This window comes from Hyla sarda, chromosome 8 (assembly GCF_029499605.1).
Source record: "Hyla sarda isolate aHylSar1 chromosome 8, aHylSar1.hap1, whole genome shotgun sequence".
NCBI classification, from domain to species: Eukaryota; Metazoa; Chordata; class Amphibia; order Anura; family Hylidae; genus Hyla; species Hyla sarda.
The window spans coordinates 119,369,987-119,442,075 of NC_079196.1; the positions used below are offsets into that span (position 1 = coordinate 119,369,987).

Here is a 72,089-nt window from a genome sequence, read left to right on the forward strand (position 1 = left end):
ACACTCCTCTACACCCCTCTGTCACCCATGTACACTCCTCTACACCCTCTGTCACCCATGTACACCTTTCTGTCACCCACGTACACTCCTCTACACACCTCTGTCACCCATGCACACTCCTCTACACCCCTCTGTCACCCATGCACACTCCTCCTCATCCCCCTTTCATCCATGTACACTCCTCTACACCCCTCTGTCACCCATGTACACCCCTCTGTGACCCACGTACACTCCTCTACACCCCTCTGTCACCCATGTACACTCCTCTACACCCCTCTGTCACCCATGCAAACTCATCTACACCCCTCTTTTATCCATGTACACTCCTCTACACCCCTCTGTACACCCCTTTGTCACCCATGTACACTCCTCTACACCCCTCTGTCACCCATGTACATTCCTCTACACCCCTCTGTACACTCCTCTGTCACCCATGTATACTCCTCTACACCCATCTGTCACGCATGTACACTCCTCTACACCCCTCTGTCACCCATGTAAACTCCTCTACACCCCTCTGTCACCCACGTACACTCCTCTACACCCCTCTGTCACCCATGTACACTCCTCTACACCCCTCTGTCACCCATGCACACTCATCAACACCCCTCTTTCACCCATGTACACTCCTTTACACCCCTCTGTACACCCCTATCTCACCCATGTACACTCCTCTATACCCCTCTGTCACCCATGTACACTCCTCTACACCCTCTATCACCCATGTACACCCCTCTGTCACCCATGTACACTCCTCTACACCCCGCTGTCACCCATGTACACTCCTCAACACCCCTCTTTCATCCATGTACACTCCTCTACACCCCTCTGTCACCCATGTACACTCTACTACACCCCTCTGTCACCCATGTACACTCCTCTACACCCCTCTGTCACCCATGTACACTCCTCTACACCCTCTGTCACCCATGTACACCTTTCTGTCACCCACGTACACTCCTCTACACCCCTCTGTCACCCATGCACACTCCTCTACACCCCTCTGTCACCCATGCACACTCCTCCTCATCCCCCTTTCATCCATGTACACTCCTCTACACCCCTCTGTCACCCATGTACACCCCTCTGTGACCCACGTACACTCCTCTACACCCCTCTGTCACCCATGTACACTCCTCTACACCCCTCTGTCACCCATGCAAACTCATCTACACCCCTCTTTCACCCATGTACACTCCTCTACACCCCTCTGTACACCCCTCTGTCACCCATGTACACTCCTCTACACCCCTCTGTCACCCATGTACACTCCTCAACACCCCTCTTTCATCCATGTACACTCCTCTTCACCCCTCTGTCACCCATGTACACTTCACTACACCCCTCTGTCACCCATGTTCACTCCTCTACACCCTCTATCACCCATGTACACCCCTCTGTCACCCACATACACTCCTCTACACCCCTCTGTCACCCATGTACACTCCTCTAAACCCCTCTGTCACCCATGTACACTCCTCTACACCCCTCTGTACACCCCTTTGTCACCCATGTACACTCCTCTACACCCCTCTGTCAACCATGTACACTCCTCTACACCCTCTATCACCCATGTACACCCCTCTGTCACCCATGTACACTCCTCTACACCCCTCTGTCACCCATGTACACTCCTCTACACCCCTCTGTCACCCATGTACACTCCTCAACACCCCTCTTTCATCCATGTACACTCCTCTACACCCCTCTTTCACCCATGTACACTCCTCTACACCCCTCTGTCACCCTTGTACACTCCTTTACACCCCTCTGTCACCCATGTACACTCCTCTACACCCCTCTGTCACCCATCTACACTCCTCTACACCCCTCTGTCACCCATGTACATTCCTCTACACCCCTATGTACACTCCTCTGTCACCCATGTATACTCCTCTACACCCATCTGTCACCCATGTACACTCCTCTACACCCCTCTTTCATCCATGTACACTCCTCTAAACCCATCTGTCACGCATGTACACTCCTCTACACCCCTCTGTCTCCCATGTACACTCCTCTACACCCCTCTGTCATCCATGTACACCCCTCTGTCACCATATACACTCCTCTACACCCCTCTGTCACCATTGTACACTCCTCTACACCCTCTATCACCCATATACACCCCTCTGTCACCCACGTACACTCCTCTACACCCCTTTGTCACCCATGCAAACTCCTCTACACCCCTATTTCACCCATGTACACTCCTCTACACCCCTCTGTACACCCCTCCGTCACCCATGTACACTCCTCTATACCCCTCTGTCACCCATATACACTCCTCTACACCCTCTATCACCCATGTACACCCCTCTGTCACCCATGTACACTTCTCTACAACCCTCTGTCACCCATGTACACTCCTCTACACCCCTCTGTCACCCATGTACATTCCTCTACACCCCTCTGTCACCCATGTACACTCCTCTACACCCTCTATCACCCATGTACAACCTTCTGTTACCCACGTACACTCCTCTACACCCCTCTTTCACCCATGTAAACTCCTCTACACCCCTCCGTCACCCATGCATACTACTCTACACCCCTTTTTCACATATGTACACTCCTCTACACCCCTCTGTACACCCCTCTGTCACCCATGTACACTCCTCTGCACCCCTCTGTCACCCATGTACACTCCTCTACAACCTCTATCACCCATGTATACCCCTCTGTCACTCATGTACACTCCTCTACACCCCTCTGTCACCCGGGATCGAAACGCGTTGCCAATAAAGAAGTTTATCTCCATCCCTGGGTACCAGCGCCTTCTTGAGAGGAATTTATCCACGTATTTATTCTCATTGCTATTTACCGGACTGACGGACGTCACACCGGGTTGTTCCTCGTGGCAGCGGTTTCCATTGATTTCTACGCTACTATAGGTGTTGTGCTCTAAGCGCACACTCCTCAACATCCCTTTTTCATCCATGTACACTCCTCTACACCCCTCTGTCACCCATGTACACTCCTCTACACCCTCTATCACCCATGTACACCCCTCTGTCACCCACGTACACTCCTCTACACCCCTCTGTCACCCATATACACTCCTCTACACCCCTCTGTACACCCCTCTGTCACCCATGTACACTCCTCTACACCCCTCTGTCACCCATGTACACTCCTCTACAAACTCTATCACCCATGTATACCCCTCTGTCACTCATGTACACTCCTCTATACCCCTCTGTCACCCGGGATCGAAACGCGTTGCCAATAAAGAAGTTTATCTCCATCCCTGGGTACCAGCGCCTTCTTGAGAGGAATTTATCCACGTATTTATTCTCATTGCTATTTACCGGACTGACGGACGTCACACCGGGTTGTTCCTCGTGGCAGCGGTTTCCCTTGATTTCTACGCTACTATAGGTGTTGTGCTCTAAGCGCACACTCCTCAACATCCCTTTTTCATCCATGTACACTCCTCTACAACACTCTGTCACCCATGTACACTCCTCTACACCCTCTATCACCCATGTACACCCCTCTGTCACCCACGTACACTCCTCTACACCCCTCTGTCAACCATGTACACTCCTTTACACCCCTCTGTCACCCATGCAAACTCCTCTACACCCCTCTTTCACCCATGTACACTCCTCTACACCCCTCTGTACACCCCTCTGTCACCCATGTACACTCCTCTATACCCCTCTGTCACCCATGTACACTCCTCTACACCCTCTATCACCCATGTACACCCCTCTGTCACCCATGTACACTCCACTACACCCCTCTGTCACCCATGTACACTCCTCAACACCCCTCTTTCATCCATGTACACTCCTCTTCACCCCTCTGTCACCCATGTACACTCCACTACACCCCTCTGTCACCCATGTACACTCCTCTACACCCTCTATCACCCATGTACACCCCTCTGTCACCTATGTACACTCCTCTACACCCCTCTGTCACTCATGTACACTCCTCTAAACCCCTCTGTCAACCATGTACACTCCTCTACACCCCTCTGTACTCCCCTCTGTCACCCATGTACACTCCTCTACACCCCTCTGTCACCATTGTACACTCCTCTACACCCTCTATCACCCATATACACCCCTCTGTCACCCACGTACACTCCTCTACACCCCTTTGTCACCCATGCAAACTCCTCTACACCCCTATTTCACCCATGTACACTCCTCTACACCCCTCTGTACACCCCTCCGTCACCCATGTACACTCCTCTGTACCCCTCTGTCACCCATATACACTCCTCTACACCCTCTATCACCCATGTACACCCCTCTGTCACCCATGTACACTTCTCTACAACCCTCTGACACCCATGTACACTCCTCTACACCCCTCTGTCACCCATGTACATTCCTCTACACCCCTCTGTCACCCATGTACACTCCTCTACACCCTCTATCACCCATGTACAACCTTCTGTTACCCACGTACACTCCTCTACACCCCTCTTTCACCCATGTACACTCCTCTACACCCCTCCGTCACCCATGCACACTACTCTACACCCCTTTTTCACATATGTAAACTCCTCTACACCCCTCTGTACACCCCTCTGTCACCCATGTACACTCCTCTACACCCCTCTGTCACCCATGTACACTCCTCTACAACCTCTATCACCCATGTATACCCCTCTGTCACTCATGTACACTCCTCTACACCCCTCTGTCACCCGGGATCGAAACGCGTTGCCAATAAAGAAGTTTATCTCCATCCCTGGGTACCAGCGCCTTCTTGAGAGGAATTTATCCACGTATTTATTCTCATTGCTATTTACCGGACTGACGGACGTCACACCGGGTTGTTCCTCGTGGAAGCGGTTTCCCTTGATTTCTACGCTACTATAGGTGTTGTGCTCTAAGCGCACCCTCCTCAACATCCCTTTTTCATCCATGTACACTCCTCTACAACACTCTGTCACCCATGTACACTCCTCTACACCCTCTATCACCCATGTACACCCCTCTGTCACCCACGTACACTCCTCTACACCCTTCTGTCAACCATGTACACTCCTCTACACCCCTCTGTCACCCATGCAAACTCCTCTACACCCCTCTTTCACCCATGTACACTCCTCTACACCCCTCTGTACACCCCTCTGTCACCCATGTACACTCCTCTATACCCCTCTGTCACCCATGTACACTCCTCTACACCCTCTATCACCCATGTACACTCCACTACACCCCTCTGTCACCCATGTACACTCCACTACACCCCTCTGTCACCCATGTACACTCCTCAACACCCCTCTTTCATCCATGTACACTCCTCTTCACCCCTCTGTCACCCATGTACACTCCACTACACTCCTCTGTCACCCATGTACACTCCTCTACACCCTCTATCACCCATGTACACCCCTCTCTCACCTATGTACACTCCTCTACACCCCTCTGTCACCCATGTACACTCCTCTAAACCCCTCTGTCACCCATGTACACTCCTCTACACCCCTCTGTACTCCCCTCTGTCACCCATGTACACTCCTCTACACCCCTCTGTCACCATTGTACACTCCTCTACACCCTCTATCACCCATATACACCCCTCTGTCACCCACGTACACTCCTCTACACCCCTTTGTCACCCATGCAAACTCCTCTACACCCCTATTTCACCCATGTACACTCCTCTACACCCCTCTGTACACTCCTCCGTCACCCATGTACACTCCTCTGTACCCCTCTGTCACCCATATACACTCCTCTACACCCTCTATCACCCATGTACACCCCTCTGTCACCCATGTACACTTCTCTACAACCCTCTGACACCCATGTACACTCCTCTACACCCCTCTGTCACCCATGTACATTCCTCTACACCCCTCTGTCACCCATGTACACTCCTCTACACCCTCTATCACCCATGTACAACCTTCTGTTACCCACGTACACTCCTCTACACCCCTCTTTCACCCATGTACACTCCTCTACACCCCTCCGTCACCCATGCACACTACTCTACACCCCTTTTTCACATATGTAAACTCCTCTACACCCCTCTGTACACCCCTCTGTCACCCATGTACACTCCTCTACACCCCTCTGTCACCCATGTACACTCCTCTACAACCTCTATCACCCATGTATACCCCTCTGTCACTCATGTACACTCCTCTACACCCCTCTGTCACCCGGGATCGAAACGCGTTGCCAATAAAGAAGTTTATCTCCATCCCTGGGTACCAGCGCCTTCTTGAGAGGAATTTATCCACGTATTTATTCTCATTGCTATTTACCGGACTGACGGACGTCACACCGGGTTGTTCCTCGTGGCAGCGGTTTCCCTTGATTTCTACGCTACTATAGGTGTTGTGCTCTAAGCGCACCCTCCTCAACATCCCTTTTTCATCCATGTACACTCCTCTACACCCCTCTGTCACCCATGTACACTCCTCTACACCCTCTATCACCCATGTACACCCCTCTGTCACCCACGTACACTCCTCTACACCCCTCTGTCACCCATGTACACTCCTCTACACCCCTCTGTCACCCATGCAAACTCCTCTACACCCCTCTTTCACCCATGTACACTCCTCTACACCCCTTTGTACACCCCTCTGTCACCCATGTACACTCCTCTATACCCCTCTGTCACCCATGTACACTCCTCTACACCCTCTATCACCCATGTACACCCCTCTGTCACCCATGTACACTCCTCTACACCCCTCTGTCACCCATGTACACTCCTCTACACCCCTCTGTCCCCCATGTACATTCCTCTACACCCCTCTGTCACCCATGTACACTCCTCTACACCCTCTATCACCCATGTACAACCTTCTGTTACCCATGTACACTCCTCTACACCCCTCTGTCACCCATGTACACTCCTCTACACCCCTCCGTCACCCATGCACACACCTCTACACCCCACTTTCACCTATGTACACTCCTCTACACCCCTCTGTACACCCCTCTGTCACCCATGTACACTCCTCTACACCCCTCTGTCACCCATGTACACTCCTCTACACCCCTCTGTCACCCATGTACGCTCCTCTACACCCCTCTGTCACCCATGTACATTCCTCTACACCCCTCTGTACACTCCTCTGTCACCCATGTATACTCCTCTACACCCATCTGTCACCCATGTACACTCCTCTACACCCCTCTGTCACCCATGCACACTCCTCAACACCCCTCTTTCATCCATGTACACTCCTCTACACCCCTCTGTCACCCATCTACACTCCTGTACACCCCACTGTCACCCATGCACACTCCTCAACACCCCTTTTTCATCCATGTACACTCCTCTACACCCCTCTTTCACCTATGTACACTCCTCTACACCCCTCTGTACACCCCTCTGTCAGCCATGTACACTCCTCTACACCCCTCTGTCACCCATGTACCTCCTCTACAACCTCTATCACCCATGTACACCCATCTGTCACTCATGTACACTCCTCTACACCCCTCTGTCACCCATGCACACTCCTAAACAACCCTCTTTCATCCATGTACACTCCTCTACACTCGTCTACACCCCTCTCTCACCCATGTACACTCCTCTACACCCCTCTGTCCACCCCTCTGTCAGCCATGTACACTCCTCTACACCCCTCTGTCACCCATGTACCTCCTCTACAACCTCTATCACCCATGTACACCCATCTGTCACTCATGTACACTCCTCTACACCCCTCTGTCACCCATGCACACTCCTAAACACCCCTCTTTCATCCATGTACACTCCTCTACACTCGTCTACACCCCTCTCTCACCCATGTACACTCCTCTACACCCCTCTGTCACCCATGTACGCTCTTCTACATGACGTCAATGGTCCTTAAGGGGTTAAACTTCCTAAAACAGACACCATTTTGAAAACTAGAACTGTCAAGGCACTGATAAAGTATTTTCCATAACTTAGTTTACTACAGACTTAAAAATTGCACTTCTTAGGAGTGAATGCTTAGGTGAACTTTCTTTCAAAATTGTTTTCATTCTTACCTTGTGAAAGACACTTTTTAATTTTTCTATTGACAGAGCCATATGATGGCTAATCTTCTAGAACTCTGCAGGTGGTGCTAATCACAAGGGTGTTTTTATTTTTTATCATTTTTATAATATGCAAAGTAGCATATTCGGTGCACTGGTATTTTCTAGCCCCCCCAAGATATCTATATGCATAAATATGTATGCAAGCTGTAAGATTGTATGCTTGCTGCTAAGGAAGTTTATGAATATTTATTAGTTATTTATTTATTACTGGACTTGCCAGGTGGGCGTAGCAGTGCACTCCAGTACACCAAACATGCTAATTTGTTTATTACAATTTTTATCCAAATCTCTTAAACTGCACAATGTAGGCAAAAAAGTAAAAGCACTACTGTGATCAGCATTACTCAGAACCAGCAGGTTAGTAAGGGTAACACTGCTGTCAGATTCCTTTAGAGGATCACGTGCATTTATCTGTTGTATAGGCTTGTAGTGTGGGTGACTCTGATTACAATGATACTTACCGGTCCCCGATGCCTCTGTTCTGTCCCCAAATTTTTAGCTACATGGAAATGGCCAGTTTGGTGCACGGGGGGCGTCCCTGAGCTCCCCATGCATGGTGACATCCATCCTACACTGTGCTGAGCCTCCTCTACAGCAACTTCGAGTGTCGCTCTGCAAAGGCTCATGACAGATTCCCTTTAAGTTAAACAACATGAAATATACTGAAAAAATAAAGAACAAAAAATATATTTATATATTATTTTATTACATTCATCTGAACATTCAGTCTGAAAATTCAGTAATTTGCTTGAAGGATCCAACTCTGGCATTCTGTGCACCCCAGTCACTAAATCTTTCGTACTCTCCAGGTCTTAGTAAATACTGATGTCCCAGATAATGTGGAAGCTCATAGAAAAGCCAGTAGCCATCAAATACAGTGCAAGACTGGATGTCATGGTGATTAAAACGATCACAAACTGAAGGGCAGTCATCCATTGCTTCCAGCATTTTGCCCCCAAAATTATTTCTTTCATAAAGCCTCAGTCTGTAAGATCCTTTATACTGTAACAGAAGAATGAGGTTAAATTCAACAGGTAAAATTAATCAACAAATGTGAATCATAGCAAAGAAGCTATTGACTGTAAAGTAGCAAATCACTGATCATTCATTTCAATTACAATACTAAATAATATGAATTAACAAACTTCAATTCCATTTGTGCTTTGTAGGCTGTGTTGTGCACTTGACTAGTTTTACTACAAATGTTACATATTTAATTGGGGTACTTCACTGGCAAGCGTTCAGATCGTTTAGTTCTAAACACTGTGTGCTCACTGCGGGGGTTGGCCACGCTTCCTCCCGACGTCAGACCGCTCCCTCTCAAAGCAAGTAAAAATATTCTGAACGCTTTCCAGTGGAGTACCCCTTTAAGATACTCTTGTTAGAAAAACTGAGTTTCCAGTGGAATCATCAGTACCCCTACTTCAGCATGGAGCAGGAGACGGTGAAGGTACAGGAAAAAAAAGGTTTGGAAGCCGCTCCCAACATACCATTTTCCCTGCCAGACACTCAATAAACCTCTGCAGCTTCAATTAGACTATGTTTTTTCATGCTTTTACATGCTTTTTAGTAGCAATATGATGGAACTTTTAGTTCATGACCATCGTAATGTTTGAGCTACAATATGAGGCTGAGTTCATATCACTTTTCTTTAGTGCATCAGAGGTATATGTCAGCCTCTGGTAAACAGGGATGCCATCATACATCATGGTGGGCTGGCAGTGGGTCACCTTTGAATTTAATGGACTGAACAAAGTAAACTAATGACAGGTCAGAACATATCCTGCACATTTACATTATTTCACAGAACTTGAAATCATAGTCTGCTGCACTTTTGAGTCCTGTAAAATGAAGATATATGTAACATGGTTGTGAAAGTAAGAACTAGTTGAATTTGTTTATTTTACTAAACTCATTGGGCCCACTGATAGTACACCAAGATGTATGTAAAATGGTTGTAAAAATAATAACTAGTTGACTTTGTTTATTCCACTAAACTCATTGGGCCCACTGACAGTTAGTGATGTCGCAAACATAAAATTTTCCGTTCACGAACGGCAAACGCGAATTCCCGCAAAAGTTTGCGAACCGGCGAACCAGGTGAACCGCCATAGACTTCAACAGGCAGGCGAATTTTAAAACTCACAGGGACTCTTTCTGGCCACAGTAAGGGAAAAGTTGTTTCAAGGGGACTAACACCTGGACTGTGGCATGCTGGAGGAGGATCCATGGCAAAACTCCCATGGAAAAATACATAGTTGATGCAGAGTCTGGTTTTAATCCATAAAGGGCATAAATCACCTAACATTCATAAATTGTTTGGAATAACGTGCTTTAAAACATCAGGTATGATGTTGTATCGATCAGGTAGTGTAGGTCTCCAGGGCAACCCCGCTCCTTCAGCTGCTGGGACAGTGGGGCTCTCGTGCTGAGGGAGTGTCCTGGCTGCAGGATTTGCTGGAGCCTGAGTGCTGCTGACAATTGATCCTGCTGCTGCTCTACTAACCCCCTCTGTGCTGGCCTGTGCTGAGACTTAAGCTCAACATCTCCGCAGCGGAGGAGAGTGTCTCCCCTGGTTACGTGGTCAGCCTGGATATCTATAAGGCTTTTGATTCCGTTGAGTGGCACTATATTTGGTGCCTGATGCGGATCCTCCGCTCCGGACCTGTTTTTCGGAAATGGCCCCCCTTGCCACTGTTTGCAGGGCCATCACCTGGACCGTGTTTCTCTTCATCTGGGGCAAAATGGACAGAGTTAAATGGACTGTTATGTACAAGGAGCCCAGCAAGGGTGGGAAGGGAGTCCCCGATGTCCCCACTCCGCTGCAGGCTTCTTTTGCATGTGTCAGCGTGCAGAGGACTTTGGTCGAAAAGAAAGGCTCCTCGGGCAGGTCCATGTCCCGCCTGTTTCTCATGTCCCACTGGAAGAGGATCGGCTGGGACAAGTGGGACAGCTCCATCCCTTACAACTGGCACACTCCCTGATACTATGGGGATGTTGTCTGGTTCACAGGTGAAAAGCATCTGGAGGGACTCAAGCCCGATTTGTGGAAGCCTAAGATGATTTACAAGCACATCAGAGCTAAGGGCTTGCTGGAGCCAGTTCCAAGGCTCCCTAAGGCCACAGCAGAGATTGTTTGGGACAATGTAGCCTCTGCCAGGCTAATCAATGGACACAAGGACTTGTCGTGGAAGGCATTCAGGGGAGACTATTTCTGAGGTCATTCATGCATGCCTGTGGCCTCTGCAAAACCAGGTACTGCCCCAGGTTCCCCTATGTGGAGGAAACATCTATGCACGTCTTTTGGCAGTGCCCCTTTGCGCAGGACCTATTGAACGCCCTGGAACCTGAGCTTAGAGACTCGGTACCCAGGAACTACCTATCGTACCATTCGGTGCTTTATGGACTTTTTCCTGGGGTTCACGACGTGGAGGCCATCCGGGAGACCTGGCGCCTTATGAACTGTTTTAAGGATGCTATATGGCTGGCCAGGAATCGCCTCATCTACAACAGGGAGGACATGTCCGTCCAGGACATTGCAAGGTTAACTCCTACTAGTGTGATTTTGGTGGTTCATGTTGGGAGGAATGACCTTTGTCATTCCGGGGTTCCAGACCTTATAATTCTCATGAAGGCTGATGTGGAGAGAATCTTGGTTTTCTTTTACAGAACTGGTGCATGTGTGGTCGGAGATTGTTCCGAGGGTTTCGTGGCAGGGAGCCCGCAATGCCGAAGCCTTCGAGCGATCTCAACGGATGGTGAACTCACGGATGCCAAGGTTTGGGCGCTCGAAAGTTGGTGAGGTTTTTCGCCACCGGGAGCTCGAAGGGGACAACAGGCGTTTTATGATCCCGGACGGGGTCCACCTGAACGATATTGGCCTGGACATATTTTTGTCTGGCCTTCAGGATGGCCTAGAGCAGGCACTTTTCCTCCTTCGTGGTGGTCGGAGCACCGTGTAGATGTACACGGGCTCCTCGGTGGCCTGGTAAGAGAGGAGTTGGAGCAAAAAGGTACCGAGGGCACATATGCCCGCCAGTAGTCTGGCGGTCGCCATACCGCCTTGGTAAGAGTTTCTGGTTTATGTTGAGGTAAAAGCTGATGTTAAATGTTAACTGTCGTGCCGTTTTATATGGTTATGTTGTTTACATAAAATAAATTTGAGATGTGACCACTTCCCAGCCCAGTTAAAATGGAGAATTGAGTCTGTCATTTTTGGGGGGAAAGGGGGAGAGGGCTCTTGTTATATAAGGGGAAGTGTGTTCTATGCAGTGAAATGTACACTACTGTTACACCAGATATAAGTTGCCCTGGTGTTATTTTTATTTTAAATGCAAGCTATTGTGACACCAGATAGTAGTGGTGTGTTAAGTAGTTCTATTCTTATCAGTTGAATCCCTGTTATGTCCCTAATCAGGGGAAGTGTATATGGAATCGGTTTTAGGAACTGGGAGATGGAAAAAGATGCTTGGTCGGACCTCCTATTTCAAATTTGGGGCAATGCACGTGCAATCTAATGTGCCACCGGATAGGAATAGTACTACTTAACACACCACTCCTATTAGTTTAATCCCTGTTAGGCTGGGTTCACACTACGTTTTTGCCATACTGTTTTCAATCCGTTTTTGTAAAGAAAACCGTATGGCAAAAAGACGGATGGAACAGTATGGAAAAAAGTAAACCGTATGCGTTTTTAAACAGTATACTGTTTTTAAAAGTGCATACAGTTCCGTCAGTTTTTATTTAAAAAAAAACAACATACGTTTTTGAAAATGTTGTCCATTTTTAATGGGAGGGGTCTTGGGTGGGGACTTTAGGATTCAAATGCGCATGTGCAAAGTAAAAGCGTATACGTTTTTCCTGTATGGAACCGTATACATGTGCGTTTCCCATTGATGTCCATGTTAAAAAAACGTATGCGATTGCAGTACGGTTTTTAAACCGGAGACAAAATCGTGGTCAACCACAGTTTTGACTCCGGTTTAAAAACTGTACTGCAACCGCATATGTTTTTTTTTTAACATGGACGTCAATAGGAAACGCACATGTATACGGTTCCATACGGGAAAAACTTATACGTTTTTACTTTGCACATGGGCATTTGAATCCTAAAGTCCCCACCCAAGACCCCTCCCATTATAAATGGACAAAATTTTCAAAAACGTATGGGTTTTTTTTAAATAAAAACTGACGGAACTGTATGCACTTTTAAAAACAGTATACTGTTTAAAAACGCATACGGTTTACTTTTTTCCTTACTGTTCCATCCGTTTTTTTGCCATACGGTTTTCTTTAGAAAAACGGATTGAAAACAGTATGGCAAAAACGTAGTGTGAACCCAGCCTTATGTGCCTTTTTTTATTTGGTTTTTGAAGCCACAGTGCAGCACCAGAGGGCAGAAAAATGAGGCATGTGCACATGCCTGAAAAATTAGGTATTGTAGCAGCCGTTGTAGCAGCGTCCAGAAAAATGTATGTTTGTTTCCCAGGCAGAAAGTGCCCTAAAAAATTGCAGCTCTAACCCTAGTTGGTGGCGGATAAGTCACGCAAGTCATCCGGTATTCAGAGGTAAAATGCGTGTGGACCATTTTTAGCCCAAGGCAGCTCATCTCATCAGGCCATTTTTAGTCGAATGTATCGCCCACTGTCAGTCTCTTCGGGATCCATCCCTCATTCATCTTAATAAAGGTGAGGTAATCTACACTTTTTTGACCTAGGCGACTTCTCTTCTCAGTGACAACCTGCTGCACTGAAGGTCCTTTCTGATAGGACACTTGAAGCGGGGCTGGCCAGAAGTTCTATCGCAAATTGGGATAATTCAGGCCACAGGTCAAGCCTGCACATCCAGTAGTCAAGGGGTTCATCGCTCCTTAGAATGTCGATATCTGTAGTTAAGGCGAGGTAGTCTGCTACCTGTCGGTCGAGTCGTTCTCTGAGGGTGGACCCCGAAGGGCTGTGGGGATGCGTAGGACTTAAAAAGCTCTGCATGTCCTCCATCAACAACACGTCTGTAAAGCGTCCTGTCCTTGCCGGCGTGGTCGTGGGAGGAGGAGGATTACTTTCACCTCCTCCAATGTTAGATTCCCGTTGTGCTGTGACATGACCCTTATACGCTGTGTAAAGCATACTTTTTAATTTAATTTGTACCTGCTGCATCCTTTACGTCATGCTGTAATTCGGTAACATTTCAGGTACTTTCTGCTGATACTGGGGGTCTAGTAGCGTGGACACCCAATACAGGTCGTTCTCCTTCAGCCTTTTTATACGAGGGTCCCTCAACAGGCACAACAGCATGAAAGACCCCATTTGCACAAGATTGGATGCTGAGCTACTCATGTCCCGTTCCTCGTCCTCAGTGATCTCACGGAAGGTATTATCTTCCCCCCAGCCACATACAACTCCACGGGTACCAGATAGGTGACACCAAGCACCCTGGGATGCTTGTTGTGGTTGGTCTTCCTCCTCCTCCTCAAAGCCACATTCTGACTCCTCTTCCCACAATCCTCTTCCAGCGTTGCTGCAGGTCCAGCAAGCGATGCTGATAAGGCTGTTTCTGGTGGTGATGGTGACCACAACTCTTCCTCTTCACGCTCATCTACGGCCTGATCCAGCACTCTTCGCAGGGCACGCTCCAGGAAGAAAACAAATGGAATGATGTCGCTGATTAGGTTTGTCACTAGGTTTGTCACTTCCTCAAAAGTACGCATGAGCCTACAGGCATTGCGCATGAGCTTCCAGTAACGTGGCAAAAAATTCCCAGCTCCGCAGAGGCTGTCCTAGCACCCCGGTCTTATAAATATTCGTTAACGGCTTTTTCTTGTTGGAGCAGGCGGTCGATCATTAGGAGTGTTGAATTCCAACGTGTCGGGCTGTTGCAAATCCTCTCTGTCTCCCAATCTGAACTTCCCCCTGTTCTTCTCTTCTAGCGGGCACCCACGTGACATGCAAGCTATTGTGACACCAAATATGGCATGTTGTTTTGCCGCTGGATATCTAAAAAGTGTGCCATGGCCGTGTAGGAAGGCCTGAAATTGCCACACACCTTCCTGGCCTGCTTCAGGACGTCCTGTAAGCCTGGGTACTTATGCACAAAGCATTGTACGTGTGTCAACTTGCCCAAATTGAATGCCGCCAACAAATTTGTTCCGTTGTCACAAACCACTTTGCCAATCTCCAGTTGGTGCAGAGTCAGACACTGTTCCACCTGTGCATTCAGGGCAGACAGGACTGCGGTGTGACTCTGCTTTCAGGCAAGTCAAACCAAGATGGCGTGTCACTGCCGTATCCTGGATGTGGAATAGCATCTGGGGAGCTCAGGGGGGGGGGGCAGTGATGTGGAGCAAGACACAGAAGAGGACTAAGAAGACCAGGTATCAGTGGTCAGATGGACCCTTGCCCCAACACTGTGTGCCAGACATGCCATTACTTCCTTTTGCACAATCGAGTACAGGTTGGGGATTGCCTTTTGTGCAAAGAAATTTCGGCTGGGTACCTTCCACTGCAGTGTTCCAATAGCCTCAGCCTCCACCAGCTTGTATGGTAAAAGCTGGCGGGCTAAAAGTTCAGACAAGCCAGCTGTCAGACGCCGTGCAAGGCGGTGACTTTGTGACATTGGCTTCTTACGCTCAAACATGTCCTTGAGAGACACCTGTCTGTGGGCAGATAAGCAGGAACTACTCAAGGCGAGAGACGGAGTGGCGGATGGTTGAGAGGGGGTAAGGAGGAGAGCAGTGGTTGACGTGGCTGAAGATGCTGGACCAGGAGGAGGATGGCGGCTTTGAGTTTGTGTGCTGCTTGTACTCATGTGTTGATTCCATAGGTGTTTGTGATGTGACATCATGTGCCTTCGCAAAGCAGTTGTACCTAGGTGGGTGTTGGACTTCCCAAGACTCAGTTTCTTTTGGCACAGGTTGCAAATGGCATCGCTGTTGTCAGAGGCAGATACACAAAAAAATGCCACACTTCTGAGCTCTGCAATGACAACATTCTGGTGGTGGCAACAGCATGCATTGATTGGCATGCTGTCTTGCTGACCCCGGGTGCCGATGCATGCTGTTTGACTGTGCCACTAGCTCCTTGCGTTGACCTCCCCCTGCTTCCAACTCGTCTCCTCCTCCTCTCTGTCTCCCCATCTGAACTTCCCCCTGTTCTTCTTCTCTTCTAGTGGGCACCCTCATGACATGCAAGCTATTGTGACACCAAATATGAGTTGTGGCACTGGGCAAGTGGGCACAATATATGCTGTGAGCCTGCCACACACGCTGCCAGGCAGGCAAATGCTATTAGATTACACAGGGAAACAAAAAAAAAAAAAGACTGATGTTTGAGCCCTAAAAAGTTATTTTTTGGGTGCTGTCCTTACAGCAGAGATCAGATTAGTCCTTTAGGGCTGTAGTGGACCCTGAATAAACTACCTAGCTATCGCTTTCCCTATGAAATCAGGAGCTGGTTTACTTTTCCCTCCTCTCACTACATATGCAGCTTCAGAATGAAGTTAAAATGGAGTCCGTCCGAGAGGTGGGAGGGTCTGGGAGGGAGGGTCTGCTGTTGATTACAGCTGTATAGCTTTTCATGTTCTATCTATATACTCATGTTTTATCTATATCTTTGTTCTAGCAGTGTGCTGCTGTATTTTCCTGTTGCTGTATATTTAGCCCAGCAGCATGCACCTGTAAGCCAGGTCTATATTATAGATTGGAATCAATAGTGCTGGCCAACTTATTATTTGGTTGTATTACACATACGGGGGAGTGGCTACCTCCATGTTGGCTCTTGCACCCCACCCATCTCTATTAGGTGTATATAAGGTGCCTTGGATGTTTCAGATCTTGCAATGTCTGCTGAGCTGTTTACACAGAGGCATATTCATAGTGTAGGGTCCATCCCAGAATGAGGTCACCTTAACGTGGTGGGACATTCCAAGCTATTTGGCCGCCAAATTTGCAAGCTAAGTACCTCATAATTTCATATTTTCATTTATTGCATTACAGCTGTATAGCTTTTCATGTTCTATCTATATACTCATGTTTTATCTATATATTTGTGCTAGCAGTGTGCTGCTGTATTTTCCTGTTGCTATATATATATATATATATATATATATATATATATATATATATATGTAGAAAGGAAAAAGCCAGCACTGCTGCACTCACGTGGGGAAGGAGCTTACTGGTTTACCACCACGAACGGGTCCTGTGCTGCCTCACTCCCGGTGCTCAGTCCGCTTTCAGCTCAAGCGTCATGTTCAGAGAAATGAAAAGTTTGCAAATGGCACTCACGGTACAGCAGGAAGTTTTATTCGGGAATGCTGGTACACGCAACAAGAACGCCAGGTAAGTCGACCAGTTTCGCGCTGCACAGAGCTCTTACACGTGACCTCTGACTACTACTAACCCCTCCCACCTTGTATACAAAACAAGTGGTGGCATATAAAATGAAATGTGATACAAAAGTAACATTTACTAAACAAAGGTTAAAAGCACATACTTATGTACAATGTATGTATTATTCTTACTTCGTAGTATACTTATACAGAGCTCATTATTATTCAACTCGGACACTAATTAGTAATAACACTAGGAATGAACATATACCTTATATTAACAACTTGTACCTACACTATGGAAACACATTGAGGTCCTCCCGTAGATTTAAACCTAGCGGTCCTATAGCATCTGTGAGTATAATCATTTCTGCTTCTTTCTGTAAGAGTAATTTATGTCTATCTCCTCCATATTTTAAAGGCACAACAGTTTTTAGTCTTAGAAATTTTAAGTCTTCAATTTTATTATTATGTTTATTTTTCATATGTTCTATGACTTTAGGACAGCCCTTACCCGTAGTGAGTGAACGGAAATGTTCTCTGATCCTTTTATGCACTGGTCTTATGGTCTTACCAATATAGTATAGACCACATGTACAGACCAGTGCATAAACAGTGTGTGTGGTTTTACAGTTGATGAAATCCTGTATAGTAATACTCTGCATGCCTAATTGTATATTTTTCATTTGTAACATATATGAAAATAAATTACATTGCCCCCATTTAAAGTACCCTTGTGGTTTAGATTTTTCTATCCAATTACTTGATGTATTGTCTTGCAATCTTCCCTTTACAATGTGGTCTCTAATGTTCTTAGTTCTGCGAAAAGAAATAAGTGGTTTATTTAATTCCTTTTTTCCTAGGATATCATCCTGCTGAAGAATATGCCAATTTTTGTAAACAGCTGACCTAATCCTATTTTCCATGGGACTATACATAAATGAATAGGTAAAATGTTTTGCTTGTTCATTTGTATCCAATTTTTGCCTTATTTTCTTTTTCTGTAACAATTGGTTACGTGGTATTTTCCTTACATGATTTAAAGCTTCGCTCAAGATAGATTCAGGGTATCCTCTTTCTACTAGTCTGTCCCACAGTTGTTTAGCCTGTATCTCAAATGTTTCCATAGTGGTATTTATTCATTTTAATCTGATAAATTGTCCGAAAGGGAGTGATTTTTTATCATGATGTGAATGGAAGCTGTCATATCTTAATAGGGAATTTGAAGCTGTTGATTTTCTGAATCCCTTAACCTCTAAATGATTGTTTTTGACTACAAGTTTGGTATCTAAGAATTCTATACTGTTATAGCCCACCACGCTAGTAAAGTGCATATTGTGACTATTGTCATTCATGTAGGCGACGAACTGGTGGAACTGGTCGCCCGACCAGACCACCAGCACATCGTCCACATACCTCAAGTAAAGTGCCAGGTGCTTCAGGAAGGGGTTGTTAGGTGAAAAGACCTTATCCTCCTCGAGGACCCCCCAAAAAATATTTGCGAAAGTAGGTGCCACGGGGGTCGCCATCGTGGTCCCAGACCCCTGGTTAAACCAGCGGTTATTAAATTGGAAGGCTTTGTGAGATAAAACAAATTGTAGCATTTCACAAATGTAATTTACAAAAACAGGACTGTTTTTCTGTCTGGTCTAGCCGACACCGGGCAGCCTCCACACCCGCCTCCACGTCGATACTAGCCAAAATAAAATGTTCCTGCCACCCAAAGTTATCCAAAATTTGTAATAAATGTTGTGTATCTTTTAAGTATGCAGTTATAGTAGATAGTAATGGACGCAAAACCCAGTCGAGATATTGGGACAGGGGCTCAGTAACTGAGCCCCTGCCCGCAACAATTGGCCTTCCTGGGGGTGTACGAGCGTCTTTATGAACCTTGGGTGTCCAGTACCAATATGGTTTTTGTGGGTGTAAAATAAACATTTTTTTTTGCAAATCTTTCCGAAAATATATTATTTTCCACCCCTCTCCTAAGTAGCGATCTGGCACTCTCTTGATATTGTGTAGTTGGATCTTTCCATAATTCAGTATATGTGTTTTGGTCACCTAGCTGACGACTAGCTTCTTGCAAATAGTAGTCTCGAGACAAAAGCACTATGTTTCCGCCCTTGTCCGCAGGTTTCACAATTACATCTGTTTGATCAGATAGCCATTTTAGAGCACTCCGTTCACCCACTGTAAGATTTGGGGTGGATTTAGGATAAATAAGTGCTTTAATGTCTTGAATGACGTTTTCCATAAAATTATGGATATTGGAACCTGCGGGCAAGGGCGGATTAAACACAGAGGGAACACCTCCTGTAAATGGTCTATACTCTGTCACCTTGTCAGGATCTTGTACATTCTCATCCCCTGCAATTTCCATTAGCAACGACACTACATTTCTGTCTTGTTCAGACCAGGAAGGGTTAACCCTAAAGCCCAAAGGGCTAATTAACGATGGAACTTCACCTTCTAACTGGTCTGACTCTTTATAAAATCTGTGAAGTAAAATTCAGTGTTAATACAATAATTTAATCCTTTCTTCAACAATGACTGATAATCCTCAGAAATAATATGTTTTGTGAGATTAATAATGCTGGACTGACCTGTGTACGGTCTGGAGAGGCAAATTCACCTACTGCTGCCAGGTGACTTGCTTTCTCTTCATCCCACATCTTCTTGGAAATCTTTTTGCACCTGCCCCGCCGTATCCTCCTCTTGCGGGGGGTGCACTTGTTGGTCCCCCGTAACCACTTGGTTAGGGGGATCCTTAGGTAGGGTAATGTCTCCAGTCTCACTCGAGTCGGACCCCGAGTCTGTAGTCCAGTAATCTTGAGCTGGTCTCCGTGGTCTTCTTTGATGTCTGGTCTTCTTCAGATTCCAGTCGAATACATGACCACCATTATAATCTTGTTTGTCCCTTAGATATTTATTCTTTTTACGTTCCTTAATGTCCGCTTGAATCGGCAATATCTTTTTTTCCACCTTTTTTTCAAATAGATTATACTATTCCTTATTCACACGGGTTTTTAATTCCATTTTAGCTTTAAGGAGTTGTGCAGTTATTGAGGCATACTCTTTCTCAGTTCGTTTTAACATCAGTTTAGAAAGCTTTAAACTGTGTTTTTGATGTAATGCAGCCCATTCTTTCATAAATTCATTATCATCCTGGAATTGCGACAACTCCTTAAAAACTCTCAGTCCACGTGGAACACGTGCACTTTCACAATAGGACAGTAAGGAAATGACTGTCCAAAAAATTTGACTTCTTTTTCAGAAAGCATTATAACTCTATATTCCAAGGACTTAGTACCAAGTACTTGCAGTTCGTCCTTTAAATTACATTGTGCAAAAAATTATGTTGCGTCTTCTCTACCAGCTAATAAATTCCCAGGACCTATAAGCAGTAGGTTTTCCAATGCCGCACTCGCGTCTGAGGCTGCTTGTTCCATAGACTCCATCTTAAACCAACTATATTCAGCTACAGCGTGCTCAGACCATCAGCAATCAGCACAAGCACTTCATACACAAGTAGAAAGAAGAATAAGGAACAGTATGATCTATTTGAAAAAAAGGTGCGAAAAAAAGATATTGCCGATCCAAGCGGACATTAAGGAACGTAAAAAGAATAAATATCTAAGGGACAAACAAGATTATGATGGTGGTCATGTATTCGACTGGAATCTGAAGAAGACCAGACGTCAAAGAAGACCACGGAGACCAGCTCAAGATTACTGGACTACAGACTCGGGGTCCGACTCGAGTGGGACTGGAGACATTACCCTACCTAAGGATCCCCCTAACCAAGTGGTTACGGGGACCAACAAGTGCATCCCCCCGCAAGAGGAGGATATGGTGAAAAAAGATTCCCAAGAAGAGGTGTGATGAAGAGAAAGCAAGTCACCTGGCAGCAGTAGGTGAATTTGCCTCTCCAGACCCTACAGGTCAGTTCAGCATTATTAATCTCACAAAACATATTATTTCTGAGGATTGTCAGTCATTGTTGAAGAAAGGGTTACATTATTGTATTAACACTGAATTTTACTTCACAGATTTTTATAATTGATTTACATAAGTCTATTAAAAAATGAATTTATATTGTTTTTTTCTCAGTGGTCATACACTAGACAAAGAGTCAGACCAGTTAGAAGGTGAAGTTCCATCGTTAATTAGCCCTTTGGGCTTTATGGTTAACCCTTCCTGGTCTGAACAAGACAGAAATGTAGTGTCGTTGCTAATGGAAATGGCAGGGGATGAGAATGTACAAGATCCTGACAAGGTGACAGAGTATAGACCATTTACAGGAGGTGTTCCATCTGTGTTTAATCCGCCCTTGCCCGCAGGTTCCAATATCCTTAATTTTATGGAAAACGTCATTCAAGACGTTAAAGCACTTATTTATCCTAAATACACCCCAAATCTTACAGTGGGTGAAAGGAATGCTCTAAAATGATCAAACAGATGTAATTGTGAAACCTGCGGACAAGGGCGGAAACATAGTGCTTTTGTCTCGAGACTACTATTTGCAAGAAGCTAGTCATCAGCTAGGTGACCAAAACACATATACTGAATTATCGAAAGATCCAACTACACAATATCAAGAGAGTGCCAGATCGCTACTTAGGAGAGGGGTGGAAAATAATATATTTTTGGAAAGATTTGCAAAAAAACCTGTTTATTTTACACCCACAAAAACCATATTGGTACTGGACACCCAAGGTTCATAAAGACGCTCGTACACCCCCAGGAAGGCCGATTGTTGCAACTGAGCCCCTGTCCCAATATCTCGACTGGGTTTTGCGTCCATTATTATCTACTATAACTGCGTACTTAAAAGATACACAACATTTCTTACAAATTTTGGAAAACTTTGGGTGGCAGGAACATTTTATTTTGGCTAGTATCGACGTGGAGAGCCTCTACACTCGCATCCCTCAGGGTGCGAGTGTGGAGGCTGTCCGGCATCGACTAGACCAGACAGAAAAACACAGTCCTGTTTTTGTAAATTACATTTGTAAAATGCTACAATTTGTTTTATCTCACAACGCCTACCAATTTAATAACCGCTGGTTTAACCAGGGGTCTGGGACCGCGATGGGGACCCCGTGGCACCTACTTTCCCAAATATTTTTTTGTGGATCCTCGAGGAGGACAAGGTCTTTTCACCTATCAACCCCTACCTGAAGCACCTGGCACTTTACTTGATGTATTAGGACGACGTGCTGGTGGTCTGGTCGGGTGACACCGACCAGTTCCACCAGTTCGTCGCCTACATGAATGACAATAGTCACAATATGCACTTTACTAGCGTGGTGGGCTATAACAGCATATAATTCTTAGATACCAAACTTGTAGTCAAGAACAATCATTTAGAGGTTGAGGGATTCAGAAAATCAACAGCTTCAAATTCCCTATTAAGATATGACAGCTTCCATTCACATCATGTTAAAAAATCACTCCCTTTCGGACAATTTATCAGATTAAAACGAATAAATACCACTATGCAAACATTTGAGATACAGGCTAAACAACTGTGGGAGAGACTAATAGAAAGGGGATACCCTGAATCTATCTTGAGCGAAGCTTTAAATCATGTAAGGAAAATACCACGTAACCAATTGTTACAGAAAAAGAAAATAAGGCAAAAATTTGATACAAATGAAAAAGCAAAAAATTTTACCTTTTCATTTATGTATAGTCCCATGGAAAATAGGATTAGGTCAGCTATTTACAAAAATTGGCATATTCTGCAGCAAGATGATATCCTAGGAAAAAAATAATTAAATAAACCACTTATTTCTTTTTGCAGAACTAAGAAGATTAGAGACCACATTGTAAAGGGAAGATTGCAAGACAATACATCAAGTAATTGGATAGAAAAATCTAAACCACAAGGGTGCTTTAAATGTGGGCAATGCAATTTATGTTCATATATGTTACAAATGAAAAATATACAATTAGGCATGCAGAGTATTACTATACAGGATTTCATCACATGTAAAACCACACACCCCGTTTATGCACTGGTCTGTACTTGTGGTCTATACTATATTGGTAAGACCATAAGACCAGTGCATAAAAGGATCAGTGAACATTTCCGTTCACTCACTACGGGTAAGGGCTGTCCTAAAGTCATAGAACATATGAAAAATAAACATAATAATAAAATTGAAGACTTAAAATTCCTAGGACTAAGAACAGTTGTGCCTTTAAAATATGGAGGAGATAGACATAAATTACTCTTACAGAAAGAAGCAGAAATGATTATACTCACAGATGCTATAGGACCGCTAGGTTTAAATCTACGGGAGGACCTCAATGTGTTTCCATAGTGTAGGTACAAGTTGTTAATATAAGGTATATGTTCACACCTAGCATTATTACTAATTAGTGTCCGAGTTGAATAATAATGAGCTCTGTATAAGTATACTACGAAGTAAGAATAATACATACATTGTACATAAGTATGTGCTTTTTACCCTTGTTTAGTAAATGTTACTTTTGTATCACATTGCATTTTATACGTCACCACTTGTTTTGTATATAAGGGGGGAGGGGTTAGTAGTAGTCAGAGGTCACGTGTAAGCGCTCTGTGCAGCCTGAAACCGGTCGACTTACCTGGCGTTCTTGTTGCGTGTACCAGCATTCCCGAAAAAAACTTCCTGCTGTACCGTGAGTGCCATTTGTGAACTCTTCATTTCTCTCATGGGCTTATGGACTAAAGTATTTCTCCCTGACTCTTCATGGCTTCACCCCTTCAGGTAGCCTTTGTGATGAGGATGGGTCCCTCTGTCTGTATGGCTGTGAGTCCCCTGGTCAGTGAGTTCCTGGATCTGTCCCAAACCCGCTTTTTAACTCTTGCCCTATCTAAAAGATCCTCCCCCACAAATATCAGATCATCCGATGGTGATTGGTGGGTGTGTATATGGAGATCAGGGCAAGTCACATGTCTAGGCTTATGACATCACAGCTAATCATTAATTTACTCTTTATGCTGTATGATTAACCCCTTAAGGACTTAGCACGTATGAGTACGTCCTAAGTCCGGTCCCTGTCTATAACGCGGGGTCCCAGCGGGACCCCACGTTATAGTGGGATGGTCCCGGCACCTATTCACAGCCGGAACCCGCGGCTAATAGCGCACGGCTGCAATCGTTCGGCCACATGCTATTAACCCTTCCGATGCGGCGCTCAAAGCTGAGCACTGTATCGAAAGTAAAAGTAAATGCTTCCCGGCTGCTCAGTCGGGCTGATCGGGGTCATCGCGATAAAATGGTGATGCCCCGATCAGCTACCCAGAGAGAAGAAGGTCTCTTCCTTCTTCCGTTGGCGTCCGGGCTCCGATTGATTGCTCCACGCCTGAGTTACAGGCTGGAGCAATCAACCGCCGATTACACAGCTTGTTGCCATGCAACGGCAAGGCAACAATCTGTGTATGCAATCAGCCATTGCAAGCCCATAGGTCCCTATAGGAGCTATGAGCTTGCAAAAAAAAAGTGTAAAAAAAAAAGTTAACCCTTTCAGGTATTCCCTTCTGAAATAAAAGTTGAAATGACCCGGCATTTCCTAGTAACAAAATAAAACTGTGTAAATAAAAATAAACATATGTGGTATCAACGCACGCTGAAATGTCCGAATTATAAAAATATACCACTTTTAAAACCGCACGTTCAATGGCGTACACGCAAAAAAATTCCAAAGTCCAAAATAGCGCATTTTTGATCACTTTCTATATCACAAAAAAGTGAATAAAAAGTGATCAAAAAGTTTGATCAGAACAAAAATGGTACCACTAAAAACTTCAGATCACAGCACAAAAAATGAGCCCTCACAGTGCCCTGAACATAGAAAAATAAAAAAGTTATAGGGTTCAGAAAATGACAATTTTAAACATATAAATTTTCCTGCATGTATTTAGGATTTTTTTCTGAAGTAATACAAAATCAAACCTATACAAGTAGGGTATCATTTTAACCCTATGGACCTACAGAATAAAGATAAGGTGTAATTTTTACCGAAAAATGAACTGCGTAGAAACGGAAGCCCCCAAAATTTACAAAATGGCATTTTTTCTTCAAGTTTGTCGCACAATTAATCTTTTTTCCTTTTCGCCGTGGCTTTTTTCTGTAAAATGACTAATGTCGCTGTAAAGTAGAATTGGTGGCGCAAAAAATGAGCCATAATACAAATTTTTAGATGCAAAATTGAAAGGGTTATGATTTTTTAAAGGCAAGGAGGAAAAAACGAAAATGCAAAAACGTGAAATCGCTCAGTCCTTAAGGGGTTAAATTCACCATAAGTGATATATATATATATATATATATATATATATATATATATATATATATATATTCATAGTACGCTATATTATTCCTGATATTAATAATCATGAATTAATCCATCAGGCAACACCAAAAAAAAAAAACATCACACATTATCTATACATCTGAATACAGCATTTAGCTATATAGCTGTAAATACAATCATACTGCTAATGGTTACAATGCCCCTTTCTATCAGTTATACATCAATATGCATCAATAGAGAGAGAGAGAGAGAGAGAGAGAGAGAGAGAGAGAGAGAGAGAGAGAGAGAGAGAGAGAGAGAGAGAGAGAGAGAGAGAGACATATTGTTAATCAATATCAATATTGTATAATAGGGCATTATAGCACATTCATGATCATATTTTAAGAATGCTTTATAAAAAATACATGAATTTTAGCCTTTAAGTCACCCATTGTTCTGGCTAAAACTAATCATTGTATATTGACATTTTCTCAGGGACTTGTCTGTTTACAGATAGTCTGAGGCAAAACTATACCTATTGAAACTTCTCGGGCATCTCAAATAAATGGCCAGATACAGATAAATAGAATGCAAATATGTCCTATTGATAAGCACACACACACCTTTTTTCCAGGTGTGTATAGCAAAGACCATTGTGTACAGAAAATGCTCTCTTGGACTTTTTATCTGAGACTTGTCAATAAAGCCTTAGAGATGGGCTTTGGTCTCTCAAAGACTCCATTTTAGGCCTTCTGAAAAGATACACATAATGGTGGATCATATTGCCATGTTATATTAGAAATACTGATTCATATTTGGGGCTTATTAGCACGACATGATATATAAAAAAAGTTTTTTTTCCTGGATAACCCCTTTAACTATTAACTTCATAGTCAACCATTGACCAACAAAATTAATAGTATTAACTCCTCCCCCACTTCCTTAGACCACAGGAAATGTATGTAGTATGATATATTATCCTATTTATCAAAACTTGTGCAAAGGAAAAGTTGTCCAGTTGCCTATAGAAACCAATCAGATTGCTTCTTTCATTTTCATATAGGTCTCTGGAAAATAAAAGAAGCAATCTGATTGGTTGTTATGGGCAACTGGATAACTTTTCCTCTGTACAGGTTTTGATAATTCTCCCCCTACTGTATGTCCACTAAAGCAAGGTCTAGTTTAGATGACTAAGCCTATTCTTTTTTCTTAATCTAAAGTATATAGTTAAAAAATCATAAATATTTAATTCTTACTATTGATAAGGATGACCATTATGATTTTGACTACTGATCAATATATATATATATATATATATATATATATATATATATATACTGCAAAAAAAACATTATTTTCCTTATGAGACATATCAGTTTGCTATTTGCTTGTGACTAAGATAAAGACCTTGGGACGAGCCAAAAAAAAAAAAAAAAAAAAAAGCAAGATAAAGAAGAAGTTGGAAATTAGAGACAAAACATTTGAAGAAATATAGACTGTGCAGAAGGACAGATACATCCCTAATTTTCTGGTAGAATAGGGAGATGGCAACATAAGTGACCTATGGCTAAGAAAGAGATGAATGCTTAATCTATATATATAAAACTCAACGTGTGTGTGTGTATATATGTGTGTATGTTCCAGCATCACGTCCAAACGGCTAAAGATATTAACATGAAACTTGGCACTCATGTTACTTATATGTAAACAACAAACATAGGATAGGTAATTAAACCCTTATCCACCCCCATTTGGCAGGGACTGGGTTTTTGTTTAAAGTCCCACACAAGTCTATGGGAAATATATGTTACTGCATAACTTCCAAACTGCTGGAGATATTTCGATAATACTTGGTTACATGTTACTTATATGTCCACTTAAAATATAGGATAGTTAATTTAAACCTTAACTAAGTCCCATGCAAATCTATGGGAAATATATGTTCCCACATAACTTCTGTATGGCTGGAAATATTTCAATACCTGGTACACATATTATGGGTAGGGATAGGAGGTCGGGATAGTAGGACGGATGGGAGGACGGGATAGGAGGACAGGATATGAGGATGGGATAGGAGGACGGCATAGGAGGTCAGGATAGGAGGTCGGCATAGGAGGATGAGATAGGAGGTTGGGATAAGAGGGTGAGATAGGAGGTCGGGATAATAGGTTGGGACAGAAGGTCGGGGAAGGAGGTCAGGATAGGAGGCCGGGATAGGAAGACGGGATATGATGGCAGGATATGAGGTTGAGATATGAGAATGGGATATGGGGTTGGCATATGACAATAATATATATGGACAGGATATGAAGTGAAAAGGTTCCTCCTTTGTTGATTTTCCTCCCCAACAAGGATTAGGAAGGAAAAATCTGGCAACGCCGGGTACAGGTCGAGATAGGAGGTCGAGATAGGAGGTCGAGACAGGAGGACGGGATAGGAGGTCGGGCTAGGAGGTTGAGATAGAAGGTCAAGATAGGAGGATGGGATAGGAGGTCGGGATAGGAGGTCGAGATAGAAAAACAGTATAGGAGGACGGGATGGGAGGACGGGATAGGAGGACGGGATATGAGGACAGGACAGGAGGTCGAGATGGGAGGACGGGATAGGAGGTCGAGATAGGAGGACGGGATAGGAGGTCGGGACAGGAGGTTAGGATAGGTGGACGGAATAGGAGGACGGGATAGGAGGACGGGATAGGAGGATGGGATAGGGGGACGGGATAGGAGGACGGGATAGGAGGTCGGGATAGGAGGTTTAGATAGGAAGACGGGATAGGAGGTCGAGATAGGAGGTCGAGATAGGAGGTCGAGATAGGAGGACGGGATAGGAGGACGGGATAGGTCAGAATAGGAGGACGGGATATGAGGTTGAGATATGATGACGGGATAGGAGGTCGGGGTATGAGGACAGGATATGGGGTTGGGATGTGACAACAATATATGAGGACGGGATATGAAGTGAAAAGCTTCCTCCTTTGTTCATTTTCCTCCCCAACAAGGATTAGAAAGGAAAAACCGGGCAACGCCGGGTATTAAGCTAGTATATATATATAAAACTCAATGTGTGTATGTGAATGTGTGTATGTTCCGGCATCACGTCCAAACGACTAAAGATATTAACATGAAACTTGGCATACATGTTACTTATATGTCAGCAACAAACATAGGATAGGGGATTTAACCCTTACTCACCCCTATTAGCCAGGGGCGGGGTTTATGTTTAAAGTCTCATACAAGTCAATGGGAAATATATGTTACTGCATAACTTCCAAACGGCTGAAGATATTTCGATACTTGGTCACATGTTACTTATATGTCCACTTAAAATATAGGAAAGTTAATTTAACCCTTAACTACCCCCATTTGTGAGGGTCTGTGTTTTTGTTTAAAGTCTCATGCAAATCAATGGGAAATGCATGTTTCCACATAACTTCCGTACGGCTGGCAATATTTCAATACCTGGTACACATATTACGGGTCGGGATAGGAGGTCAGGATAGGAGGTTGACATAGGAGGTCGGGATATGAGGACGGAATATGAGCATGGGATAGGAAATCGGGATAGGAGGACCGGGATAGGAGGACTGGTATAGGAGGAACGAGATAGGATAATCCACTGATGTGTACCGTTTCCGTACAATTGAAAATTTAGGTCTCCCAGAGTTTTTAGAATAGATAAAGAAGCATAGCTAACCTTTTAAAACTTTGCTTTTATTGTCACATTTTAAAATTGTTAAACACTTATGGTACTTCCAATTATGTTTCTGCCATCATGCACTACCTTTAGCCACCTTCAATATTGCACCTATAATGTTATTGCCACACTAGAAAGAGGTCCCTGAAGAATTGCAAGAAGAAACATGTTGGACCGGTACCTATCTGCACAGGAAAAAACTCCTACCCAATGAAAGGCACCAAACTACCTGAAAGCCTGGAAACAGATAAGTGCTATATGTGCAATATAAATAATGTAAAATAACTCAGTGAATGGGAACAAGTTGAGCAAATATGCAGTGTGTAATATGTGCAATAACCCAGTGACTGTAAAAATCTAAACAGAAGGGACAACCACCAACGCTGCTGGAAACATATGTGGACATTAATACTGCTAGATACGCACATAAAACGCACACAAATACTGACAAGCACTTTATGAAACTGTAGGCTGTCAAGTACGCACATAAAACGCACATAAATACTGACAAGCACCTTATGGAACTGAAGGCTGCTAAAAACGCACATGGATATAGATGATTGTAAAAAACGCATATTAAACGCACATGGACATTAATAGCACTTTATGCACTGGGCACTCAATGCACTTTGAAAGTTGGTACAATCACATATGAACAGTGCAATAAAGAACCTATTGAGTACAATGGAATATTACATAGACTATTGAAAACAAGAAATAATCCTGATGTTAGAGGATCCTATGAAAAAACGGACTCAACATACAGTGTGAATACGGCCCAGTGCAATATATGGACTATAGTGTGGCAATAACATTATAGGTGCAATATTGAAGGCGGCTAAAGGTAGTGCATGATGGCAGAAACATAATTGGAAGTACCATAAGTGTTTAACAATTTTTAAATGTGAAAATAAAAGCAAAGTTTTAAAATGTTCCCTATGCTTCTTTATCTATTCTACATATATATATATATACATTCGCTGCTGAGGGCATATGATTGCGCTGTGCGGGGGACATATATACAACTTACCGCCCGACACAATTTCCAACCCGTGAGACACAATTTTTTTTCCCATGCAACACATTAGTAAATCAGGGAGAAAAATACACGGAGTAAAGGAAGAAACACTCAGAGATAAACCCGACACTCATAGTAAATCAGGGCTAATGTGTGTTTGTGTGTGTGTATGTGTGTATGTTCCAGCATCCCGTCCAAACGGCTAAAGATATTAACATGAAACTTGGCACACACAGGGACGTGCACACATAGGGGTAAAAGGGGGCTGGAGCCCCTGCTCTTTTCCTCACATGCCCCTAAAGTGCCCTGACAAAAGGAGCTACAGACTCAGGGTGACAGGTGCAGTAAAAAGGATCCTTTGCTGGGGAGTTGTCAGGAACTGGACTGGAAGCGGGTAGTGGATCCTCTGTTTCTCTGCTCCTCTCCACACGGAGGAGACAGGAGCAGAGGAGGCAGAGAGAAGCCTCGCCCACAGCACGTCCCAGCCACAGCATGTCCCAGCCAGAAACTTTAGTCTATGCAGAGAGGTTGGTTACTGTAAGTAACTGTAAATATATGTGAGTGATTGTATGTCAGTGTGTGTGTATGTATATATGTGTGTGTGTGTGTGTGTGTATCTCTATGTATGTGCCTGTGCAGAGAGGGATGGCTGGGCCCTTAGTATTAGTGACTGTGAATATATGTGAGTGATTGTATGTCAGTGTGTCTGCATGATGTGTATATATGTGTGTGTGTGTGTGTGTGTATCTCTATGTATGTGCCTATATATGTGAGCAAGTGAATCTATGTATATGTGTGTGTGTATATATGTGAGCAAGTGAATCTATGTATGTGTGTGTGTGTATATATATATATATATATATATATATATATATATATATATATATGCTGTATATACACACACACACATAGATTCACTTGCTGACATATATACACACATATACATAGATTCACACACACACACACACACACACACACACACACATATATATATATATATATATATATATATATATAGTGAGCAAGTTAATCTGTTAATCTATGTATGTGTGTATATATGTGAGCAAGTGAATCTATATGTGCGTGTGTGTGTATATATATATATATATATATATATATATATATATATATATATCTCTGTGAGTGAATGTATGTGTGAACCTGTATGGATGATGTGCCTGTTGGCTATATCTTTTAGTATATATTCCATGTTGTATGTATGTGTCAAAGTGTCTCTATGTATGTGTGTATATTTCTTATGTACTGTATGTGTCTTTATGTTATGTGCTTCTATGTATTGTATGAAGCACATTATTAGGGAATTAATAGAGGAATGTAAGCACATTATACAGAGAATTTATGGAAGCACAGAATATATTTTATTTATATTGGAACATTATATTTTTATGTATTCTGGCACTGTGTCTAGATCCTTAACCCCTTAAGGACAATGGACGTACTCCTACGCCCCCGTTTCCGAGTCCTTAAGGACCGAGGATGTAGGACTACGTCCTGTCCATTCCCGGCCCCCCGCCGCTAGCCGGTGCCCGATGCCTGCTGAAATCGTTCAGCAGGCATCGCGGCATATCGCCCAAGGGGGTCATTATGCCCCCCCCCCCCCCATGTCGGCGATGGCCGCAGATTGCTGGACAATTCAGTTCAGCGATCTGCGGCGATTCCAGGTCAATCGGGTCTCCAGTGACCCGGTGACCCGGAATTACTGGCTGAACAGCCATAGCCAGCAGGGGTGAGGTGGCACTGGTGCCACCTCACGATCGCCCTGATTCGTTGGCCGGTTTACCGGCCGACCAATCAGGGCGCCTGCTGCGGGTGTCACTCCCGCTCCGCCCCTCTTCCGGAGGACGTGAGCGGGTGCGGGAAGAAGGCCCCGGGAGCTGGGGACCCCGATACCCAGCGTCAATGTTGGGATAGGGGCCGCAGGAGCAGCGGCGGCGGGACCAACCTGTGCCCTCTGCCTCCTGCTGTTGCAAAAAGGGCATGCTGGGAGCTGTAGTTATGCAACAGCAGGAGGCAGACCACCACAACTCCCAGCATTCCCTTATGGGCATGCTGGGACTTTTGTTTTGCAACAGCTGGAGGCACATTTTTTCTATGGAAAAGTGTACCTTCAGCTGTTGTATAACTACAACTCCCAGCTTGCACAATCAGCTAAAGTGCATGCTGGGAGTTGTAGTGGTGCATCTGCTGGTTGCATAACTACAACTCCCAGCATGCCCGTTGGCTGTCGGTGACTGCTGAGAGTTGTAGTTTTGCAACAGCTGAAGGCACACTGAGTTAAGTAGCAAACCAGTGTGTCTCCAGCTGTTGCATAACTACAATCCCCAGCATCCCCAGCCAAAGTAGTATGCCTCCAGCTGTTGCATAACTATAAGACCCAGCATGCCCTTCTGCTGTCCGTACATGCTGGGGGTTGTAGCTTTTGCAACAGCTGAAGGCACACTGGTTGCAAAACACTGAGTTTGTTACCAAACTCGGTGTTTCACAACCAGTGTGCCTCCAGCTGTTGCAAAACTACAACTCCCAGCATGCACTGATAGACCGTACACGCTGGGAGTTGTAGTTTTGCAACAGCTGGATGCCCCCCCCAATGTGAAAGTACAGGGTACACTCACATGGGCGGAGGTTTACAGTAAGTATCTGGCTGCAAGTTTGAGCTGCGGCAAATTTTCTGTTGCAGCTCAAACTGCCAGCGAGAAACTACTGTGAACCCCCGCCTGTGTGACTGTACTCTAAAAACACTACACTAACACAAAATAAAATAAAAAGTAAAAAACACTATATATACACATACCCCTACACAGCCCCCCTCCCCAATAAAAATGAAAAATGTCTGATATGCCACTGTTTCCAAAACGGAGCCTACAGCTGTTGCAAAACTACAACTCCCAGCATGCACTGATAGACCATACATGCTGGGAGTTGTAGTTTTGCAACAGCTGGATGTTTCTCCCCCCCCCCCCAATGTGAATGTACAGGGTACACTCACATGGGTGGAGGTTTACAGAAAGTATCCGGCTGCAAGTTTGAGCTGTGGCAAATTTTCTGCCGCAGCTCAAACTGCCAGCGAGAAACTACTGTGAACCCCCGCCCGTGCGACTGTACCCTAAAAACACTACACTACACTAACAAAAAATAAAATAAAACGTAAAAACACTACATATACACATACCCCTACACAGCCCCCCTCCCCAATAAAAATGAAAAACGTCTGGTACGCCACTGTTTCCAAAACGAAGCCTCCAGCTGTTGCAAAACAACTACTCCCAGTATTTCCAGATAGCCACTGACTGTCTAGGCATGCTGGGAGTTTTACAACAGCTGGAGGCACCCTGTTTGGGAATCAATGGCGTAGAATACCCCTATGTCCACCCCTATGCAAGTCCCTAATTTAGTTTGGTGCCCTGTGGTATTTCAAGGCAACAGTTTAGGACCACATATGGGGTATCGCCGTACTCGAAAGAAATTGTGTTCCAAATTTTGGGGGGTATTTTCTGCTATTACCCTTTTTAAAAATGTTAAATTTTTGGGAAAACAAGCATTTTAGGTAAAAAAAACATTTTTTTTTTACATATGCAAAAGTCGTGAAACACCTGTGGGGTATAAAGGTTCACAATACCACTTTTTACGTTCCCCGAGGGGTCTAGTTTCCAAAATGGTATGCCATGTGTTTGTTTTTTGCTGTCCTGGCACCATAGGGGCTTCCTAAAGGTGATATGCCCCCCAAAAACCATTTGTCGCTCCTTCCCTTCTGAGCCCCCTACTGCACCCGCTGAACAATTAACATAGACATATGAGGTAAGTCCTTACTCGAGAGAAATTGGGTTTCAAATACAAGTAAAAATTTTCTCCTTTTTACCCCTTGCAAAAATTAAAAAATTGGGTCTACAAGAATTTGCGAGTGTAAAAAATGAAGCTTTTGAATTTTCTCCTTCACTTTGCTGCTATTCCTGTGAAACACCTAAAGGGTTAATACACTTACTGAATGTCATTTTGAATACTTTGGGGGGTGTAGTTTTTATAATGGGGTATTTTATGGGGTATTTCTAATAGGAAGACCCTTCAAATTCACTTCAAACCTGAACTGGTCCCTGAAAAATAGTGAGTTGGAAAATGTTGTTAAAAATTTCAAAATTGCTGCTGAACTTTGAAGCCCTCTGGTATCTTCCAAAAGTAAAAACTCATACATTTTATGATGCAAACATAAAGTAGACATATTGTATATGTGAACCAAAAAATAATTTATTTTGAATATCCATTTTCCTTACAAGCAGAGAGCTTCAAATTTAGAAAAATGCTAAATGTTCATTTTTTTCATCAAATTTGGGGATTTTTCACCAAGAAAGGATGCAAGTTACCATAAAATTTTTACCACTTAGTTAAAGTAGAATATGTCACGAAAAAACAATCTCGGAATCAGAATGATGACTAAAAGCATTCCAGAGTTATTAATGTTTAAAGTGACAGATGTCAGATTTGCAAAAAACGCTCTGGTCCTTAAGGTGTAAAATGGCCTGGTCCTTAAGGGGTTAAAGGGGTATTCCAGGCAAAAACTTTTTTTTATATATCAACTGGCTCCGGAAAGTTAAACAGATTTGTAAATTACTTCTATTAAAAAATCTTAATCCTTCCAATAGTTATTCGCTTCTGAAGTTGAGTTGCTAATTTCTGTCTAACTGCTTTCTGATGACTCACGTCCCGGGAGCTGTCCAGCTCCTATGGGGATATTCTCCCATCATGCAAGGGATATTCTCCCATCATGCACAGCTCCCGTGACGTGACATCATCATTGAGCAGTTAGACATAAAACTTCAGAAGCTAATAACTATTGGAAGGATTAAGATTTTTTAATAGAAGTAATATACAAATTTGTTTAACTTTCCGGAGCCAGTTGATATATATATAAAAAGTTTTTGCCTGAAATACCCCTTTAATGGTGGCACAGTATAGTTAAATAACAGTGGCACAGTATATAGTTAATTAATGGAAGCACAGTATATAGGGAATTAATAGATGAATTAGATACAATAGATCATTAAGGGGGGTAAGGTATATAATTAAAGAGAAACTGACAGGCTGTTTACTCGCACTAAACCCAATACACTAGGTTACAGTGCAGGAGAACAGGAGAAAGATAATGTTATACTTGCTAAATGTGGAGCAGCCGTTTTCTAGGTATTGCCCCACATTGCTAGTATGCAAAGTCAGTCTTGTGCGCAATGGAGGTGGAGCTTCCCTGCCTCCATCCTGTATGCTGTGCTATGCCTGGCCATCTTTGTGTATTTATAATTCTTTTCTCCAACTCTTGTATATTGTAGACTGTAAGCATATATTAGTGTGGTGTCCATCTCTTCAGTGTAAGAACCAGAGCTGTGTGGAGATTCCTGCATAAGGTGGGTGCTGGGTGATTGGGGATGGGTGCTGGGTGATTGGGGATGGGTGCTGGGTGATTGGGGATGGGTGCTGGGTGAGGCCGGGTACAGTGCACATTCTGTCATATAGAGGTCAGACCGGGGCATATAGGGTGAGATTTATTAAAACCTTTGCAGAGGAAAAGCCCTCTGCAAAATGAAAGAAACAATCTGATTAGTTGCTATGGGCTAATGCACCGCTCTTTCTCTGCACAGGTTTTGATCAATCTCCCATACAATACAGTGTATTATAGGGCAGCTGTCACATGTTTTCTGTAAATAAGACTGGTAGCACAGCCAAAGTGTATATACACATGGCAGACCTTCATAGAAACTGTTCTTGACTTTATTTTACAAAAACACCAACTTTTATGGGGGCTAGAAATGTTGAGGAGGCCCAGCGGAAGACCACTGTATCCCTGGGCCGCAGCACATCTGCCCTTTAAGTCTGGCAGACGTTTTTTAAATTATGAGAAGTGCTCTCTTTTTTTACTTGAGCCCCTGCCCTCCAAAATGTCTGTGCACGTCCCTGGGCACACATGTTACTTATATGTCAACAAAAAACATAGGATATGTAATTTAACCCTTACTCACCCCCATTTGCCAGGGTCGGTGTTTTTGTTTAGAGTCCCAAACAAGTCTATGGGAAATATATGTTACTGCATAACTTAACTTCCAAACGGCTTGAGATATTGAGATAATACTTGGTCACATGTTACTTATATGCCCACTTAAAATATAGGATAGTTAATTTAACCCTTAACTACCCCCATTTGTGAGGGTCAGGGTTTTCATTTAAAGTCCCATGCAAATCAATGGGAAATGAATGTTCCGACAAAACTTCCGTACGGCTAGAGATATTTCAATACCTGGTACACATATTACAGGACGGGATATGAGGATGGGATATAAGGTCAGGATAGGAGGTCCGGATAGGAGGTCAATATAGGAGGTCAAGATAGGAGGACGGGATATGAGGACGGGAAATGAGGATGGGATATGAGGTCGGGATAGGATGATGGGATAGGAGGACAGGATAGGAGGACGGGATAGGAGGACGGGATAGGAGGACGGGATAGAAGGACGGGATAGAAGGACAGGATAGGAGGTTGGGATAGGAGGTCAGGATAGGAGGTCGGGATAGGATGTCAGGTTATGAGGTCGGGATATGGGGTTGGGATATGACAACAATATATGTGTTATGATTCGGCAGGCTGGAGGTGGATCCTCTGTGTAAGAGAGGGATTGGCGTGGACCGTGTCGGTGGACCGGTTCTAAGTTGCTACTGGTTTTCACCAGAGCCCGCCGCAAAGCGGAATGGTTTTGCAGCGGCGGTAGCAACCAGGTCGTATCCACCGGCAACGGCTCAACCTCTCTGACTGCTGAGATAGGCATGGTACAAGGGATAAGGCAAGAACAAGGTCGGACGTAGCAGAAGGTCAGGGCAGGCAGCAAGGATCGTAGTCAGGGGCAACGGCAGGAGGTCTGGAAAACAGGCTAGGAACACTCAAGGAAAGGCTTTCACTGGCACAAGGGCAACAAGATCCGGCCAGGAAATGCAGGGGAAGTGAGATAATATAGCCAGGGAGCAGGTGGAAGCTAATTAGGCTGATTGGGCCAGGCACCAATCATTGATGCACTGGCCCTTTAAATCTAAAGAGCTGGCGCGTGTGAGCCCAAAAGAGCGGAGCCGCACGCGCCAGGACGTGACATCCGGGGACCGGGACAGGTGAGTGACTTGGGATGCGATTCGCGAGCGGGCGCGTCCCGCTATGCGAATCGCATCCCTGCCGGCAATGTCAGTGCAGCGCTCCCGGTCAGCGGGTCTGACCGGGGCGCTGCAGAGAGAGGGACGCCGCGAGCGCTCCGGGGAGGAGCAGGGACCCGGAGCGCTCGGCGAAACAATATGAGGACAGAATATGAAGTCAAAAGCATACTCTGTTTATTTTCCTCCACAACAAGGATTAGGAAGGAAAAACCGAGCAATGCCGGGTACTCGCCGGGTACTCAGCTAGTATGCTATACAGAAATAACCAAATAATCAAAATATAACATTATGATTTTGATGTGATAACTAACCTCCCCTTTTTGGTCAAATGTAAAAACCAATGTACTTCCGTATAATAAACAGAACTCCTTGGGACAGCTCCTTAGCCCGTATGCTGAGAAGGAGATATATACCAACATTTTGTCTGGTGTTTATTTCTTGTATCGACACTCAGCAGTATACAGCGGCAGTCACGCACATTTTAAGGCCTAACCAGCAGCCAGCCTTAACACTATCATGTCATAAATTAAGACACTTACTTGTGGAATAGCTATACAAGATGTGATAGAATCATTAAATCCCAGCCATTTTTGAAAATTTGGATATTCTCCTCGATTTAGAAAATATTGATTTCCCTTGTAGTTGGTGTGCTCATATACCATCCAGCTTCCTTTTATAACTAGTACAGAATTGCACCGGCTGATATATAAATTTAAATTAGGGCAGTCATTACCACATTTATAGTAGCGACCCTTGAAATTTTTCTCTTCATACAATATTATCTGCATCTGCAAGACAAAACATAAAATATATTTACTATATATATTTATTGATATTTCTGACATATTTACTTTTCTTGAATGATGAAAAGCCTCTTAACACTTTTATGGGTGATATTCAGGTGAGTGTATTAACATGACCCCGCCTTTAACCACTTCAGGACTCTTAAGGACTTTTTTTATTTAGCACTTTCAGTTTTTCCTCCTCACCTTCTAAAAATCATGACACTTACGGTTTTTCACCCACGTTACCAATTTTAGTTTGTAATAACATCATTTCACCACAAATCTATGTCAAATTTTTGGCAGCCTCCGTTTCTAAGCAGTGCACTTTTTTTTGTAAAAATTACATCTTATCTTTATTCTGTATCGTCCGCTAATGTCCGCCATTAGACACGGGTAGCCACGGGGTCAGCTCCTGAGCCCGCATCATAGAAGGGGAACGGGCGCAGGGCATACAGGTACGCCCGGTGTCCTTAAGGATTTAAGTTATCCAGCAGTATCAAGGTGAAGGATAGAAAAAAGGAAAAACGCTGGGGCACACCCTGGTGAAGTATTTTAGGAGAGGAATAAACCTGCCACTGCACCTATAGTGCTGTACTAACCTTGCCATGTTATGCTGTTGGATAGGCACAACTCCATGGTAAGCATATAGTTTAAAGGTATATACAGTTTGCAGCTCAACAACCCCTATCCGTATACCCAGGGGTGTGGAATAAAACTGGCATAAGCAAGAGGAAAAAATGGGGCCTCGGTCAAGCGTTACTGTTTTGAGACACCCATGGACTTCTATGTTTATTCAAAAGGTTTGAAGATGGACAATGCAAATTGGCCCTCACATGCGCCTTCCTCAGGTCCAACAATAAACACTAATAAAGTAAATACAAATAGTTTTCTTGATTTCCACAATGCCCATTACAAAAAATGTCTGAACAATATACAGTTTAGGCAGTATAAAAGGATCTGCATTAAAAGGGTACTTCAGTGCAAACCTTTTTAAATTTTTTTTAAAACTCTTTTTAACTCAACTGGCTCCAGAAAGTTAAACAGAATTGTAAATTACTTCTATACTCTTAATCCTTCCAGTACTTATAAACTGCTGTATGCTTCAGAGGAAGTTGTATAGCTCTTTTCTGCCTGACCACAGTGCTCTCTACATCAATATATATATATATATATATATGTAGTGTTGGCTTTTTATACTCCCCCTTTGTTTCAATTTGATCCCCTGCATTTTGAGTGCAAATGATGTATTTTAAGATGTGTTTTTACTACTGACATCAATACATATGTGCATGTATGAAATGTTCATGTATATTATTCATACAATGCAGCCCCTTTGGTTGCCCCTTTAACTCCTTAAGGACGCAGGGTTTTTCGGTTTTTGCACTTTTGTTTTTTCCTCCTCACCTTTTAAAAATCATAACCCTTTCAATTTTGCACCTAAAAATCCATATGATGGCTTATTTTTTGTGCCACCAATTCTACTTTGCATTGACATCAGTAATTTTACCCAAAAATCTACAGCAAAACGGAAAAAAAAAATTGTGCGTCAAAATTGAAGAAAAAACGCCATTTTGTAATTTTGGGGGCTTCCGTTTCTACGCAGTACATTTTTCAGTAAAAATGACACCTGATATTTATTCTGTAGGTTGATATGATTAAAATGATACCCTACTTATATAGGTTTGATTTTGTCGTACTCCTGGAAAAAATCCTAACTACATGCACGGAAATATAAACGTTTAAAACTGTCATCTTCTGACCCCTATAACTTTTTCATTTTTCTGTGTATGGGGCGGTATGAGGGCTCTTTTTTTGCGCCGTGATCTGAAATTTTTAGCGGTACCATTTTTGTATTGATCAGACTTTTTGATCGCATTTTATTCTTTTTTTTTCATGATATAAAAAGCGACAGAAAATACGTTATTTTGGACTTTGGAATTTTTTGCCCATACGCCATTGACCGTGCAGTTTAATGAATGATATATTTTTATAGTTCGGACCTTTACACATGTGGCAATACCACATATGTTTATATTTATTTTTATTTACATGGTGTTTTTTTTGGGGGGGAAAGGGGGGTGATTTGAACTTTTGTTTAGTTTTTTACAATTTTATTTGCAGTATTATAGCTCCCATAGTGGGCTATAACATTGCATACACTGATTGCCAGCACTGTTCACTGCAAAGCCATAGCTTTGCATTGATCAGTGTTATCAGCGGTGGATTGCTCAAGCCTTCATCTCAGGCTTGGAGCAATCAATCGCCGAAGGGACACGCCGGAGGAAGGTAAGAGGACCTCCCAGCTGATTGGGAAACCGCATTTTCACTGCGGTGGCCCCAATCAGCCCCACTGAGCAGCCAGGAAGGTTTTACTTTCATTTAGACACAGCGTTCAACTTTGAATGCCGCTTCTAAAGGGTTAATAGCGCGTGGCAATGCGATCGCTGCCGTACGCTATTAGCCCCGGCTTCAGATACATGCCAGGACTGACCCGATATGACACGGGGTCACCGCTTGACCCTGCGTTATATTGCGGCAGCCGGCCAAGCACGTAAATATATGTCCTTGGTCGTTAAGGGGTTAAGTAATTTGGACATGAGAAATGTGTATGTGAGCTCCGAAACGTGTTTTCCATTTTTGAACCTATTCAATTAACATACAAATCAGATACAAATACATGGAGCAGCGTACGTGAAAAGTCTGTTAGAAATTCACACTAAATGCATGATCATATATAATACTCACACCAAATATATCTGATGTACTGTACTGTATATATGTCTGTCTCATGTATAGAATTAATCCTCAGACTGCATATAACATTACATCATATGCTCCGTTTAAACCCTGCCTGCTCTTAGGATCATTTACAGTCTGTGCACTCTTACCAGGGAAGGCTGAAACTGCGATCTAGAAGTCTGGCAATTTAAAAGATATGTTGGTTAGAGCAGATGTAATGTGTGATACTACGATAACATCTCGTAAAGCGTTTGCTTTCCATGTCTTTGATGTAGCTATCGTAATAGCATGCAAGGCACGAGATACCATAGTAAACAGTTCTTTACAAAGTGGTTTACCTGTAAGGCTGGGTTCACATATGTGTTGCGTCCGGCACAGTCTCCCTCCGACGTTCACCAGAGGTTAACTGATGATAGAACTGATCCCTTTCATTTGAATGAAATAGTTCACAATCATCCAGTGTCTCAGTTTTGACACCGGATGGTTGGACACACCAGAGGGCACCAGACAGGGGAACGCAGCCTGTTGCATTCCCCTGTCCGTTGCCCAGAAACAATGGATGCCGAATGCCATACAACTGATGACAACGTGTCTTCAGTTGTGGGATCAGTTGCGTTGAGATTTAGACTTAGTTCACCTATGCCGGATGTCAGACATATGTGAACCCAGCCTAATTCTGCCTGTGTGGTCTCCTGTATGTGCAAGAAACCATGCAATAATGTGCAATAGTTTAAATAGGGAATTAAATCGCACATAAGGGGACTTCAGTGATTAAGTATCATACAGTAATGGACATGCTTGGGGGTAAATGGCCATGTTTTGTGTCCCCCATCACTCTGCTGGCTTGTTTTTTGGAACTGGCTACTTCCTGTTTCTTTTGCCTTCCTCAGACTACAATCCCCAGGATCTTTTGCTTCAAGGTGGGAAGTGACTTATTTCCCTCCCAAACATCGGTCGCCCCACCCATTTCAGCACAGCACAACCTGACACAAACGCTGTAGATTTGTGTGATGATGAATGCATGTACATGTGTGTTACAGCGAGTGCTCCGATCCCCGCCTCCGGATCGGAGCGCCCGCTGCCTACCTCCGTTGCCCCCGGTCCCCGGCATCTCCCGGTCAGAGACACCGACCGGGAGCGCGGGTCCTATTGTCCTGGGGACGCGGCTCGAGTGGCGGCTGGCCACCGCTCACGCGCCACGTCCCCCTCCTTCTCACCTGCGCTGCGGCGCCGTCCTCGTCATTCCGGCTCGCGCGGCCCCGCTCCCCAGGGCGCGCGCACGCCGTCTATGGTAAATTTAAAGGGCCAGCGCACCATAATTGATGCGCTGGTTCCTGATTCCCCCACTGTGTCTCTGCCTATTTAAGAGCTCTTCCCCTTCCTGCCCTTGCCGGATCTTTGTGCCTAGTGCCATTTTGAAAGCGTTCCCTACAGTTGTGTTTAGCCTTGCCCATTGCCGTACCCGTTGCTATTGTCCTCTCACCTGTGAACCCTGCCGCCTGCCCTGACCTTTGCTACGTCCAACCAGGCTTCTGCCTTCTCCTTTGTACTACGCCTGTCTCAGCAGTCAGTGAGGTTGAGCCGCTACCGGAGGACACGACCTTGTTGCTACCGCCGCAGCAAGACCATCCTGCTTTGTGGCGGGCTCTGGTGAAAACCAGTAGCAACTTAGAACCAATCCTCCAGTATGGTCCACGCCAATCCCTCACTGACACAAAGTATCCACCACCAGCCTGCCGAATCCTGACAATGTGTGTGCTGGTAATATCATCAGGGGGCTACCATCACACACAACACACAAAGCAGCCAAGCCCCCTTTTAGCATCTGACTTGTTCTGTATTGTCTCAGGCCGCACAGCAATCTTGGAAAGGTCAGAAATAACACTAATTTTGTAGGCGGCAGAAAATGAACTCCTGGGGGAAAAGAAAAATAGAGAAATCCATTACTTTCCCTGGTTTTCAATGGCTCCTTTTGGCTAGAGTTATGAAATTATGTGATTTGTTCATTAACCCCTTAAAGACAGAGACATTGGTGGCCTTGGGGCCAAATTCAGCAAATTTCATTTTTGCATCTTTGTTTTTTCCTCCTCACCTACTAACTATTTTATTTTTCCAACCACAGACCCATATGAGGGCTTGTTTTTTGCGCAACCAATTGTACTTTGTAATTACATTACTCATTTTACCATAAAATGTATGGCAAAAAAATATATATATATTATTTGTGTGGGGAAACTGAAAACACTACTACTGTACACTTTATGGTAAAGATGACGTTCTGTAACACTCACGTTTCTGAAGACAGGAACTCCGGTGTATGTGGATCCGCTGGACCTGTGTGGCAGAGGACTCGGACCATGCCAGGGAACGGAGTCTAAGGTGCCGCTGGTCTTCACCAGAGCCTGCGGCAAAGCAGGATGTGCTTGCAGCTGCAGGCGACACCCAGGTCGTAACCCCCGGGAATGGCTCGACAACACAGGCGGCTGAGGAGATGCGAAGCACAGAAGGAATGAGACAACTCGTAGTCAGGATAGCTGTAGGTCAGGGCAGGCAGCACAGTAGCGTAGTCGGGACGTAGCAGAAGTTCAGTAGGCAGGCGGCAGAGAAGCAAGGTCAAGGTCACAAGAGCAGGAGATCTGGTACACGGCAAGACATTACAAAGGAACGCTTTCTCTAGGGCACAAGGCAACAAAGATCCGGCAGAGAACTGAGGAGGGTGGAGGAATTTATCAACAAGACTGAGGTGGTTACACTAATGAGCGTACTGGCCCTTTAAATCTTAACGCTCCGGCGCACGTGCACCCTAAGGGACGGGGACACATGCGCCGGAGCAGAGAGGTGGAAGCAGAGGCAGGGGAAACACAAAGAGAGTGACGGACAGGGGCTCACATGCGGGTGCGTCCCACAGTGCGAGTCCCAGCCCCGTCGGCAGCAGAAGGTAAGGGGACCATGTGCTCACGGCCAGTGAGTGAGGCCGGAGCGCATAGCGTAACAGTACCCCCCCCTTTGGTCTCCCCCTCCTTTTACGAAATAGGAAACTCCTGAGAACGTCACAGTCCAGGATATTCTCCTCAGGTTCCCAAGATCTCTCCTCAGGACCGTAACCCTCCCAGTCGACCAAAAAAAATTGTTTACCTCTGACAGTTTTTGCAGAAAGGATCTGCTTAACTTTGTAGACATCTGATGAGCTGGAGACAGGTGTTGGGGGAGGATTCTTCTGAGAAAACCGGTTTACAACAAGAGGCTTGAGGAGAGAGACATGGAAGGAATTGGGAATATGTAATGTAGGAGGTAGACGGAGTTTGTAGGAAACAGGATTGATCTTTTGTAGAATCTGGAAGGGACCAAGGTAGCAGGGACCGAGCTTGTAACAGGGGATCTTGAAGCGGATGTATTTGGATGAAAGCCACACCATGTCACCAGGAGAGAAGGGCGGAGGAGGTCTTCTACCTTTATCCGCTTGCGCCTTCATGCGTGAAGAAGCCTGGAACAATGACTGTCGGGTCTGTTGCCAGATGATGGAGAAGTCATGGACCAGCTCATCAACAGCAGGCACACCGGAGGAGACTGGGAGAGGAAGAGGAGGACAGAAATGGAGTCCATAGGCAACAAAAAATGGAGACAACCTTGTGGACTCGGAATCCTTAAGATTATATGAAAATTCAGCCCAGGGGAGAAGGTCGACCCAATCATCTTGGCGAGCTGAAACAAAATGCCAAAGATAAGTCTCAAGGATGTGATTGACCCTTTCCACTGAGGGTGGTAGGCCGAGGAGAAGTCCAGATTGATGTCCAGACGGTTCGCCAGAACTTAGAGACAAACTGCACTCCTCGATCCGAAACGATATGTTGTGGAAGACCATGTAAACAAAAGACATGCAACAAGAAGTACTTCGCCAGCTGTGGAGCAGAAGGAAGACCTGGTAGAGGAATGAAGTGAGCCATCTTGGAAAACCGATCTACCACGACCCAGATGACAGTGTTATTATGAGAAGGTGGCAAATTGGTGATGAAATCGATGGTGATATGGGACCAGAGATTCTCTGGAATGGGTAAAGGCTGTAAGAGTCCTGCAGGTCTTTGCCGAGGAGTTTTGTCACGGGCACAAGTTACACAGGACCGAACAAAATCAGAAACATTCCTTTCAAGATGGGGCCACCTGTAGTGCCGGGAAATAAGAAGTAGGGTCTTGCGTATTCCAGGATGCCCTGCTGTCAAGAAAGAATGACCCCATTTCAAGACCTTGCGTCTCAATCTGGTGGGCACAAAGGATTTTCCCGGAGGAATTTGCTGAATCTCTGCAGTAGCGGCAGGAATCAAACGGTCAGGAGAAATAATGTGCCTAGGCGTGGAGTCCAAACCAATGACGTCAGAGGACCTGGAGAGTGCATCAGCCCTGATGTTCTTGTCTGCAGGACAGAAGTGAATGAAGAAGTTGAAACGGGAAAAGAACAGTGACCATCTTGCCTGGCGGGGGTTCAAACACTGAGCAGATTGAAGGTATAGAAGATTCTTATGATCAGAGTAGATGCTGACCGGATGAGAAGAACCTTCCAGTAAATGTCCCCATTCCTCCAAAGCTAACTTAATAGCGAGGAGTTCACGATCTCCAATGGAGTAATTCCTCTCAGCAGGAGAGAAAGTCTTGGAGAAAAACCCACAAGTTACACTCTTGCCCTTGGCGTTTTTCTGTGTGAGGACGGCTCCCGCTCCAATAGACAAGGCATCAACCTCCAATGCAAAGGGCTTCTCTGGATCAGGTCTTGTAAGCACGGGAGCAGAGGCAAACGCAGACTTTAAACGGGAGAAGGCCTCTTCAGCAAATTAAGAAAATTGCTGCGCCTGTCGGGACAACTGCTGTGAGTGGCGTTTCACAACGGAGGAAAGATCCGCAACTTCAGGCAGGGGTTCCTCAGCAGGATCCATGTCCGTATCTTATTGTAACACTCACGTTTCTGAAGACAGGAACTCCGGTGTATGTGGATCCACTGGACCTGTGTACCAGATGACTCGGACCGTGCCAGGGAACGGAGTCTATGGTGCCGCTGGTCTTCACCAGAGCCAGCCACAAAGCAGGATGGGCTTGCTGCTGCAGGCAACACCCAGGTCGTAACCCCCGGCAACGGCTCGACCACACAGGCGGCTGAGGAGATGCGAAGTACAGAAGGGATGAGACAACTCGTAGACAGGATAGCTGTAGGTCAGGGCAGGCAGCACAGTAACGTAGTCGGGACGTAGCAGAAGTTCAGTAGGCAAGCGGCAGAGAAGCAAGTTCAAGGTCACAAGAGCAGGAGATCTGGTACACGGCAAGGCAATACAAAGGAACGCTTTCTCTAGGGCACAAGGCAACAAAGATCCGGCAGAGAACTGAGGAGGGTGGAGGAATTTATCGACAAACTCAGGTGGTTACACTAATGAGCGTACTGGCCCTTTAAATCTTAAAGCTCCGGCGTGCGCGCCCTAAGGGACAGGGACACATGCGCCGGAGCAGAGAGGTGGAAGCAGAGGCAGGGGAAACACTCGGAGAGTGACGGACAGGGCCTTGCATGTGGGTGCGTCCCGCAGTGCGAGTCCCAGCCCCGTCGGCAGCAGAAGGTAAGGGGACCATGCGCTCACGGCCAGCGTGTGAGGCCAGAGCACATAGCGTAACACGTTCTCTTTATTTTGTGGGTCAATATGATTAAAATCATACCCATGTTTACATGCTTTTCTATTATTGTACTGCTTTTAGTATGTTTAAATTTACCCTAGTTTGCCCACCTATAAGTTTCTCATTTTTTCATATGTGGGCTGTATCAGGGCTCAGTTTTTTGCGCCATGATATGTAGGATTTTTTGTACCACTTCTAAAGATATGTGACATTTGGAATGATTTTTGGAATATGGTGTGACAAAAGAGCAGCAGTTTTGGACTTTTTTCTGTTTTTATGTTTACATCGTTACAGGATTATTAATGTTAGATTTTGATCGTTTGGAATTTTACGCACGTGCCGATACCAAAGATGTTTATAATTTTTTTTTTAAATACAGTATATTATATTTTAATTATACATATATATACACTATTTATAGCATTAGACTGCTAATACTGTCCAGTGCTATTCATAGGCATAGCATGGAAACACTGATCAGTGTTATCTGCAATCTACTTGTCTGGTCTGCTAGAAGGCAGGTCAGAGAAGAAGTCTCCATAAGAGGGGCTAGAAGAAGGTGAGGGGACCTCTGACCGCCAGCTTAGCTCATTGGATCTAAGTGTGAGAATTGATAGAAATTTACTACAAATATGCAGGCTTCCTGAAAGTTAGTAAGCCTGTAAAACACAAAGAAAAAGTGTGTTAACCCCTTAAGGACTCAGCCCTTTTTCACCTTAAGGACTCAGACCTTTTTTTTTTATAAATCTGACCACTGTAATTTTAAGCATTAATAACTCTGGAATGTTTTTACTTTTCATTCTGATTCCGAGAATGTTTTTTTTTTTTTGTGACATATTCTACAATATGTTAGTGGTAAACTTTTGACGATATTTGCATCAATTCTTGATGAATAATTCCAAAATTATTTTTTTTTTTTTTACTTATACTCTCTGCTTATAAGGAAAATGGACATCCCAAATAAAATTGATATTGATTCACATGTACAATATGCAGTGGCGTTGTTAGGGGGGTGCGTGGGGTGCAGGCCGCACCGGGTGACACCCTGTCCCAGCGTTCATCCCTGTCACAAGCTATTTTTGTATACTCAGTCTGCAGTGCAGAGCAAGCGTGCACACAGCGAGTCTGTGGAGTTATCGGGCACTTACTCGGCTTCTCTTCCCCCTGATTGGCAGCTTTCTACTGCTCTGCTTGGGTCATGTGACACCAAAACATCACATGACCCCAGCAAGCAGGAAGTGCCTGGAGGATACAGGAGCCCAGCAGTGTTCCAAGGCAGGTAAGGTAAACTACCCCCCACCATCCATGCCCACCCTTTTCCAGCATCATCCCTCCCCCTTCCCAGCACGATCCCTGCTCACCCCCCCCCCCCCCTTCTCACCAGGGGTGTCCCCAGCTGTTGCAATACTACAACTCCTAGCATGCTGCGAGTTGTAGTTTTGCAACAGCTGGAGGGTTGGGAGACACTGACATAAATAAGTGTTTCCCAACCAAGGTATCTCCAAAGCAAAGCTACAATGCTGTCCATGCATGCTGGGAGTTGTAGTTTTGTAACAGCTGGAGGCACTCTGGTTGGGAAACACTGAGATAGGACATAGATCAGTGTTTGCTTAAAAGGGTGCCTCCAGCTGTTCAAAACTACAACTCCCAGCATGCTAAGTTTTGTAGTTTTGCAACAGCCGGAGTCACCCTGGTTAGGAAACATTGATCTATGTTCTATATCAGGGGTACTCAAATGGCGGACCACGGTCTAGATCCGGACTGCGTCCGCCAGTCATTCGGACCATCCGCTGAATCTCCCCTCATTCATTTGTAGCTGTGTCTTTAAGACGCCAATACAAATGAATAGCCACGGCCCGGAGCGAGAGAGTGCTGTGTCCCTGCCCGGCAATTCTCCTATGATACAGGCAGCACCCTTAGCTGCCTGCATCTTCTGCTCTGGCCAGGCCTGACTAGAAGAGGCCAGAGTAGCGGAGCAGTGCGGGACCTGGGACGACGAGCCTAAGCTCCCAGGTAAAAGTTTGTGTTCCCCCATCTGTGACTCACCAGTTATTGTAGAACTACAGCTACCATGATGACCTTTTGTCTGCACATGATGGGAGTTGTAGTTTACAACAGATGGAGAGTTACAGTGGCAAAGTTCATATGGGGGCACAGTGGCATTAATTCTGGGGCACAGTGGCATCATTAATTCTGTGGGTACTGTGGCATCAATAACTTTGTGGAACACAGTGGCATCCTTAATTATGTGGGCACAGTGGCATCATAAATTCTGTGGTCACAGTGGCATCTTTAATTTTGTGGGACACAGTGGCATCCTTAATTCTGTAGGCACAGTGGCATCATTACTTCTGGAGGCACAGTGGCATCAATACTTCTGTGGGCACAATGGCATCATAAATTCTGTAGGCACAGTGGCATTATTAATTCTGGGGATACAGTTGTGTCATTAATTCTGTGGGTACAGTGGCATCGTTAATTCTGTGGTCACAGTGGCATCATTAATTCTGTGGGTACAGTGGCATCATTAATTCTGTGGTCACAGTGGCATCATTAATTCTGTGGGTACAGTGGCATCATAAATTCAGTGGGTACAGTGGCATCATTAATTATGTGGTCACAGTGGCATCATTAATTCTGTGGTCACAGTGGCATCATTAATTCTGTGGTCACAGTGGCATCATTAATTCTGTGGTCACTGGCATCATTCATTCTATAGGCACAGTGGCTTCATTTTATTGTTTTAAGAGACACAGAGGTAGAATTAGTCAGCGTTAGAGCATAGCATCTGCAAGTAATGTTGCAGGGGAATAGTGTGTGGCAGTAATATAACAGGGGCCCAGTGTGTGGCAGAATTATTTTCAGGGGCACAGTAGATGGCATTATTATTTTAAGGGGCACAGTGGGTAGCAGTAATATACCAGGGGCACAGTGGGTGGCAGTTTTATATTCAGGGCAAAGTATGTGGTAGTATTATATTCAGGGGTACAGTGTGTGTGTCACGATTCGGCTGGCTGGAGGTGGATCCTCTGTGCCAGAGAGGGATTGGCGTGGACCGTGTCGGTGGACCGGTTCTAAGTTGCTACTGGTATTCACCAGAGCCCGCCGCAAAGCGGGATGGTCTTGCAGCGGCGGTAGCAACCAGGTCGTATCCACCGGCAACGGCTCAACCTCTCTGACTGCTGAGATAAGCGCGGTACAAGGGAGTAGACAAGAGCAAGGTCGGACGTAGCAGAAGGTCAGGGCAGGCAGCAAGGATTGTAGTCAGGGGCAACGGCAGGAGGTCTGGAACACAGGCTAGGAACACACAAGGAAACGCTTTCACTGGCACAATGGCAACAAGATCCGGCAAGGGAGTGCAGGGGAAGTGAGGTATAAGTAGGGAAGTGCACAGGTGAAGGTACTGATTAAAACCTCATGCGCCAATCAGTGGCGCACCGGCCCTTTAAATCGCAAAGACCCGGCGCGCGCGTGCCCTAAGGAGTGGGGCCGCGCGCGCCGGGACAGCACAGACGGGGAACGGGTCTGGTAAGCGAGTCGGGATGCGCATCGTGAGCGGGCGCGTCCCGCATCGTGAATCGCATCCCGGCGGGGAACATTATCGCAGCGCACCCGGGGCGACCGGGGTCTGCGAATAGGAGAACGCTGTGAGCGCTCCGGGGAGGAGCGGGGACCCGGAGCGCTCGGCGTAACAGTACCCCCCCCTTGGGTCTCCCCCTTTTTTTGGAACCTGAGAGTTTGAGGATAAGATTCTTGTCCAGGATGTTGTCCTCAGGTTCTCATGATCTCTCCTCTGGGCCGCAATTCTCCCAATCAACCCAAAAATTTTTTTTACCTCTGACCGTCTTGGATGCCAGAATTTCTTTCACCGAAAAAACATCAGAGGACCCGGAAACTGGTGTGGGAGAAACAATTTTGGGAGAGAAGCGGTTAAGGATGAGTGGTTTAAGGAGAGAGACATGGAAAGCATTGGGAATACGGAGAGAAGGAGGAAGAAGGAGTTTGTAAGAGACAGGGTTGATTTGGCACTTGATTTTGAAAGGAACAAGATAACGTGGTCCCAGTTTATAACTGGGGACACGAAAGCGGACATACTTGGCGGAGAGCCATACTTTGTCTCCGGGAGAAAAAATGGGGGGAATTCTTCTTTTCCTATCGCCATGTTTTTTCATCCGGGATGAAGCCTGTAAGAGTGAATTTTGAGTCTCTTTCCATAAGGTGGAGAAGTCCCGAGTCACCTCATCAACAGCGGGCAAACCAGAGGGCATGGGAGTGGGAAGGGGGGGAAGAGGGTGATGGCCGTACACCACGAAGAATGGGGATTTAGTGGAAGATTCAGAGACTCTGAAATTGTACGAGAATTCGGCCCATGGTAGAAGATCTGCCCAGTCATCCTGGCGGGAGGAAACAAAATGTCGCAAATAGTCACCCAGAACCTGATTAATTCTTTCTACTTGCCCATTGGATTGGGGATGATAAGAAGATAAGAAGTTTAATTTGATTTTGAGCTGATTACAGTGGGCCCTCCAGAATTTAGACACATATTGAGCGCCTCTATCCGAGACGATATGCGTGGGCAGCCCGTGAAGGCGAAAAATGTGTATAAAAAATTGTTTCGCCAACTGAGGCGCAGAAGGAAGACCTGGAAGAGGGATAAAATGTGCCATCTTGGAGAATCGATCAACGACCACCCAAATTACTGTGTTGCCATGGGATAAAGGTAAGTCAGTAATAAAGTCCATACCAATCTGAGACCATGGTCGTTCAGGAACAGGCAGAGGATGGAGGAGACCAGCAGGCTTCTGGCGAGGGGTCTTGTCCCGGGCACAGACTGTACAAGCCCGCACGAAATCAACAACATCAGCTTCCAGGGTAGGCCACCAATAAAATCGAGAGATGAGCTGGATGGATTTTTTGATGCCAGCATGGCCTGCGAGGTGTGAGGAGTGTCCCCACTTGAGAATCCTGAGGCGCTGGTGTGGAGAGACGAAGGTCTTCCCTGGAGGAGTTTGTCTGATGGAAGCTGGAGAAGTGGAGATCAGACAGTCCGTAGGAATAATGTGTTGCGGGGAAGCTTCCACTTCAGAGGCATCCGATGAACGAGAGAGGGCATCAGCCCTAATGTTCTTGTCAGCAGGGCGAAAATGAATTTCAAAGTTAAAACGGGCAAAGAACAACGACCACCTAGCCTGGCGAGGGTTCAGCCGTTGGGCAGACTGAAGATAAGAGAGATTCTTGTGATCAGTGTATATAATAACTGGATATTTGGATCCCTCCAGCAGGTGCCTCCATTCCTTAAGCGACAATTTTATGGCCAGTAGTTCTCGATCACCAATGGAGTAGTTTTTCTCCGCCGGAGAGAAGGTCCTAGAAAAGAAACCACAAGTAACAGCATGCCCGGAATAATTTTTTTGTAGGAGTACTGCTCCAGCTCCCACCGAGTAGGCGTCTACCTCCAGCGAGAAGGGCTTAGATGGATCAGGTCTGGAGAGTACGGGAGCAGAAGAAAAGGCAGTCTTGAGATGATTGAATGCGTCTTCCGCTTGAGGAGGCCAGGACTTAGGGTTGGCGTTTTTCTTGGTTAGGGCCACGATAGGAGCCACAATAGTGGAAAAGTGCGGAATAAATTGTCTGTAATAATTGGCAAACCCCAAAAAACTTTGGATAGCACGGAGTCCGGAGGGGCGTGGCCAATCCAATACGGCTGATAGTTTATCTGGGTCCATTTGTAGTCCCTGGCCAGAGACTAAGTATCCTAGGAAGGGAAGAGATTGACATTCAAAGAGACATTTTTCCATTTTGGCATATAATTGATTGTCCCGAAGTCTCTGAAGAACCATGCGGACATGCTGGCGGTGTTCTTCTAGGTTAGCAGAAAAAATCTGAATATCGTCTAGGTAAACCACAACACAGGTATATAGAAGATCACAAAAAATTTCATTTACACAGTCTTGGAAGACGGCAGGGGCGTTGCAAAGCCCAAAGGGCATAACCAGATATTCAAAGTGTCCATCTCTGGTGTTAAATGCAGTCTTCCACTCGTCCCTCTCCCTGATGCGGATGAGATTATATGCACCTCTTAAGTCCAGCTTGGTAAAGATGTGGGCGCCTCGTAGGCGATCAAAGAGTTCCGAGATAAGAGGTAGGGGATAGCGGTTTTTTACAGTGATTTTATTAAGTCCGCGGTAATCAATGCAAGGGCGTAAGGAGACGTCTTTTTTGGAAACGAAAAAAAATCCAGCTCCAGCAGGGGAGGAAGACTTGCGGATAAACCACTTTTTTAAATTCTCTTGGATGTACTCCAACATGGCTTGTGTTTCCGGAGCAGACAGAGGATAGATTCTGCCCCGGGGTGGAGTAGTACCAGGGAGGAGGGGAGGAGGGGAGGAGGTCAATAGGACAGTCATAAGGCCTGTGAGGAGGCAAAGTCTCTGCTTGTTTTTTTGCAAAAAACATCAGCATAATCCAGATAGGCCTTGGGGAGACCAGATATCGGAGGAACCACAGGGTCTTGACTGACAGTACAGGGAGCAGGCTTAAGACAGTCCTTGTGGCAAGAAGTACCCCAGTTCTTGATTTCCCCGGTGGTCCAATCAAGGGTTGGGGAATGGCGTTGAAGCCACGGTAATCCAAGAAGAATTTCCGAAGTGCAGTTAGAGAGGACCAGAAATTAAATTTTTTCGTGATGGGGTCCGATGCACATTAAGAGGGGTTCCGTGCGGTAACGCACAGTACAGTCCAATCTTTCATTATTAACAGAGGCGATGTTGAGGGGTCTGGCGAGACTGGTCACCGGGATGTTGAACCTGTTGATGAAAGAGGCCAAAATAAAATTTCCTGCAGATCCGGAATCCAAGAAGGCCACAGCTGAGAAGGAGAAGGTAGAAGAAGAAATCCGCACAGGCACAGTGAGACGTGGAGAAGCAGAGTTCACATCAAGAGCTGTCTCACCTTTGTGCGGAGTCAGCATGCGTCTTTCCTGACGTGGAGGTCGGATAGGACAATCCTTCAAGAGATGTTCGGTACTAGCACAGTACAGGCAAAGGTTCTCCATGCGGCTTCGTGTCCTCTCTTGAGATGTCAAGCGAGACCGGTCAACTTGCATAGCCTCCACGGCGGAAGGCACAGGAACGGATTGCAGTGGACCAGAGGAGAGAGGAGTCGGGGAGAGAAACCGCCTCGTGCGAACAAAGTCCATATCCTGGCGGAGCTCCTGACGCTTTTCGGAAAAACGCATGTCAATGCGGGTGGCAAGATGAATAAGTTCATGCAGGTTAGCAGGGATTTCTCGTGCGGCCAGCACATCTTTGATGTTACTGGATAGGCCTTTTTTAAAGGTCGCGCAGAGGGCCTCGTTATTCCAGGACAATTCGAAGGCGAGAGTACGGAATTGGATGGCGTACTCGCCAACAGAAGAATTACTCTGGACCAGGTTCAGCAGGGCAGTCTCGGCAGAAGAGGCTCGGGCAGGTTCCTGGAAGACACTTCGAATCTCCGTGAAGAAAGAGTGTACAGAGGCAGTGACAGGGTCATTGCGGTCCCAGAGCGGTGTGGCCCATGACAGGGCTTTCCCAGACAGAAGGCTGACTACGAAAGCCACCTTTGACCTTTCAGTTGGAAACTGGTCCAACATCATCTCCAAATGCAGGGAACATTGTGAAAGAAAACCACGGCAATATTTAGAGTCCCCATCAAATTTGTCCGGCAAAGACAATCGGAGGCTGGATGCGGCCACTCACTGCGGAGGAGGTGCAGGAGCTGGCGGAGGAGATGATTGTTGAAGCTGTGGTAGTAGCTGCTGTAGCATCATGGTCAGTTGAGACAGCTGGTGGCCTTGTTGCGCTATCTGTTGCGACTGCTGGGCGACCACCGTGGTGAGGTCAGCAACAACTGGCAGCGGGACCTCAGCGGGATCCATGGCCGGATCTACTGTCACGATTCGGCTGCCTGGAGGTGGATCCTCTGTGCCAGAGAGGGATTGGCGTGGACCGTGTCGGTGGACCGGTTCTAAGTTGCTACTGGTATTCACCAGAGCCCGCCGCAAAGCGGATGGTCTTGCAGCGGCCGTAGCAACCAGGTCGTATCCACCGGCAACGGCTCAACCTCTCTGACTGCTGAGATAAGCGCGGTACAAGGGAGTAGACAAGAGCAAGGTCGGACGTAGCAGAAGGTCAGGGCAGGCAGCAAGGATCGTAGTCAGGGGCAACGGCAGGAGGTCTGGAACACAGGCTAGGAACACACAAGGAAATCCTTTCTTTGGCACAATGGCAACAAGATCCGGCAAGGGAGTGCAGGGGAAGTGAGGTATAAGTAGGGAAGTGCACAGGTGAAGGTACTGATTAAAACCTCATGCGCCAGTGGCGCACCGTCCCTTTAAATTGCAAAGACCCGGCGCGCCCGCGCCCTAAGGAGCAGGGCCGCGCGCGCCGGGACAGCACAGACAGGGAAAGGGTCTTGTAAGCGAGTCGGGATGCACATCGCGAGCGGGCGCGTCCCGCATCGTGAATTGCATCCCGGCTGGGAACATTATCGCAGCGCACCCGGTCGGCAGGTCTGACCGGGGCGCTGCGAATAGGAGAACGCTGTGAGCGCTCCGGGGAGGAGCGGGGACCCAGAGCGCTCGGCGTAACAGTGTGGCAGTATTATATTCAGGGGTACCGTGTGTGGCAGTATTATATTAAGGGGTACAGTGTGTGGCAGTAATATACCAGAGGCACAGTGTGTGGCAGTATTATATTCAGGGGCCCAGTGTGTGGCAGTATTATATTCAGTGGGTACAGTGTGTGGCAGTATTATAGTCAGTGGTTACAGTGTGCAGCAGTATTCAGGTCATACATCCTCCACACTTCAGTTGTTAGTTTGCTATTGCCTTCATTGGACTGAGGCCGCTAGGTGTGCACCAAGCCTTAGCATACAGCTTGGATCTTTACCGGATGGCAGACCTGGATAAGCGGACCCTCACTAAAAATAGGTGAGTACCCCTGGTCTATATATATTCCCTATCTATCCATGTCAGTGTTTCCCAACCAGGGTGCCTCCAGCTGTTGCAAAACTACAACTCCCAGCATGTTGGGGTGACAACATTTTCTACCGCACCGGGTGACACCAACCCTAGCAACGCCACTGACATTATGTCTACTTGCATCATAAAGTTGACACTACAATGCTCAGAAGAGTAGGAGTCCCATTTGGCTTTTGGAAAGCAAATTTTGCTGAAATGTTTTTTTTTGGGGGGGGGGGCATGTCACACTTAGGAAGCCTGTATGGTGCCATAAAAAATAAAAAAAAACACATTGCCTACTATTTTGGAAACTACACAACTCAAGGAATGTAACAAGGGGTACAGTGAGCCTTAACACCCCACAGGTGAATTCACTAAAATGCATTTTTTTTCTGAAATTTTACATTTTTACAAGGGGCAATAGGAGAAAATGCCCCCCAAAATGTGTAACCCCATTTCTTCTGCATATGGAAATACCCCATGTGTGGACGTCAAGTGCTCTGCTGTCGCACTACACTGCTCAGAAGAGAAGGAGTGCCACTAAGCTTTTGGAGACAGAATTTGGTTAGATTAGAAGTTGGGGGGCCTTGTGCGTATACAAAGCCCCCTGTGGTGCCAGAACAGTGGACCCCACACATGTGACCCCATTTTGAAAACTACACCCCTAACAGAATTTAATAAAGGGTGCAGTGAGCATTTACACCCCAATGCCGTTTGACAGATCTTTGGAACAGCGGGCTGTGCAAATGAAAAATTACAGTTTTTATTTTCACGGACCATTGTTCCAAAAATCTGTCAGACACCTGTGAGGCGTAAATGCTCACTGTACCCCTTATTATATTACATGAGGGGTGTAGTTTCCAAAATGGGGTCACATGTGGGGGGGTCCATTGTTCTGGCACCTAGGGGCTTTGTATACACACGTGGCCTTCAATTCTGGACACATTTTCTCTCCAAAAGCCCAAAGGCGCTCCTTCTCTTCTGAGCATTATAGTTCGCACACAGAGCACTTTAAATCCACATATGGGGTATGTTCAATGGGTATGGGTTACACATTTTTGGGGGCTTTTTTTTCCTCTTTTCCTTTGTGAAAAGGAAAAATTTCGGGTAACACCAGCATTTTAGTTAACATTATTTTTTCCATATTCCCATCCAAATTTAATGAAAATTTGTCAAACACCTGTGGGGTGTTAAGGCTCATTTTACCCCTTATTATGTTCCTTGAGGGGTGTAGTTTCCAAAATGGGGTCACAAGGGCGTAGAATACCCCCATGTTTGTTTTTTTACGTTCATGTCAGAACCGCTGTCAAATCAGCCACCCTCTGCACATCACCAATTTAGGCCTCAAATGTACACTTGAGCCTCACTCCTGAGCCTTGATGTGCATCCGCAGAGCATTTTACGCCCACACATGGGGTATTTCCGCACTCAGGAGAAATTGCGTTACAAATTTTGGGGGTCTTTTTTTCCTTTTACCTCTTGTGAAAATAAAAAGTATGTGGCAACACTAGCATGTTAGTGTACATTTTTTATTTTTTTTACACTAACAGGCTGGTTTAGACCCCAACTTTTCCTTTCAATAAGGGGTAAAAGGATTTAAAGCCCCCAAAAATTTGTAACGCAATTGCTCCCAAGTACGGAAATACCTCATATGTGGCCCTAAACTGTTTCCTTGAAATATGACAGGGCTCCGAAATGAGAGAGCGCCATGTGCATTTGAGTACTAATTAGGGATTGCATAAGGGTGGACATAGGGGTATTCTACGCCAGGGATTCCCAAACAGGGTGCCTCCAGCTGTTGCTAAACTCTCAGCATGCCTGGACAGTCAATGGCTGTCCGGAAATGCTAAGAGTTGTTGTTTTGCAACAGCTGGAGGCTCTGTTTTGGAAACACTGCCATACTATAAGTTTTTCATTTTTATTGGGGGGGGGGGGGGGGTGACAGTGTAAGGGGTTTTATATGCAGTGTTTTTCCCTTGAATTTGTGTTAGTGTAGTATTTTTAGGGTACATTCACACGGGCGGGGGTTTGCAGTGAGTTTCCTGCCAGGAGTTTGTGCTGCCAGGAGTTCCTGAAGCAGGAAACTCACTGTAAACCCGCCCGTGTGAATGTACCCTGTACATTCACATGAAGGGGGGGGGGGCAAACCTCTAGCTATTGAAAAACAACAACTCCCAGCATGCACTGACAGACCGTGCATGCTGGGAGTTGTACATTTGCAACAGCTGGAGGCACACTGGTTGGAAAACCTTCAGTTAGGTTCTGTACCTAACTCAGCATTTTCCAACTATTGTGCCTTCCAGCTTTTGCAAAACTACAACTCCCAGCATGTACTAATCGCCGAAGGGCATGCTGGGAGATGTCGTTATACAACAGCTGGAGGTACGCAACTACAACTCCCAGCATGGCGAGATAACCGTTCGTTGTTCGTGCATGCTGGGAGTTGTGGTTTTGCAAGATTTAGAGGGCCAAGGTTTAGAAACCACTGCAGAGTGATCTCCAAACTGTGGCCCTCCAGATGTTTCAAAACTACAAATCCCAGCAAACAGAAAACTGCTGTGAGGGCATGCTGGGAGTTGTAGTATTGCAAGATCTAGAGGGCCACAGTTTAGAGACCACTGAACAGTGACCTCCAAACTTTAGCCCTCCAACTTTTGCAAAACTACAAATCCCAGCATGGCCAAACAGCAAACAGCTGTCTGGGCACGCTGGGAGTTGTAGTTTTGCAACATCTGGAGGGCTATAGTTTAGAGACCACTGAAGCAGGAAACTCACTGTAAACCCAGATGTTGCTAGGCAACAACTCACCGGCTTCCGTTGGATCGCCACCCTGCCGCTGGTAAGTGACCTCCGTCCGGCGTCGGTTACCGCCGGTTCCTCCCGTTCTGCCTGGACTACAGTGGGTGGGCAGAACGGGAGAACTAAACTTTAACCGCACCGCACCCCGATTTGCTATTGGCCGGTCACTTCTGACCGACCAATAGCAGGAATAGGAGGGGTGGCACCCCTGCCACCTCACTCCTATCCCTTCAGGGGGGATCGCGGGTGTCTTGGACAACCCCGATCCCCGTTATTTTCCAAGTCACCGGGTCCCTGGAGACCCGTATGATCCAGAATCGCTGCAGATCGCCGGTCTGAGTTGTCTCAGGACCCCCCTCGGCGATGTGCCGGGATGCCTGCTGAATGATTTCAGCAGACATCCTGGTCTGGTCCTGGCCCCTCCCGGCAAGCAGTGGGACCATAATCGGAGAAGCCCTTAAGGACTCGGTAACGGGGCGTACGGGTACTCCCTGCGTCCTTAAGTGGTTTTGAAAATTTGATTCGGCCGATTCGGTCCCAATTTATTTGCGGTGAATCTCTATTAAAAACAGATATTTCTGGCCTACAGAGAGGCTTAATAGGGGTGTAGAACACTTTGCCTTGTCCTAACACTGTGCTGGGGTAGTGAAATAATACTGTTATTAAGTATGACATGCAGATTACAGGCATCACTATTAGAATCACTGCCGCAGAGCATCTGGATGTGGCAGATGTAATTTTTATTTAATTTAACTTGAATTTATTTTAAGTTTTTGATTACCCATTCTGGTGAGCATCGAGCTGGTGGTCCAGCTGTTCCAGCCCTTGCCTCTAAACGCACTCCCATACTCTGAGTGTCCAATTGAAAAGGGAGGGACTGCAGTACCAGCAACTTGGACAGGAGCACATTCAGCTTCTGTGCAATTGGATAAGTGGGCGCATAAAGCTAGAAATGGCTGCAGTGAAAAAGTTTGTACTTGTATCTTGAAATCGAGCTGGCAATCCTCCCCCAGACAAGATACCACCTGTTACAGCCCCTGCCTCTCAGCGTCCCCCTGACTGTGAAAGTTCAAATGTTTCATTTAATCTTTTATGGTTCATTGGTATAGCTCCAAACTGTTTCATTGGATTCTTGTGATAATTCCACAGGTAATATGGCATAGACGACCATAGGGCCTCAGTCTTGAATAGATTTTTTACATTTAAATGTAAGATTTATATTAGATTCCCAAGTTTAATGTCCCGCTGTTTACTTTGAACTAGTACTGTATGACCACAAAACCCAATCTAACAAGGAGTCAAATGGCGGCACAATGACATAGCCTAGAGGTGGCAGCAGCATGAGGAGACCATAATCTGGCACAATTACACAGCCTGTAATTGGTGGCCGCAAGAGGAGACCATATAGTGGCTGAATGACACAGCCTGGAGTTGGCGGCAGCATCAGGAGACCATACGGCAGTCAATATAAAAGGATAAGAAAAAATTGCACAAATCAAGAACAATTCAAACTACAATCCCGTATACTTCACAATCGTTTCCGTCAAAAACATTATCCAGAACAGGTACTCAGTGATGCATATAACCAAACAAAAATATTGTATCAAACTGAATGTGTCATCACGAAAAAAAACACCTAACAATACCAACAAAGAAAACAATAAATTTACCTCAAATCTGATCACTACCTACAGTAAGGATTCAGCTAGAATTAAAACGATACTGGCCAAGCATTGGCACATTCTACGTGCAGACCCTTTTCTTGCCCCCACTATTCCTGAGCAACCCAGATGCACCTACTGGAAAGCAGCATCACTAAAAACCATTCTACCCCGAGTCAGGTCAGACGACAAATTATGAATCACTCCACCTCTGTGACATCCTTTGGCCCATCACTTAAAAAGGGCAGCTACAGGTGTCAAAAAACAAGATGCCTGTGCTGCACTCAGATACGCCATGGGCAAACTATATTTAAGTCTGCAATGAACGGCGATACATTCCCAATTAAACATCACCTGACTTGTACTGCAAACTATGTCATATATTTGATCGAATGTGCTCACTGCTCACTGCAATATATAGGTCGGGCTACAAGACCACTCCACTTTACGCTTACCATACATAAGCTGAACATCAGAAGGAAATTTCTACTACACAGACTGTCCAAACATAATACCTTTGCTCATCCAGGATTGGATCCAGACATCACTATCATGCCCATCGATTTCGTACCACAAACAGTTAATAATCGGTTCGAACAGCTGAAAAAACTAGAGATGTTCTGGATGTTCACAATCCGAACGTTATCTCTCCATGGTCTGAACAAAGTAAAAGAAGTAATTGGATGAAACATACTCACCCGGTATTCTTCGATTGTATCATATCAATGTCCTCTGTCCCTTTCCACACACATGCGCAATTACCCTATAGCGCTACTATGTCGCCACAGCACCTCTCCCTACCCTTCAGTGCCTGCGCAACTCAAACAGCTGTTCTCCACATCTGACCTCCAGCCGTTCCAAAGATACCTGTTCTGCGCCTGCGCGACCCACTCATGGAACTTCATTGGTACTTTTTATTGTATTTATTATTTTAATATGTCCATTTTAAATATATATCATTATGATTGTGCAGTTGTTAAATTGGATAAAGCTTTCTATTATATGTATATAAGTTTATTTTAGACACGTCACATCGTAAGCTTCGGTTCCGGTTCGGCCCTCACGATACCGAACCCGGAAGTGAAGCATTAGTCTCTTTTAAATTTACAAATGTTCCATATTGTTCTATTACTGCCTGAAGAAGAGCCTGGTATGGGCTGGAAACGCTCTCTGTGTTTTGCTTTGCACCCTACAATAAAGAACCTTTTTAAAGAGCCACAGAGGTCTGCGCTCCTTTCCATGTTCCAACTTTACGTGATCGTATCGATCCGATATTTCCTTTCATTGATGCACTGGACTCCACAGTTGGGATCCCAGAGGAACCTGGATGCTGCGACCTTCCACTACATTACAAGCGACTGTAGGTGTTATGCTCTTAGCATAATACCCTAAGGTAAGAGTCCACCCTGCTGGCCTGGGAACTTATCTTTAATACCAATCATAATACCCTGGTTAACTTGCACAAGGTGCACACCATTCACCTTTTTTCCCCCCTTATACTTAAGATTAAGGGATTCATTTTAAAATTTGAATTGAAGATTTATGATAGCTAGTGATACCATAATTTGTTTTTAGATAATGTCCCAGGCCCAGCAGCATCAGTAAACCATATGGTGGCTGAAGGACACAGCCTGGAGCTCGCAGCAGCATGAGGAGATGATAGGGCTTCACAATCCCTAAAATTAAAAGATGAATTTTCAAATTTAAATTGAAGATTAAAAAAAGCGAGTTGGGGGGGCTCACACTTTTAGTTAATCAAAGTATATGCCGAGGTTTCTGCATTACACGTAACCCCACATGTAGAAAATGAATATAATGAAAGTAGGTTGCAGACCTCAAGGTATATACCTACTAGATTAAATGTGACGTGTTTCGGGGAGACCCCTTTCTCAATAGCATCCTCCTAGTCTATTGAGAAAGGGGTCTCCCCGAAACACGTCTAGCCCAGTACCCACTCTATATGGACCACCTCTAGGACTATTACCTACTACCTGCATTTGCAACAGCTGGAACCCCCCATTGCCGGGACCCTGTTCCAAGACCCGATACACGCTGTCTCGCACACAAGCATTGCCTGCACCCACTCACCAGCCTGACTGTTTGCTGCGACTCCATACAAGATCGAGCATTCATCTGTGCCACACCGGAGGAGGTTCGGGACCCACCGCACAGACACATCCTTTGTGTCGGCTGCCCAGCCGAGCCAGCCTGCAACGAGGAGCCCAGCACACCAGGGGCTACCATCCCGACCTAAACGGAGCGGTGAGTGGTGCAGTAGCACCAATGATCTTTGCTTGCTACCTAGAGATCTATTGCACCACATCTAGTATGTATATACCTTGAGGTCTGCAACCCTTCTTACTTAAATTGAAGATTTATCGTAGCTAGTGCTAACATCATTTTTTTAGGTAATGTCCCAGGCCCAGCAGCATCAGTAAACCATATAGCGGTTGAATGGCAAAGTCAGGAGTTGGCGGCAGCATGAATAGAACATATAGTGGCTGAATGGCACAGCCTGAAGTTAGCGGAAGCTTGAGGAGACCATATAGTGGCTGAATGGAATAGCATGGAGTTAGTGGAAGCATGAGCAGAAAATATAGTGCCGAGTGGCACAGCCTGGAGTTGGCAGCAGCATAGGTAGAACATATAGTGGCAGAATGGCACAGCCTGGATTTGGCGGCACATGAGGAGACCATATAGTGGCTGAATGGCACAGCCTGGAGTTGGCAGCAGCATGAGTAGAACATATAGTGGCTGAATGGCACAGCCTGGAGTTGGCGGCAGCATGAGTAGAACATATAGTGGCTGATTGCACAGCCTGGAGTTGGCGGCAGATGAGGAGACCATATAGTGGCTAAATGGCACAGCCTGGAGTTGGCGGCAGATGAGGAGACCATAAAGTGGTTGAATGGCACAGCCTGGAGTTGGCAGCAGCATGAGTAGAACATATAGTGGCTGAATGCACATCCTGGAGTTGGCAGCAGCATGAGTAGAACATATAGTGGCTGAATGGCACAGACTGGAGTTGGCGGCAGCATGAGTAAAACATATAGTGGCTGGGGCCATATTCTGTAATGGATGTGTGGTGTCCCGGTACCGTATCCTATCTGGTACCTGCGTGTGTGGGTCACCTTAGCCAGAGTCCCTAGGACGTCGGGGTCCCCATTGGCTTGTTCACCCCTGGTCACCTCTCATCTAGATAGTTATTGTGCTAATAGTTTATTTAGGATGCATGTAAATATGATATTAATGTCTATAAATAGTTAATTACCTGTATACAGCGCAGCAGGACCTGTGGGTAACGTGATCGGGAAAACTCTATGGTTTCTTCTTTAGGACCTTTGGAGGTCCCTGTGACGTATGCTACCCTGAGTGACAGTTACTGTGAGCAATTCAAAACGGCCCTGCCCCTGCTCATATAAGGGAGCAGCAGCCATTGCTTTTTCTTTTTGCTCCTGCGCTCCTGACAAGGAAGTATCTATACCGCTATCTCCTGCAGCGAGTTAGGCCCGAGCCTTGCGGCATCGATTCTAAATTGAGAGTGTATCAATCCTTAAGCACTCTGCATGATCACCAGACCTTATCTATCCCCTAAATCCGGACGTATCTGCAAATATTACCCTTTTTGGCGTCACGAACAGGATACGGGTGTGTGCCTACTACAGTCGCCATTAGTGAAAGTGTACTCCCCCCCCCAGAAAAAGAACTTTATTTATGTACTGTGACTTATACTCCGGAGTAAGGGGTTGCGCACACGGTGCTGTGTGGAGGAAGTGCGCTTGTAAAGTAAGGGGGGAGGTGAACAGTACAGCGGAGCTACAAGGTAGCGTGGGACATCCCTGCGCACGTCATCCAGAGACCCCGCCCACCGAAGCTCTCGGTGCCGCGGCGGCCATTTTGTTGGAGTCTAGTGCCAGAAACCAACAAAGAGAGACAGTTCAACGCGGGAAAAGGCGCAGAGTGCGACAACGGGCTGAAAGCTGTGAGGAGCCGGAACAGTACAGGACTCTGAGACATCAGATTGCCGAATTGAATTCCTACATAGAGTCGCTTCACCTACCGATCAACGCACTCAAATTTCAATTAAAGGCTGTTGAGTTTCAGGTCACCGCTCTCAAATTTGAAATCTACGCTCTCAAGTTCCAGATTAGAGAACAACTGCATATTTCTTTGGGACCCAGGAATTCAAGATCCATTTAAAGGGCCAGCATACCAAATACAGAGATGTCAGAACCTGCAGCCCCACAGTCCCCATCTGAACAGCAAGAGGGCGATGCTCCAGTGGCCCCACCAACGGGGTCTCCACCCCAAGCCAGAAGGGTGTTGCCACCTTCACCAACACTTTTGACCTCACAAGGACGTGTTCTGCCTGTGATTCCAGCAAGACTTCCAGCACAGGCGGAGCAGGACCCAGCAAGTCCACCTTCAGTCTCTCCCTGTGTGTTGGGAGCCCGTGTTGCTGCACCCGTCTTCTTGGGGAATCCTGTGCTTCCCACCTACAATGGTGACCCTTTTACATTAAGAGACTTTAAAGAAAAATTCTACAGCCTCTTTGGATTTTATGCACTTCCCCCTCATCAACAGGTACAGCTGCTTCTGGGACAGCTCCAGGGACCCGCCTTGGAAGAACTTAAAACTGGAAGAGCTACAGTGGGACAGATTTTTGAAGGACTTTCTCAAGTGTTTGAATCTCATTGTCCCTCGGAGGTACGCCTCCGACTCTATGAACGGCGCCAGAAGTCAGGTGAGACTCTCCGAGCATATGCAGTGGCTTTGCAGAGCGCATTAGAGGCGGTACAGAAGTTGGACGGCATCACACCCGATCAGGGCAATCGAGTACTGATGGACCGTTTTATAGAAGGGGCACTGAACAAATGGGACAAGGCCCAACTTAGGATGCTGGCCGTGCAAAATCCCGACATGGCTTTCCCAGCCTTTAAGAGACTTGCGGTTAAAGTAATCGAGTCAGGACCTCAGACAGAAGAAACTAGTGTCCCCGCTACCGAATCTCCGGGGCCCGCACCCCAGCAGCCTGTCCCTTCTCAATCTACCCCGCCAACACCTTCTTCTAGCCCTTGGACAGCTGACTTACAAGACATTAAACAGGACATTTAACAGTTAGCCAAGGCCTTTAACCCCTTAAGGACCCGGGCTTTTTCCTTTTTTTCATTTTCAATTTTTCCTCCTTAACTTTAAAAAATCATAACCTAAAATTCTATATAATGGCTTATTTTTTGAATCACTAATTCTACTTTGTAATGACATTAGTCATTTGACCCAAAAATCTACGGTGAAACGGGAATGTGAGACAAAATTGATGAAAAAACACTATTTTGTAAGTTTTGGAGGCTTCCGTTTTTACGCAGTACATTTTTCGGCAAAAATTATACCTTGTCTTTATTCTGTAGGTCTATACGGTTAAAATGATACCCTACTTGTATAGGTTTGATTTTGTATCACTTCAGAAAAAAATCATGAATACATGCAGGAAAAGTTATACGTTTAAAATGGTCATCTTCTGACCCCTATAACTTTTTTATTTTTCTGTGTTCAGGGCGCTATGAAGGCTCATTTTTTGCGCCGTCATCTGAAGTTTTTAGCAGTACCATTTGTTCTGATCAGACTTTTTGATCACTTTTTATTCATTTTTATTCTTTTTTGTGGTATAAAAAGTGATCAAAAATGTGCTATTTTGGACTTTGGAATTTTTTTGCGCGTACACCATTGAACAAGTGGTTTAAAAAGCGGTATATTTTTATAATTCGGACATTTCCGCATGCGGCGATACCACATATGTTTATTTTTATTATTATTTACACTGTGATTTTTTTATTCTTGGAAATGCCGGGTGATTCAAACTTTTATTAGGGGAAGGGATAATTGAAATGGTTAATGATTTTTTTTACACTTTTCTTATGCAATATTATAGCTCCTATAGGGGGCTATAACATTGCATTAACTGATCTTTTACACTGATTGATCCATCTCCATAGGAATGGATCAATCAGTGTTTTCGGCGATTGAATGCTCAAGCCTGGATCTCAGGCTTGAAGCATTCATTCGGTGATCGGACAGCACAGGAGAAAGTAAGACCTCCTCCTGTGCTACAGCTGTTCGGGATGCCGCTATTATACCGCGGCGATCCCGAACAGCTCCCTGAGCTAACCGGCAACTTTCACTTTCGTTTTTAGCCGCGCTGCTCAGCTTTGAGCGCGCAGCACCGCGATCAGTGCTGCGCACTATTAGAGGCGGGTCCCGGCTTCACTATGACGCCGGGCCCGCTGCGATATGATGCGGGGTCACCGTGTGACTTCGCGTTATATCGCAGGACTGGGACCCAGGACATACCCATACGTCCTGGGTCCTTAAGAGGTTAAAGAAATGGTGGTACAGCAAAATCCTTCTAGATCTGCAACACCACCACCTAAGAAGGCTGACCCTCACCCTGTTGGTCCACGTGGTACCCCTCCTGTGAGACCACCTGGGAGTCAGAGACCCGTCTGTAGCTATTGCAACAAGAATGGACAATGATGGGCTTTAAACGGGCATACCCTGGGATCGAGGACCACACCTCAGGACTGTCTATGTATGTAGCTTCTTGTCCTTATGTACAGGTGATGATTGAAGGTATTCGGTTACAAGCTCTGATAGATACAGGGTCTCAGGTGTCCACTATTCCGCAGGGGTTTTTCTATAGGTACTGGGGCCCGGAAAGGCTGTGTGACCCTCAGGAAGCGGAGTTTAGAGTAATTGCAGGCATGGTTACTGGGAGCCCACAGTGCAGGTGGGAAAACATGTGTTAGGAAGGCAGGGTGTGATTGTCACCAATGTTAGGGATGAGGGGGCAGCTGATTTCATTTTAGGCATGAATATTATGAGGCACTGTTTTGATGACATTGTCTGTGCACTGCATGCATCTCTCCCTCACCTGTCATCCCCAGGCCGGCGAGCTGCCCAACATCACCTCAAAATCCTCCAAGCAGAACAGAAATTTGTGAATCATCAAGGAGAAATCTGTCGAGTAAGGATTCAAGATATCCGAGCCGTTAGTCTACAGCCACAGACGGAGACAGTTATTTGGTGCCGTGCCCGACCCGGGGTAAAAAATCAAGATTACCAAGCGCTCTTGGAACCCCTTCTACTGGAAGATTGTCCCTTGGTGCGAGCCGCTAGAAGCCTGGCAACCGTACGTAATGGGAAGGTTCCAGTGAGACTTATTAATCTCTCTCAAGTTGCGGTCCAATTACCCAAGTATACCCCATTGGCTGCTCTACACCATTTAGACGTCAGAGATGTGGTCTCGAAGTCACAGGTGGTTCAACGAGGACCTGACCAGAATCCTGTGGAACCTTGATGGAGTCAACTACAGATAGGAGGAGAAGATACCCCCAAGGAACAAGAAATATCAAGAAGCTTTCAGCAAGTTCCCCACAGACTTTGGCAGGACCACCATGATCAAACATAGGATTCTCACTGGAGACAATCCACCCATTAAAGAGAGACATCACCCTGTGGCTCCTGGGATGTATCAGACCATAAAGAAAATGCTTGTGGAGATGAAAGAGGCTGATGTCATCCAGGAAAGCCAGAGTCCTTGGGCTGCACCTTTTGGTCCTGGTGAAGAAAAAAGATGGAACAATACGCTTTTGCGTGGATTACCGGAAGTTGAACAACATAACTCATAAGGATGCCTATCCTCTCCCTCGCATCGAAGAATCCTTGACTGCGTTGGGGTCGGCCGCCTACTTTTCCACACTGGATCTGACGAGCGGCTACTGGCAGGTGCCAATGGATAGAGAGAAGACCGAATTTCTGATCCCTATGGGTCTCTTCGAGTTCAAAAGTATGCCCTTTGGACTGTGCAATGCACCAGCTACTTTCCAACGCCTAATGGAGCGATGCTTGGGACATCTTAACTTCCAGAGTGTTCTGTTGTATTTAGATCGTCTATTCTCGGACATATCAGGAACACCTGGATCACCTGAAAGAAGTTTTTCAAGTCCTTATCCAACATGGACTCAAGGATAAACCTTCCAAATGTCACTTGCTAAAGCCACAAGTGCCCTATCTGGGACATGTCGTCAGTGCTCAAGGAGTCCAGCGTGATCCAGACAAAGTGAGTGCTGTGAAAGAGTGGCCTACACCCAGGAAGGTGCAAGACGTCCGAAGTTTCCTGGAGTTTGCTGGATATTACCGGCGCTTCATCCCCCATTTTGCTCAAATTGCTGGACCCTTGACCGAATTACTGAGAGGGACTGCCCGGAATAATTATAATGGGAGGCTGCCCATACAGTGGGCCGAAGAACAAGAAGATGCCTTTCGAGCCCTGAAGTACCTCCTCACGGAACCCCCCATTTTGGCGTATCATGACTACAGCCTGCCGTTCCATTTATACACAGACGCTAGCTTTGAAGGTCTGGGGGCGGTCTTATCTCAAGTGCAAGATGGCAAAGAGAGAGTGATTGCCTATGCCAGCCGGCATCTTCGAGGTGCTGAGAAGAATGATGCCAACTATAGCTCCTTCAAGCTGGAGCTCCTGGCTCTGGTCTGGGCCATTACTGAGAAGTTTAAGGACTATCTGGCTGCTACTCCCTTTATGGTCTACACTGATAATAACCCCTTGGCCCATTTGAACACTGCTAAGTTGGGAGCTCTTGAACAGTGTTGGGCCTCTTGGTTGGCCAACTATATTTCAACATTAAGTATCTCAGCGGAAAAACCAATGTTAATGCGGATGTGCTTTCTCGCATGGCCCCGGGAGAAGTACCTCCTGCTGAAGATGTGTGGGAAGATGTGGAGATGCCTCCCTTCTACCGAAGGTTCGTGAGCCAGAGTGCTCTAACTGCCCAGGCGGGTGACGGACCTGAATCTCCCAAAGTCTCTGAAGATCTGTCCACCTGGAAGACACTTCAAGATAACAGCTGGGTTATCGGGGACCTCCTAGACTATTGCCTCCACAAGAAAGTGCCCACTCGGGTGCGCAAGGCCCACGGGGACTTCGAATTGAAATGGTTGTGGCAGCAGAGGAATCGCCTGTTCCTGCACAAGGGGCTGGTTTACCGAAACTCCCTGGACCCAGTTTCCGGAGACCGTATACACCAGATTGTGGTTCCCAGAAGAGATGCAGCCATGGTCCTGAATGCCTATCATGATCAATCCGGACACTTCGGGGTCCATAAGACAGAGATCACCTTCAGCAGGAGATTTTACTGGATTGGGATGCGGGGAGACATTGAGAAATGGTGTGCCGAGTGCTCCGTGTGCAAAGTGATAAATAACCCCCAGAGGGACGCAAGAGCCCCTTTGCATCCCATATGTACAGAAAGGCCGAATCAAATTGTTGCCCTGGACCATGTGAAGCTGGCCCCCACTCGATCTGGCTATTGTCATGCTCTAACTATGGTGGATCATTATTCTAAGTAGGTGGTCGTGGTCCCTGTCAAGGATCTTACCACCAAGACTGCTGCTCAGCTCTTTTATCGACATTGGATGAAACCTCTGGGGTGTTCCGAATCGGTCCTCACGGATCGTGGAACCACCTTTGAAGCCCAGTTGTTCCAGGAACTTTGCCGGTTGCATGATTGCAAGAAGCTCCGAACAACGGCCTACCATCCCCAAGGGAATGGGCTTTGCGAGAGGATCAATCAAGTGTTCATCCAGATGCTCAGAGCTGCCTCTGTCTCAAAGCACGAAGAGTGGCCTCAGCTGTTGCCTGAACTCCTGGAAATTTACAACAACACTGTCCACTGCTCTACGGGATATACGCCCTTTTTCCTGATGACGGGCCGACACGGCCAATTGCCAAAGGATCGAACCTTCGGGCTAAAGGCACCTTTCAACAATTCTCCTCAGGCTTCCCAAGGTTGGGTGTCAGAGCATCAACAAAGAATTGAGGAAGCCAAATACATTGTTGAGAAGAGAATGGGTGAAGTTCATGAACGCCAACAGAAAGATTATAATCGACATGCTTCGGCTCAGCCCTTCCAGCTTGGAGATAAAGTGTGGCTCAGAAAATTTCCTAGAACCCATAAATTGGACTCCTTGTGGGAAACAGAGCCATACACCATTACTGTGGTTCCTTATCCTGAAATGAACGTGTATGAGATACAAAAAGATGGGTTAGAGCCACAGGTGGTTCACCGCAATAGGATAAAAGTGTGCCTGAAAGAAGATATGCTTGGCCCATCTCCTCCTACTCCTCCTGCTACTTCTACTCCACCTCCACCAAGGCCAATGAGAAAATATGTGCCGGGAGAAGGAATTAATCCCACTATGGACGTTCCTTTGTTCCCATGTCAGCAGCCTACCATGTATTGGGGTATACCGTTCCCAGCTCCGTCCAGCCAGCCGCCACTGGTTGCACCACCCAGTCAGTTGCCAGTAGCTGTTGCTCCCTGTCAACCACCATTGGTTGCTACACCCAACATCAGTCCTGCTCCAGTGACTGCTCCAGATATTGATGCCACTACTCCACCTGTCTTAAGAGAACCCCTGAGTTCAACCGAAGATGTTGCTTCTGTTTCCAGCCCTCCAGCTGGTCCCTCGGGGACTGAAGTTCTTGAAGAATCCTTAAGTGAAGGAACTCCTGATGACTCGGAGGTGGTGTTGCGGCGGTCTCAAAGGACTACACAGGGCAAACTACCCATAAGGTACCCTAGATTACTAACTTAAATGTACTACCTCAAGTTTCTCTAGTACATACACCAAAATAAATATCTCACTTAAGAAAACGCTTAGGAATTGTAGCATATTGATACCCAATTCCTGCCACTGTTAGGTACACTACTTCTTCTCTTTCATTGCGTGTGTGAGATGCTCTGCCTTGCCAGTAGGTGCTCTTGCTAATAAAGAATTAAACACGTAATTCTAAGAATAACCTAGTTAGGTTGTTTTGAAAGTGCTCTAGGGGTAAGAAGCATGTAGCCAATAGACCCTAGCAGCCACCATTACCATGACCTAGCTTCCGGCTAGCCAGTATAACCTTATGTGTACTTACAGGTAACTTATGGTTGGCAAAGAAATAAAATGTGTGAGATAATAAAATTGTCTAGTCAGCTTGACGCTAAAGGTATATAGAGCTGAACTAATGTCTAGATAGTCTCATGTATAGAGAGTTATATTAATGTTCAGTTTAGCCTCCAAGAATGTGTAGAGAGCTACTAAAATGCCTAATTGTCTAGTAAGCTTAGAATGTATATTAAGCTTATTGAAAATGTCTAAGAAGCTAGAAACTAAAGGATAGATAGCTTCGTTAATGTCTAGATAGCATTCATGTCTAGATAGCACCAATGTTTAGATAGATTTCTATTGTCTAGTCCAGATACTAGTAAGAGTATCAGAGAATGTAAATGTGTTCAATGTTTACTTAGGATGTATAGCAAATTTATATATTATCCTGTCCTAGTCCTAGTCCCTCTGTCCTAGGGGACAGGCGTCGAGGTTGACTTATCCGGTACCTGCGTGTGTGTGTCCCCTTAGCCAGAGTCTTTAGGACGTCGGGGTCCCCATTGGCTAGTTCACCCCTGGTCACCTCTCATCTAGATAGTTATTGCGCTAATAGTTTATTTAGGATGCATGTAAATATGATATCAATGTCTATAAATAGTTAATTACCTGTATACAGCGTAGCAGAACCTGTGGGTCACGTGATTGGGAAAACTCTATGGTTTCTGCTTTAGGACCTTTGGAGGTCCCTGTGACGTATGCTACCCATCACTCCTTGTAACGGTGAGTGACAGTTACTGTGACCAATCCAAAACGGCCCTGCCTATATAAGGGAGCGGCGGCCATTGCTTTTTCTCTTTGCTCCTGACGAGGAAGGATCTATACCGCTATCTCCCGCAGTGAGTTAGGCCCGAGCCTTGCAGCAACGGCTGATGAATTCTAAATTGAGAGTGTATCAATCCCTAAGCACTCTGC

At 45.5% G+C, this 72,089-nt stretch overlaps 1 protein-coding gene across 1 annotated transcript; it reads right to left on the minus strand.

The window, feature by feature from the left end:
- Nucleotides 1-8,744: 8,744 nt before the first annotated feature.
- LOC130285298 (gamma-crystallin 1-like) lies at nucleotides 8,745-38,324 on the minus strand. The gene is made up of 2 exons (XM_056536653.1): nucleotides 38,076-38,324; nucleotides 8,745-9,023 (listed from the first exon to the last, which is right to left on the minus strand). Exons 1-2 carry the CDS (start codon nucleotides 38,322-38,324, stop codon nucleotides 8,745-8,747), a joined length of 528 nt encoding a protein of 175 aa, XP_056392628.1.
- Between the last annotated feature and the right edge of the window lie 33,765 nt (nucleotides 38,325-72,089).

Coding starts and splice junctions, on each gene's coding strand:
- LOC130285298 (XM_056536653.1), bottom strand. CDS start 38,324: ATGCAGATAATATTGTATGAAGAGAAAAATTTCAAGGGTCGCTACTAT. Junction 9,024..38,075: donor CTTGTATAGCTATTCCACAA/GTAAGTGTCTTA, acceptor CTTCTGTTACAG/TATAAAGGATCTTACAGACT.